Raw genomic sequence first — 71898 nt, 5'->3', positions numbered from 1 at the left:
ATAACCTTGTTAAAAACGAAGATTTAAGGGTAATGAATGATATGTAACTACACACGTGGATTTAACGGTTCTGTCAATAATCCAGAAAGCTATGACTTTCGATCACAATTTGGCCCATTAAACATAATTTGTTAGCCTTTTCTATTAAAATAATTTTTTGTTGGCATATGCATTTTGAATGAAAATGTATAAAATAAACAAATCCGTAAAGTAAATGATTATTGAATTAAAGACCAAAACACGTTTGATTTCAAATAAAAGAAACCGAATGCTGCTCACTCTGGTTAGTCCGGTGTGTACATGTATACTTTCTAGAGTAATTTTATCTCTAAAAAGAGTAAAAAAGTTATGAACTTTTCTAGGGTCTCTTTCACAGTTTTATATTATTTTTGTTCTTCATCCGCCAAAAAAACGTTATCGTTTTCTGTAAATTTCGATCTATTTTTACATTTACTTTATAAAGCGTCAATATGTTTCTCGTTTCTTTCTTTTGATGCATTCAATCAAAGTTTTCTTCGGAGCAAATCCAAAGATCAAAGAGGGAAAACTTATTCACTCAAAATATGCATTTACAACATTAGAGATTTCAAAACAAATTCTTCCGTTACAAGTTGTATCAAAAATAAGCCTTTGTTTGTGCATATTAACATCTTTTCTTCATCAATAATTAATCATACTTTGATACCTATAGAAAGTCGGATACTGTAGAACAAAGTACATTAAAGAACAAGCCTTTTATTCAAATTAATAGTTTCAGGTGAAAATTATGATGTCGAAACTTTGAATGTAACAAATTAAAGTTTTAAAAAAGTTTTCTGGTTTTAAATTACTTCAAGTTGAGCATGTAACGTTTCAATAAAATGTTTGAAAACTTTCCAAACTTTTCCAATATTAGACTGAATTTTACCTAAACTCCTAAACTCTCCGAGGGTTTGTATTCACGAGATACATAAATATAGTTTAAGCATGTGCATTTAGTTTGAATAATAATATTCAGGTGGTCTAACTAACTGGAATTCTTTATAATACTTGAAAACATTATTGGAAAAAGAAAAAAAATAGGTTTGATTCCTATATATTTGGAACATGCAGATATAAACCTATAATATTTAATACTATACAGCATACTATGATATCAGAGTTGGGAACTTGTGAATGGTGAATATCGGTGATCTCCTCTTTTTCTTAATCTCCAGATTAAATAATGCTTGTTCTTCTCTTGTTTTTAATCTCCAGATTAATTAACTGATCGGGATTAAGGATATCCCATTCTAAAGTTCCCAGCTCAGTTTAAAGGGAGTGTTCGCGAAAAATGAAAGGGGGTATAGGCTTAATGCGATAAAAAAGCGCTTTTGATCGCTACTAATCTTACTTCTATCTGTTGCGTCTATAAGGAGAAAATTGATAAAGACGTCTCATACCGAAGAGCGTAGCGCCCATACAAATTGAGGAAGTTGGAACATACACGACTTAGACCGTAACAAAATCAAATTAATATCAAACAAATCATTCAGATATTACAACCTATAGTCATCGATTATCTTTCGCCACATTTGTATATATTTAATATTTTATACTAGTTTTGATTTTGTTTTTTTAAATAATATTTAGCTTACAACTTGTTTTCGAACATTCCTGGAAAATATGAAAATGTCGTCTTCATTACCAAAAATCCTCGAAACAGGAATAAACGTTTTTATAAGTAACTCTCAGATCATAACAATTAAAAACATATTATGAAAAATCAACTATATATAAATGTGGCGAAAGATAATCGATGACTATAGGTTGTAATATCTGAATGATTTGTTTGAAATTAAATTAATTTTTTTACGGTCTAAGTCGTATGTTGAAATTTTCTCAATTTGTATGGACGCCATGTTATTCGGTATGAGACGTCTTTAACAATTTTCTCCTTATAGACGCAACAGATAGAAGTAAGATTAGTGGCGATCAAAAGCGCTTTTTTATCGCATTTAGCCTATACCCCCTTTCATTTTTCGCGAACACTCCCTTTAAGAAGATGTTAGAATGAGAATATTCTCGTGGTAAGTGCTCAGTTTCTTTGTAAGCAAAACTCACGAAAAGACAAAAAGTACTTGAAAAGACAAAAAGTACTTGAAAAGACAAAAAGTACTTTAAAAAGGTGCGTTTAAGACAGTTATAACAGGATCGAAGAAAATAAAGAAACTACACGAAAGTGACGAACAAATTCTCAAGACGTATTCCAGCCCATTTAGTCCGGAAATCTCCTAATGAACAAGAATCCCCCCACAGATCCTAAAAAACTGACTGATAAATAAGTCCCCCCCCCCATACTCCCGAAATAGCGCTTTTTTATTTCAATAAACCACTTTCCCAACAGTACCAGAAAAGCTCATGTTGAACGAATATCTCCCCCGCCCCCCCTCCTCCCTCCCTCTCCGTCCAAGGAAAAGCCCTAAAGAAGAAGTATAAGAGAGGAATTGAAATACAATAATATTGACATTACGTCAAGGTATATACAAGCCAACATGCTAGAGAATCCAGGCAGATAAACCTCTAAATAAATCTGCCTTGTCTTCTCCTTTATACCTAGATATAAACATTAGACTTAAACTTAATCAGATCTAGGCCAAATACAAACTAGGTTTTAAAAAAACCTTTGATATGAACTTATCACACTTGTCAAATTGAACGAATGAATGATTTTAAAATTTGCCGCCAAATCCCTTTCTCCTAGAGATTTTAAATTGAGTCTGTTAACTCAAGGTATGTTTTGTATACTTGTATAATAGTAAAGAATATAAAGAATCTAAAAAAAGAGGTTTGGGTTGAAGCATAGTTGAGGATTCTGTCAGTTGTGTCAGGAACAGAAGATAAAGAAAACCAGAATACTGACCAAACCATTCTCCTATATACACTAAACTACACAGTAGAATACAGACCAAACCCTTCTTCTATACACTACACTACACAGTAGAATACAGACCAAACCCTTCTCCTATACACTAAACTACACTACACAGTAGAATACAGCCCAGGTAGAAAAGTGAGTAGACCGATTAGCACCAGGTAGAAAAGTGAGAAAAGGTTTAGCTCCTGACACCAAAGTAAGAAGTGTTTATGATGACACTAATCTAAGAAACGGAAGAAGAAGAGCATTAAAGCTTGAAGCACAATACAGCGCAAACCAACCTCTCAGACTTCTTCTGAAAAACTTAATCTAAAGATCATTTCCTAGGTTTAGTTTGGGAAGGAACTTTATCAAAAGATTCTAGAAGAGGTTTAGAAATATATTTAACTTTCTATTCAATTTCAACAAGATTGATATTTTTCAATGGAAATTGGATATTTTTTAACTTTGTATAAATTTATTTTTATTTAATTAGTCGATTCTATACATTCTAAACATAATATGAATTATGAAAAATATTAACATGCTAAAACTTTTTGTTTAGCTGTGTTCATTCTGCGCCGTGCGTACAAAAAATAAATACTCAATGTTGAACAATCAAATTTACTAATTTAGTAACTATGACAACAAGTTCAAATTTCAACTTGACACTTAATGATTAATGAAAGGAAATGACCATAATTCATTTAAATAAACTTGTTGTGTTACTCCATACAATGTAAACATTCTTATGAATTAAGAAAGTTTAAAGTTAGTGCAGATGAAAAATTGTTAGAAGGCAACATTTCGTGGTGTTAGAGATGTCGAAAATGATCAAAACTATTTCTAATTATTGAAGACTTTGTTATAATTTATTTAGGATTTTAGATCTATCTGTTAGAGTGGGCTATCAATCTTTATCATCCATGCAATCAAAAAAAAAAAATATATTATCGCTGTTAATTTTTAGAGGTTATAGAGATCCCTTGACAAAATAGACTCATGTGTAATGTATATAGCATATTCGATGGAAGAGCTCAAAGGTGTTTGATCATATCATAAAAAGGACAGTTCATTATATGTTAATAAAAATAAACTATAATGAATATAGCATATTCGATGGAAGAGCTCAAAGGTGTTGGATCATATCATAAAGAGGACAATTCATTATGTTAATAAAAATAAACTATCAAACTTCATTCCGTAGAAATCTAGGCCAAAATAACCACCATAGGATGGAAATAAAGAGCCAGTTGATAAATGATTTAAGTCTAGCGTGTACACTGTTGTTGCACATAAATCATTATTCCGCACAATGTCGTCTTTACCATCTCGGAGCAGCCCAAACCAAACAATATTCTCCGACATTACCTTCATACTCCGACAAAGGAAACATTAAATAGTTTAACGTTTAACTAGCGAATACTTAAATCCGTCAATAGCTCTGCAATCCATAGCAATTTTACTTAAACAACTGGGTTTTTTTTCTCAGAAGTGTTATCCAAATGTTTTAAACTGACCCATCATCCATCACTCCTTAATTTCCCTCAGACACACACAATTAGTAAGTTACACAATTAAACAGTATAAACAATTTTATTCAAATATTTATTTTATTAAACAGTAAAACAATGTTATATACCAATATTTATTTCCACTAAAACTGTATTTTGTAGGTTTGAAATAAATTCATTTATTGAGACTACTGTGTTTGAGGAGTTGAGGACCCATCACCTTTAGATATTGTGTTTACAACCGTAAAGTTCATAGTTTTTATCAATATTATTTGACTCGACAATGTTATCTTTAATCTATAAATTATTTAATGTAGTAACCCTTGGGACCGATTTACCTCAATTTTTTTGGGTAACTCGGGAGAACCACGAGAATGTTCTTAGCATGAGATTGAGTTTATGGGGAAAAATTGCTAAAATCGTAATTTAAGACCAAGTGCTGGCAAAGCTGGGTTTCCATAGCTGGTTTTAGATATAAAAAACATGTATACAACATTGAAGGAAAATAAAATAAAATACACTTTTTCGAATAGAAGAGCGAATGTAAATTGTATAGTAAACTTCTATGATCCAGGTATGCTTGAGTGCTCTGGTTTGACTGATATTGGCAGGATATCAGTTGCCCAGGGGAACCTGGAGTAAGACAGAGAACTCGATAAAGAAAGGTTGAGTAATTTGATTCAAACTGTTCAACCAGAAACATAGAAGAACTATTTCAAAAGGGATTCACTGATTCTACTTTAAATTATACAAAATCCCTCACACTACCCCAGAGCACCGGCCCGGGNGCAGGTCGGGGTCGATGAATTCTCACATCTTTAACAATTCTTGGAATATTAGGGAAAGAAAACAATAAGATGGTTCCATTAACTCTATCTCTTTGAAAGAAAAATACTTGAAATGAAATTTTGAAAATTATTTAAAGAAATAAAAGAAAGGAAGTTATACAGTTGGAAAATTACAGGATGGTTGGAGGAATTCAGGATGTTAGGAGGAATACGGGATGTTAGGAGGAATAAAGGATGGTTGGCGGAATTCAGGATGATTGGAGGAATACAGGATGATTGGAGGAATACAGGATGGTAGGAGGAATTCGAAGGATGTTAGGAGAAATTCAGGATACTTGGAGGAATACAGGATGGTTGGAGGAATACAGGATGGTTGGAGGAATACAGGATGGTTGGAGGAATACAGGATGGTTGGAGGAATTCAGGATGATTGGAGGAATACAGGATGGTTGGAGGAATTCAGGATGATTGGAAAAATACAGGATGATTGGAGAAATTCAGGATGCTTGGAGGAATACAGGATGGTAGGAGGAATACAGGATGGTAGGAGGAATACGGTTGGAGGAATACAGGATGGTTGGAGGAATACAGGATGGTTGAAGGAATACAGGATGGTTGAAAGAATTCAGGATGGTTGGAGGAATACAGGATTCTTATGAGATTTGTATTCATAGATTGGTTTAAGAGAAAACAGGATGATTTGGAGGAATACAAATTTCCATGTCATGGTCTATTATACGTACAGGATTACAGACTGATCTGAACTAATAGGTTTACAACTTTAGGGTGCCTTTCGAGTTTAGTTTATTTTTGTTAAAGGGAATGGGGTGGGGTTCGAGGGTAATTATTCTGATTATGCTAGCGATCGTGTATTGGGGGGAGGGTGGGTTGAGCCAAGGTTTGGAAGAAGCACTCCAAGTTTCTTTTTTGTCTGCTAGTAACAGGTTTCAAGTCAGCTGTTCTGGTGTTAGTACAGGAAAGTTGTGTACCGACCTGGACCTGCGCAGAAAACCCAATTTACTAAAGCTCTCAAGATTTCTGCGCATCACAGCTTCAGTTAACGCCATATCACTACAAGAGTTTCGCAAGTTTTATTATGTTTACAAAATGATTTTAAATACTGATCCTGATTGTGATTAAACATTTGATATCTGTTAGTGTAGCTCGTTAATACATGCCTGTTCGGTTGAAAACGATGTGTGCCAAAAAATTGGATGGGTTTCAAAGTTCAAATTCGTCGTTCTGGAGACAGTCCAGTGGAGCTATTCCTGGCAGGGTCAATCAAACTAAATCTTCAGGGTTTGGAGCCGCGGCTCACAGCTTTCAAGACTTCCAAGAGAGTGTCTCAGACGCCTGGGATATCGAGGAACCAATAACTCCAACATCAGCTCCAGTTAAAGAAAGCAAGGAAGGAACTGTTTCAAAGGAGAAGGACGGAATTACCCCCACACACTCACTTTCTCAGGTATTGGATTCATAGCTGGATATTTAGATTTGATTTTACTTGAGAACTACTTCTCTTTACTCTCTGGTAAATCTACCCAATCCTTACCCTCGTCCCTGGTAAACCTATGTACTCCCTGGTTAACTTATTTACTCCTTAGTAAACCTACCCAATCCTTAGATTTGATTTTTCTTGAGAACTACTGTTCTTTACTCCCTGGTAAACCTGCTTACTCCCTGGTAAACTTGTTTACTCTCTGGTAAACCTATTTACTCCCTGGTTAACTTATTTACTCCCTGGTAAACCTGGGTCCGTCCTATTGAACGATTTTTGGACCCCCCCCCCCCCTCCTATCAATTTTGTACATGACCAAATTAATATTTATTAAGTATTATTTAGGGTTAGACTAGGTTAAGGCACTTTCAGGGCCGAGCGGTGCGGCTAGGACAGGCTAGGGGGCCGAGCGCTGCGGCGACGGGTTATGTTGGTTAAGACACTTTCTGGGCCGAGCGCTGCGGCTAGGATTTACCGTAAACCTACCAAATCCTTACCCTCTTCCCTGGTAAACCTATTTAGTCCCTGGTAAATTTATTTATTCCCTGGTAAACATATTTACTCCCAGGTTAACCTATTTACTCCCTGGAAAACCTATCTACTCCCTGGTACTCCTATTTAATCTATGGTAAACTTATTTACTGCCTGGTAACCCTATATGAATCCTGGTAACCTTACCTAAACCCTGGTTAACCTATCTGAACCCTGGTAAACCTAAACTCCCTGGTAAATCTATCTGTACCCTGCTAAACCTTCCTGAATCTGGTAAATCTGCCTGAATCTGGTAAACCTACCTGAATCTAGAAAACCTACCTGAATCCTGGTAAACCTACCTGGACCCTGCTAAACCTTCCTGAATGAGGTAAACCTTCCTGAATCTGGTAAACCTACCTGAATCTGGTAAACCTACCTGAATCTAGAAAACCTACCTGAATCCTGGTAAACCTACCTGAACCCTGGTAAACCTATATGAAACCTGGTAAACCTACCTGAATCCTGGTAGACCTACCTGAATCCTATTAAACCCATCTACTCTCGGGTAAACTTACCTGAACCCTGTTAAACCTACCTGAATCCTGGTAAACTTACCTGAATCCTATTAAACCCATCTACTCTCTGGTAAGCCTATTTACTCCCTGGTAAACCTATTTACTCCCTGGTAAGCCTATTTACTCCCTGGTAAGGCTATTTACTCCCTGGTAAACCTATTTACTCCTTCGTAAACCTATCTACTCCCTGGTAAACCTACATGAATCCTGCTAAACCTACCTAAACCCTGGTAAACCATCTGAACCCTGTCAAACCTACCTGAATCTGGTAAACCAACCTTAACCCTGTCAATTATACCTGATCCCTGGTAAACCAACCTGAACCCTTATAAACCTACCTGAAACCTGGTAAACCTACCTGAATCTTGGTAAATCTACCGGAACCCTGGTAAACCCAATTGAATCCTGGTAAACCTACCTGAACCCTATTAAACCCATCTAATCCTTGGTAAACCTACATGAACCCTGTTAAACCTACCTGAATCCTGGTAAACCAACCTACCCGAACCTTGGTAAACTTACCTGAACCCTGGTTAACCTACCTGAACCCTGGTTAACCAACCTGAACCTGGGTTAACCTCCTTGAACCTATTTGAACCCTGCTAAGCCTATCTGAACCATGGTAAACTTATCTGAACCCTGTTAAACCTACCTGAACCCTGCTAAACCTACCTGAACCCTTGTAAACCTACCTGAACCTTGGTAAACCTACCTAAACCCTTGTAAGCCTACCTGACCCTAGTAAACCTACCTGAATCCTAACAAGCCTACCTGAACACTGCTTAGCCTATCTGAACCCCGGTAAACCTTTCCATACCATTTGGGGTTGAAGCAATCTGTTTCCTTACAAAATTGTCCGATTTCTTTCACAAAGAAAAAATCGTCTAAAGCATGTCTTTTAATACTTAGTCCAGCGCCTTTTTGGTAAAAAAAAACTTAGCTTATTGTCCCTTCTTACTTATTATATGAATGAATGTGGCGGATTGTTGAAGCAGTAATTAATGGGCTCAATGTTATGTATTTGTAAACAATTAAAGCAACTAACTTCAAGTCCTTCAACCTAACGCTTTATTATCATGAGTTGAGAGGTGTAATCCGTGGAAATATATTTTTCCATTTAGTAATTTTTCTTTTTCCCAACCTTTGTCTCTTGGGAGAAAAGTGAAACACAAAAAAAATTATTCACTATTTCCAATCCTAGCCTAACGTTGTTGAATCGAAAAAGGCATTTCTGGATATAAATAACCCCGTCTATTAACAAAAAACAATATTTTTCTCATATTTTAATAGAATTGATGATTTATAAATAGTACTCTCCAGCATAACCCAAATATTTAAAAGATCAAATAATGACAGAACTCTCTTCTCTGCTATTTACTAACATATGTTCTTTTTGCTCAGTAGAGTAAGTAATCAATTTGTATGAATGCATTTTGTAAAACAATGAAATGAAATTTCTCCCCTTCTCCTTCTCCTCTTCTCCTTCTCCTCTTCTCCTTCTCTTCTCCTTCTTCTGTTCTCCTTCTACTCTTCTCCTCCTCCTCTTCTCCTTCTCCTCTTCTACTTCTCCACTTCTCCTTCTCCTTGTCTCCTTTTCCTCTCCTTCTTTTCTTTCTATTGTTCTCTTCTCCTCATCTCCTTCTTTTCTTTTTATTATTCTCTTCTCCTTCCTTACGAATTTTACAAGATGAAGAAAGTGCACATATATTATAATGAATCATTTGGTTTAAATAAAATAAACCTACAAAACAAATATGCATAATTATTTACCCTTGAAGTATTAGTAGATAATGGCCCACATATGCTTTGTGTACTTACTCTTTAAACTTTTAAACTTAATCCTCAAATCTTGCAAATATAGGATATTCCCAAATCTTGCAAATATAGGATATTCCTAAATCTTGCAATTATAGGATATTCCCAAATCTTGCAAATATAGGATATTCCCAAATCTTGCAAATATAGGATATTCCTAAATCTTGCAATTATAGGATATTCCCAAATCTTGCAATTATAGGATATTCCCAAATCTTGCAATTATAGGATATTCCCAAATCTTGTAATTATAGGATATTCCCAAATCTTGCAAATATAGGATATTCCCAAATCTTGCTTCCAATATCATATATTTTTCTACAGTAATTATAATATTACATAACACAGTAAAATAATGAATATTTTTAAAACTTCTTCAGCTGGGGAGTTGTTCCAAGATCCAATATCTTTTGAGCTTGTCGAGCTTATCTACTGTTCTACATTTTTTCTAGAATAAGAAGCAATGAAGCTTCATTAAAAACATCTTGTTTGACATTGAACGTTGAAATGTTAAACTTGAATATAGATTTATATATATTTTATATTTATGTATGTATGTTATGTATGTTGTATATAAAATGTTATAATATATATATTATATATTTTGATATGATGAAATATTCATAACCGAATTTTCAGTTTTATAGTTTTGAAATAACTACATAGGCAAAAAAAGGATTTTTAATATTTAATGAAACTCATTAAAACTTTAATAGTATAAAAATAATTTAAATATTAGATAGTTTTTCACCTTAACTCTTTTTAAATATATTTAATATATATTTGCATATATGTTAGCTATAACTGGCCAAACGACTGGACTAAGTGGGTACCTTGGGGGTAACATAGGCTAAAAAATCGATTTGTTTTTCTTTCAAAATTCCGAAAAAATTAATTAGAAATTATTTTTCTTCAATATTATAATTTTATTTTAATTCCACGGGCAACGCCGGGCACTTCAGTTCGTCTCTCATAAAACGATAAATTTGGGTAAAAGACATCTTCAAATTAATACAAATTATACTCGCAAGAAAATTGATATGAATTCTTCCTACCATATTTTATTTCAATAGAAACTTGCTCCAAGTATTCTGATAAAAAAAATTGATTAGAAGTATAAGGATACAGTTTTGAAAAAAGGGGGGGGGGTATTATTCTCTATTAATAATTAGAATAAGAGTATTTTGTTTCTTGAATTCTATTTCTGTATCTAAAACATAAATTGCCTCTATCTACATGGAATACTAGTTTATAGTGACAACAATATTTAGATTTTGTTCAAAAAGTTAGATCTATGAAATTCTGCAGTTTAGTACATTTTCTAAAAATCCTCAAATTTTAGAATTGATAGAATTGATAGAATTGACACCGTGACAGCGCTAAATTCTATTCTTCTCCTTTCATGTAATATTTCTCCCCTTCCAGGATACTGGTTTCATTTCACTCAAATATTCGAGCTGATTTATCAGATCATTTTTACATCAAACTTGTTTATCAGATATTTCATTTATGAAGGACTTTTATTACTCTCGATCATGACTTTCAAACAAAAATTGATTGCTGTTCAAATAGATGTATTTTACGTTTCTCCTCTTTCTCCTTTTCTTCTTTCCATTCTTCTTTCTCTAATCCTCTACTTCACATTTTCCCACTATCCTCAATTTCCACCTTTCTGCTTGTTTTTTCTCTTTTTCATTCTTTCATTTCTTCATTCTTACCCTTTTCAAATTTGTCCCGTGATTAATCTTTCTTTTCTTTGTCCCTCTTTATCCTGCTTCCCCTTTCCTCTTCCCTTTGCATCGCCACTTTCCCTTCTATACTTCTCTTACTCTCCTTCTCCTCTTATTTTCTCCTTCATCACTTCTTTCTCCTCTTCTCCTTCTTCTCCTTCTCCTCTTCTTTCTTCTCCTCTTCTCCTTCTCCTCCTCTACTCCTCTTCTTCTCCTCTTCTTATTCTTCTTCTCCTTGTCTCCTCTTCTTCTTTTTCTCCTCTTCTCCTTCTCCTCTTCTCCTTCTCCTCTCCTTCTCCTCGTCTTATTCTTCTCCTTCTCCTTGTCTCCTCTTCTTCTTTTTCTCCTCTTCTCCTTCTACACTTCTCCTTCTCCTCTTCTCCTTCTCCTCCTCTTCTCCTCTTCTTTTCCTCTTCTTATTCTTCTCCTTCTCCTTGTCTCCTCTTCTTCTTTTTCTCCTCTTCTCCTTCTACACTTCTCCTTCTCCTCTTCTCCTTCTCCTCTTCTCCTTCTCCTCTTCTCCTTCTCCTCTTCTCCTTCTCCTCTTCTCCTCCTCTTCTCCTTCTCCTCTTCTTATTCTTCTCCTTCTACTTGTCTCCTCTTCTTCTTTTTCTCCTCTTCTCCTCCTTGTCTCCTCTTCTTCTTTTTCTCCTCTTCTCCTTCTACTCTTCTCCTTCTCCCCTTCTCCTTCTCCTCTTCTCCTTCTCCTCTTCTCCTTCTCTTCTCCTTCTTCTGTTCTCCTTCTACTCTTCTCCTCCTCCTCTTCTCCTTCTCCTCTTCTACTTCTCCACTTCTCCTTCTCCTTGTCTCCTTTTCCTCTCCTTCTTTTCTTTCTATTGTTCTCTTCTCCTCATCTCCTTCTTTTCTTTTTATTATTCTCTTCTCCTTCCTTACGAATTTTACAAGATGAAGAAAGTGCACATATATTATAATGAATCATTTGGTTTAAATAAAATAAACCTACAAAACAAATATGCATAATTATTTACCCTTGAAGTATTAGTAGATAATGGCCCACATATGCTTTGTGTACTTACTCTTTAAACTTTTAAACTTAATCCTCAAATCTTGCAAATATAGGATATTCCCAAATCTTGCAAATATAGGATATTCCTAAATCTTGCAATTATAGGATATTCCCAAATCTTGCAAATATAGGATATTCCCAAATCTTGCAAATATAGGATATTCCTAAATCTTGCAATTATAGGATATTCCCAAATCTTGCAATTATAGGATATTCCCAAATCTTGCAATTATAGGATATTCCCAAATCTTGTAATTATAGGATATTCCCAAATCTTGCAAATATAGGATATTCCCAAATCTTGCTTCCAATATCATATATTTTTCTACAGTAATTATAATATTACATAACACAGTAAAATAATGAATATTTTTAAAACTTCTTCAGCTGGGGAGTTGTTCCAAGATCCAATATCTTTTGAGCTTGTCGAGCTTATCTACTGTTCTACATTTTTTCTAGAATAAGAAGCAATGAAGCTTCATTAAAAACATCTTGTTTGACATTGAACGTTGAAATGTTAAACTTGAATATAGATTTATATATATTTTATATTTATGTATGTATGTTATGTATGTTGTATATAAAATGTTATAATATATATATTATATATTTTGATATGATGAAATATTCATAACCGAATTTTCAGTTTTATAGTTTTGAAATAACTACATAGGCAAAAAAAGGATTTTTAATATTTAATGAAACTCATTAAAACTTTAATAGTATAAAAATAATTTAAATATTAGATAGTTTTTCACCTTAACTCTTTTTAAATATATTTAATATATATTTGCATATATGTTAGCTATAACTGGCCAAACGACTGGACTAAGTGGGTACCTTGGGGGTAACATAGGCTAAAAAATCGATTTGTTTTTCTTTCAAAATTCCGAAAAAATTAATTAGAAATTATTTTTCTTCAATATTATAATTTTATTTTAATTCCACGGGCAACGCCGGGCACTTCAGTTCGTCTCTCATAAAACGATAAATTTGGGTAAAAGACATCTTCAAATTAATACAAATTATACTCGCAAGAAAATTGATATGAATTCTTCCTACCATATTTTATTTCAATAGAAACTTGCTCCAAGTATTCTGATAAAAAAAATTGATTAGAAGTATAAGGATACAGTTTTGAAAATCTTGTCATTGGTTCTATTATCTATATATTATCTATATATTATCTATATATTATCTATATATTGAATATTCATTAGATAGTGTGAAGGTAAGAATCTTAAAACCTTTTAAATCAAACCTTACAATGTCTCTCTAAATCTAGCCACCTTGTACAATGTACATAATATATACATACTAGAAATTCAAGGCGCTTCGCGCCCTTCTTTCTAGGCTTTTTGGGCGCTTCGCGCCCATCTTCTATTTAAATTGTGAACATGTTCCTTTTGCTTACATTTTAAAACAAAAAAGAAAAAAATTTGCGGATTTAAAAAAAAAAATTCGCGGATTTGCAAAAATTTAGTTTTTTTAATTTTTAAAACCTTTAAAACACATTTTTTTAATTTTTATCATTCATAAACCTTCCCTGTGGTCACGTGATGTCCCACAAAAAATTTGGGCCCGATTTGACGTTTTGACGTTTATTGGATACAAAAAAACAGACAGACAAGCCAAATTTATATATAGATTGTAATACAAGTGTCTGGATATCTATCTATCTACTTTCAAATATAGAATATTTCGCAAATCAGATTATTGAAATTATTTTTCAACAATTATTTGTACTTACATACATGTCTATGATATGTCCGGATGAATATTTTCGATTAAGAAAATCAATTTGTAGACTTTTTTCTTCAAATAATTACAATTTTTGGTAACTTTTGTTTTGTTTCAGATCCAGTCCCGTCAAGTCACTCCTAGACTTAACCTCATCCGGAGAAGTCCCCCCAACCCTGCCCAGAGCCCAGACCTTGAGAAGGAGAAAACCAAGTGTGCCAAGTTTGAGAAGGTTCTCTCCGGGTCCCCGGTGAGTATAGCGGAGCTGGAGAAGCTGAGCTGGTCTGGAGTACCTCAACCCTACCGAACCCGAGTATGGAAGATGTTATGTGGATATTTACCCGCCGGGAAGTCGGATCTGGTTCTGCAGAGAAAGCGGGAGGAATACATCGGATATGTGAATCAATATTTCAACAACAAAGAAGAAGATATACATAAAGATACTTTCAGGTTTAAAAGCAAAACCTTAGTTTTATCAGACCATGAAAAACTTTCAAGTTTTGCAAATTCTTGAATATTTTCATATTCTCCGGATAAAGGTTTAGCTCACATCTCCCGTCTTGGGAAAGGAAAATGGACCTGGGACAATTTATAAATGGACAATAAATAATATATATATATGGCTCTCAGGCACAGTTACTTCCTATTTTTCATTCAATTGCACTCAGATGGGAGATGGGGTAAATGTAAATGATTCTGATCCTAAAAGAAGTATTCTAGTTGAGGATTCTCCCTGTAAATTGGCGAATGAGAATGAAAATTTGAAACGGTCATCTGAGTTCTCTCCTGAGACTCATTTCTCTTATCTCCTTATAAGAGAAGAATCTAGAAATAATTTTACACTGGTGAATGGGGAAAGGAAAACCTACTGAGAAGGGCATATATTTTACTAGGAATTATAAATCCAGGGGTCTTATTTAGGGAAATGGGGAAAAGGTACTTCTTGAAATATTATTTTTGTTATTTTGAACCAAATCCATTAAAATTTTTTAAATACAAGCTTTTGCTTTTAGACAGATTTCAATCGATGTTCCCAGAATGTCTCCTCTGGTCACCCTGTTCCAACAGAAACCCGTTCAGGAACAGTTTTATGTTAAATTTAAACTTTTTTTCTATTATTTTTTGTTGACCTAAACATGTTTAAATCAGCATTCTTATTGCAATCTGGTTTGAGAAGATCTATATTCCTGAGTATATCCCGGGATTTATTTAATTCTACAATTCTATTTTGTCCAAACCAACACAACCCAATACAATCAACTCAATCATATCCATCACATTTCCTTTCTCTGGCTTTCGTCTTCTGACATTTAATTTTTTTTTTGGTTGATTCTAGAATTTTGTAAAATATTTAGAATTATCATAATCTGTTGGTTTAGGAGATGGTTGAACGAATCCTATATATCTGGGCTATCAGGCATCCAGCTAGCGGATACGTCCAGGGTATTAACGATCTTGTTACACCCTTCCTTATGGTTTTTCTCCAGGACTACGTGGATACAGATGTTACCAGGGTCCACTTCCAGTTCGACGAGCTGGAGGAGCAGGTTCGTAAGGATATTGAGGCGGACGCATTCTGGTGCATGACGAAGGTCCTGGAGGGAATCCAGGATAACTATACATTTGCTCAGCCTGGGATTCAGGTTAAGATCAGACAGCTGGAGGAACTACTCAAGAGAGTTGATCAAGATCTTCATAATCATATTGTAGGACACGATGTTCAGTATTTACAATTCTCATTCAGATGGATGAACAATCTTCTGCTCAGAGAACTCCCTCTCACTGCAACAATAAGGCTCTGGGACACGTACCTAGCTGAGACCGAGGGTTTCAGCAAGTTCCATTTGTATGTGTGCGCGGCGTTCCTTATCCGGTGGAAGGTTGATCTGATGAATAAGAAGGATTTCCAGGGAATTCTCTTATTTATCCAGAATGTTCCAACAGCCAAATGGAATGATAAAGATATAAGTTTGTTGGTGGCTGAAGCGTACCGGCTCAAGTACACCTTTGCAGATGCTCCAAACCATCTACCTGACTGTAGAATAAAGACGAGTATGTGATACTTGACCCCTGTGATACGAAGAAACTAGAAGTTTTGACCGGCGTGAGATATTTATCTATTTTTGTATCAAGTTGGTGAGCTGAAGAGAGATACATGGTTTTATTTACAACATTCTTAGTTTGTAATCTTTTAGTTTGATATTTAATAAAACATTTATATAGTTGTAGTTAGATAACACAGCATTTAGTGTAGATTAAGGCCTTTATTGGGACTCAACCATTGGGAGTTAGTGACCCTCCATTTATGTATTGCCATGTAAGATTCGCAAGAGTATTCTGATCAAGACGAACAAAGATATTTTGTTTTTCCTAGCTAAAAATTGAGTGCCTAAATATTTTATCTGGAGACAAGTTTTTAATAGCTTTTTTGGGAAATCCTTTGATTTAAATTTCGGTTAGGAAAATTCGATAGTATTTGTGACAAACTAGCCTTTTTGGTAAGATATTTAAATTTTTGATTGAAAGGTTTGCGTAATTTTGTATTACACAATAAGAATTCCACTTTTCAGCAATGAATGCCGCGTATAAAATCGTCGCTTAAATCCCAAGTTTATCCGCTAAAGACTCCTAATCATTATACAAAACAAAGTTAAGTAAATAATTAATTGGTTTAAAAGAACATTTCATCATTTTGAAAAATATAGAAAATATCTTCTATTTCTAATGCTTATGAATGTTGATGTAACTGCTGATGAAGATGAATTATCCATGTATGAATAAATGAACCTATAGTTTCAGTTTGTTAGAAGTAGTAGTAAAAGTAGCAATATTTACAACACATAATAGGTAAAAACAATCGTCTAAAAATTTTATCCCCAATGAACAAAACTGGAATTGTAAAATCTGCCTAATTGATGTTATTTTTCTGTGTTTTTGACTCTGGATGATCTGAAATTTAGATATGCCTGTCACAAGAGTCACAAAACACTTCCTGTTAAAAACATTAAAAATTTAAATATATCTTTTTATCATTTTTGGGTAGGGTTGGTTCTGGACAGAGCGCCGCGGCTAGGCTAGAATATTCTACAATGAATTAATTCTGCCTTGTTGTAAGATAACAACCGTTAATCCAACTTTTTTCATGCACAAAACTCTTAATATTCCTCAATTCATATTTTTCAATATTCATTCATTGTTGGTTCAATACGTATCCTACAAGATTAATAAGAACTAGAAGTCTAGTAACACATTCTTAATTTTCCTCTTGGGAAAGGGTTGAAATGAGCACAGAATAGAAATAATAGAGTTTTCTTAAAAAAAAAATAATACACTAGGCTTTAAGGGCGCTTCGCGCCCATCTTCTATTTAAATTGTGAACATGTTCTTTTTGTTTACATTTTAAAACAAAGAAGAAAAACATTTGGCGGATTTTCAAGAATTTAAAGTTTTTACAAAATTAAAAACTTTTAAAACACATTTTTCTTAATTTGTATCATTCATTAACCTTCCCTGTTGTCACGTGATATCCCACAAAAATTTTGGGCCTGATCGGTTCCGCCGTTTTGACGTTTATTAGATACAATCAGACAGACAAGCCAAATTTATATATAGATATGGGTGATTTGCAAACACTTCTAATTATTCGAACTTCTGACATGGTATTAAGAAAGAAATACCAAAAAAGAACTTTTGAATAAGGATGCTAATAATACAATAAAAATCATTGTTTTTGTTATTATTATATTTTGAAATGCTCATCTTACTAAATATAAATTAAAGAAATGAAAGACAAAAGTGTATTCCTTTAAACAAAGTTAAATCTCCGGAAACTGGAATTTTAATCTAAAATGCAAAATTACAGTTTTCCTTTTCAAGATTTTGTATAAATATATATACATATATTTATATTTCAAAAATCGCTTACGGGCTAGACTCTTTGTGTTCCCTAGACACTGATGACTGTAAAATTTTCGTGCACACTTTTAACCGTCAGAGAAAATATTAAGACCACGCCTCAACCTTTAATACATGAACAATCCCTTTGATATTCAAAACGTCTCTCCGGGAATAATATTCTTCTCATTCAATGTAAAGAACAAATTTTAATTTAATCAAATTCCGATCTTTTCTTTTTATAAATCCGAGCGAAAAAAAGACTTTTCTTACTATTTTTGCTGATGCACAATTTTGTTATTATGAACAGCAAAAAACACAAAAAATCAAAATTTAAATTTCGTTTGAAACAATTTATAGAATGTTTTAATGAGTTTACAATTATTGTGATTGTTAATAAGGCCCAAGAAAATTAGCAAGGAAGAATCTAAACCCAGGTGAAAAAAGTAAGAATGAGTTTAAAGATAGGATAAGTACTCAAGTGGAAGGAAGGATAAGAACGATTATCCAGTTATAGGTAAGAAAGGTCTCCAGGTGAAAGGAGGGATAAGTCTTCATGTGGAAGGAAGGATAAGTCTCCAGATGAAAGGAATGATAAGTTTCTAGGTGAAAGGAAGGATAAGTCTTCAGGTGGAAAGAAAGAATGATAAGTCTCCAGATGGACGGAAGAATAAGTTTCCATATGGAAGGACGGATAATTCTCCAGGTGGAAGGAAGAATAAATCTCCAGGTGGATAGAAGGATAAGTCTCTAGGTGGACGGAAGGATAATTATTCAAGTGGAAGGCAGGATAAGTTTCCAGGTGGACAGAAGGATAAATCCCCAGGTTGACGGAAGGATAAATCTCCAGGTGGAAGGAAGATAAGTCTCCAGGTGGAAGGAAGGATTAGTATTCAAGTGGAAGGCAGGATAAGTTTCCAGGTGGACAGAAGGATAAATATTCAAGTGGAAGGCAGGATAAGTTTCAAGGTGGACAGAAGGATAAATCTCCAGGTGGAAGGAAGATAAGTCTCTAGGTAGAAGCAAGAAGAGTGGTAGGAAGGATAGAGAATCAAGGATCCTGGTTCAAGAAAGAGGATGGAGAAGAGGCTCCGGGAATATGAGGATTGAGAGGTTTAGTTTGAGAGAAACAACAGGAGAAGACAGAGTTTAAGCTGAGATCTTAATCTTATCCCTCGGACAAAAATTCAGTACCAAGCACATCTAAATATTACATAAATCAATACTATACTTTAAAATAGATGTTTTCGTAAAACTAGAATTACTGATTGAAACTATTTAAATAGAAATTATCATTATTGAAACTATTTATATAAATTATCATTATTAGGGAATACAAGTTTCCAAAATGATTGAAAGTTTCTAGGATTAGAGAAGAGACCAATTATCATTGGTTATATTTAATAAAGAGATGGATTTATTGTCCTAGCCAGGCAACAGTTTTATTTACAGATTAATATTTTTATCTTTGTAAATTCTCATTACAACTCGAATATCCTTATTCTTTAGTTAATGTTGTGAATTGAAGCTTTTATTTCTCTTTAGGCAAATTATTTTTTACACGCTAGTTCTCATATATCTATATATGTACTTTTCTTGTCTGTCTGTTTGTTTGTATCCAATAAACGTCAAAACGGCTGAACCGATCAGGCCCAAAATTTTTGTGGGATCTCGCGTGGGAAGGTTTATGAATGATCAAAATTTTAAAAATTTGTTTTTAAAAGTTTTTCTATTTCGTAAAATTTTGAAAATGCGCGAAAAAAGTTTATGAAATCCGCAAAGATGCTCACAGATAAAGCCACAATTAAAGGTTGAAATAGAAGATGGGCGCGAAGCGCCTCAAAATCATAGTCTATATTTTTACTTTGCTTGTCTGTCTGCTTGTTTGTCTGTTTGTATCCAATAAACGTCAAAACGGCTGAGCCGATCGGGTCCATTTTTTTTGGGACCTCGCGTGACCCCAGGGAAGGTTTATGGATGATAGAATTTTCAAAAATTTGCCTGTAACAAAGTTCGATTATTGAAAATTTTGAAAATCTACGATTTTTTTTATAAAATCTGCGAAATTTTTTGTTTTTGTTTTACAATGTATACATAAAGAGCATGTTCACAATTGAAATAGAATCCTAATTCTTGTAAACTCTCTTTGTATTTATTCACGTATTCTCATGTTCATAAACATTCCTTCATTCACAAATTTATATTTTTTTCTTCTTTTTCTTCTTTCATCTCCTCCTATTCCACCTAGCCTTTTTTTCTTCCTACTCCACCTAATCTTTCTCCTCCTCATACTCCACCTATACTTTCTTCTCTTCCTACTCCACCTACACTTTCTTCTCTTCCTACTCCACCTGTGCTTTCTTCTCCTCCTACTCCACCTACACTTTCTTCTTCTCTTACTACACTCATACGTTTTCCTCCTACTCCAGCTATACTTTCTTCTCCTCCTAGTCCACTTAGACTTTTTCCTTCTCCTACTCCAACTTTACTTTCTTCTCCTACTCCCCCTTTACTGTCTTCTCCTCCTACTCCGCCGAAATTTTCACTTTCTACTCCTACTTCAGCTAAGCTTTTTACTCCTCCTACTCCACACATTCTTTTCTTCCTACTCCACCTAAACTTTCTTCTCCTCCAACTCCATCTCTACTTTCTTCTTCGTATACTCCATCCATCTTTATAGATTTTTTCTCCTCCTACTCCATCCACCTATATAGTTTCTTCTCCTTCTACTCCATCCACCTATATAGTTTCTTGTCCTCCTACTCCATCCACCTATATAGTTTCTTCTCCTCTTGCTCCATCCACATATCTAGTTTCTTCTCCTTCTACTCCATCCACCTTTAGTTTCTTCTCCTCCTACTCCATCCATCTATATAGTTTCTTCTCCTCCTACTCCATCCACATATCTAGTTTCTTCTCCTCCTTCTCCATTTACTTATACTTCTTCTCCTCTTACTCCATCCATCTATATAGTTTCTTCTCCTCCTACTCCACCTAGACTTAGTTTATTTATCTTATATATATTATAGCATTTCTTCCTAATTTTTCATTCTTTACTTTCTCTTTATTTTTCTATTTTAATCTTATAGATCCATACCTACTTCCCCTTTTCTAATGCTTTTTACATTTTTTATCGTGTAACTTTAGTAACCGGTTCCTACCATGGTTTATACTTTTTTGTTTTGTTAATCCTTGTATACTTTTACCGTGTAACTTTAGTAACTGGTTTCTACCATGGTTTATACTTTTTTTTAAATCCTTGTATACTTTTATCATGTAACTTTAGTAACTGGTTCCTACCATGGTTTATACTTTTTTGTTTTGTTAATCCTTGTATACTTTTATCGTGTAACTTTAGTAACTGGTTCCTACCATGGTTTATACTTTTTTTTAAATCCTTGTATACTTTTATCATGTAACTTTAGTAACTGGTTCCTACCATGGTTTATTCTTTTTTGTTTTTTTTAATCCTTGTATACTTTTCATATCCACATAAAATTGTTCTCAAATATGTACGCTTTGTTGCCCAATTTACAGTATTTTCTCCTTTAACCATTCCTTCGTTCTCTCCTTCTCTCCTCTCTTTTCCTATTCTCCCGTCCGTCCTCTTTCCTTTTCTATTTCATGTTCTGTACAATAAGAGTTGAAATATATATTTGTAAATATATAAGTTTTGTAACTAACCCAACTATACCACAACTTTTTCATTCAAACAAATTACTTTTAGCATTTTTTTTATTTGAAACTGTTTCAGATATAATACAATATAAATAAATACAAAATGGGAACGGAAGGATCCAGAGCTACTTGCAGAGACAAAACTAACAGAGGTGAATTCTATGTTACTTATTCACTTTATTTTTCAACGATATTTTTACTTCTTCGTCCTCCAACAACATTTAAATTAGGAACAATTTTTAAAGAACATTTTAAGCATTTTGTGCTGAATAGTTTAAAACAATTTTTAGATTAAATTCTATTTGACGTTAGATTGTACATAATTTTACTATCAGGCAAATTAGAGTTTAACATGCAGTTATCTTTTTACGCTTCCTGCCTTCGGAAAAACTTTTTTTTTGGTATTTATTTACGGTTAAAAATCATTCAAAAATGTTAAAGCCTCGAATACATTACATTAAATTATCTATTGAAATCAGCGAAATCGTTGAATATTTGAACATTGTACATTAAAGATTATTGAACTGATTTATTTGTGAAATATTAAAATTAAATGATGTACTCTGTCAGAATGTTCTATGTACAATTTACATACATATAGCTATGAATAATGAATTAGCAATTTCATCAAGTTGAGAATTATTGTTGATAAACTTTACTTTTACTGTTGAATAGATACTTGTCCTACAGATAGTTGTCCTACAGATAATTTTCCTACAGATAGTTGTCCTACAGATAATTGTCCTACAGATACATGTCCCACAGACACTTGTCCACTTGTCCTACAGATACTTGTCTAACAGATATTTGTTCTAAAATACTTGTCCTTAAGATACTTGTCCTTAAAATACTTGTCCTAAAGATACTTGTCCCAAAGATACTTGTCCTTAAGATACTTGTCCTAAAGATACTTGTCCTAAAGATACTTGTCCTAAAGATACTTGTCCTAAATTACTTGTCAGATCTATGCAGTACCACTCTATAATTTCTTGCCTTTTCTAGGATTGTAATATTAAAGAACGGAAAAGTAATTTCGTTCCATCGAGATGGTTCAAAACGAAGATGGGTTCGTGTACAAGGTTCGGAGCTGCATAGGTGGACAGATAGGATGGTTACTGGGACACAGAGCTCCGCGTCTTTGTTATTCGTCTTTACCTCCAATAGCGGAGTCTACTGCAACCAGGTTAGAAACAATACAAAGATACTCAGTTCCAAAACAGGTTGTCTCAGTTCTCATTCAGGTTGTCTCAGTTCTCATACAGGTTGTCTCAGTTCTTGATACATGGTTCAATCCTTAAATATTGTTTCAAACTTTAATGCTGTTTCCAATCCTTTAATATTGTTTCCAATCCTTCAATTTTGTTTCCAATCCTTTAATTTTGTATCCAATCCTTTAATTTTGTTTCCAATCCTTCAATTTTGTTTCCAATCCTTCAATTTTGTTTCCAATCCTTTAATACTGTTTCCAATCCTTCAATTTTGTTTCTAGCCATTTTAGATATTTTTTGTTCATCTTTTATCCATAAGTTTGACTAATAATAAGGTTTATTCTCCCTGCATGTACTCAAGTATACGGAGGAATTGAGTATTGGTTGCTCCATCTTTATTATCTGGAATCTACTAACTACACAGACAAATATATGTATTTAGTTGGAAATATGAATGTTTTTTTTTTCCATCTGTTCTAACGAATCCATAATTAATGTAGCAGGTTTATTTAACATTTAAAGCAATTAGCGTGTAATTAAAATCAATATTGCTCCTCGCATAGATTAATGTGGTGCAGCGTCCATTTTATAATTTTTAAACCCCTTTTCTTTCGAAACAATTGTTTCCTTGGACGCCGCTTAAGTTGCTTTTTGAACGTCAATTCCTTGAATGTCAAGGCAGTCTGTTTTTACTCGGTTTGTAATTGGTTTTAAATAAGATTTACCACACATTGGATGATTGGACCGAGATCTATAGTTGCAAAAAATATGCTTTAAAAAAGAGTCAAATAAAATCCGGTAAATAAATAAACTAAGAATATTACAATTTTAATCAGCAAAAAATTATATTGAGAAAGAAAAGAATAAAATGGAGTAATCTTATATTCATTAAACGTATGAAAAAACTATAAAATGTATAAATTAAGCTCACTATTTCCTATCAAAACAGTTTTTAAAAGTTAGTCGCTATTTCTAATCAAAACAGTTCCTTTAAGTAAGTCATTATCCTCTAGCAGCAAAGTTACTCTAAGTTAGTCACTATCCTCTTGCAGCACAGTCCCTCTAAGTAAGTCACTATCATCTAGCAGCATAGTCCCTCTAAGTAAGTCACTATCATCTAGCAGCAAAGTCCCTCAAAGTTAGTTACTATCCTCTAGCGGGAAAGTTCCTCTAAGTTAGTCACTATCCTCTACCAGCAAAGTCCCTTTAAGCTAGGCACTATCCTCTAGCAGAACAGTCTCTCTAAGTTAGTCACTATCCTCTAGCAGCAAAGTCTCTCTTACTTAGTCACTATCCTCTAGCAGCAAAGTCCCTTTAAGTTAGGCACTATCCTCTCGCATCAAAGTCTCTCTAAGTTAGTCACTATCCTCTAGCAGCAAAGTCTCTCTAAGTTAGTCACTATCCTCTAGCAGCAAAGTCTCTCTTACTTAGTCACTATCCTCTAGCAGCAAAGTCTCTCTAAGTTAGTCACTATCCTCTAGCAGCAAAGTCCCGCTAAGTTAGTCACTATCTGAGACGATTAATGAAGTTTGACTATCTTCTCTTGGTTTAGTATAAAGACTGTTCTCTGTACTCAGGATCCATTAATATTTTCAAACTTTGAATAAAGATGTTTTATTGCTCTGGGGTGTAAACTCTACAGTATGAAAACATGATTTATGTTTGGTTTGTATACATTATACATATAAAGTATGATGTAGCAAGACAAGATTTCGTCTCAACTATATACTTATAAAGCTTTTCCAGTCTTAAAGTTGTTTTAGTTTAATAGGTTTACATTATATATTGCTGGGTCATACATCAGAAAACAGAGTTTTAGTTCATCATAAAGGAACGTTAAACCCTTGCCTCAAATTCTAATTTTTAATCAATATATCGTTGCAACAGTTGTTTGCAATTATTAATATCACATTCTTTCAAGACTGAAAACTCATATTTTTTGCTTTTGATTTGTAATTGTGGTACCAGTACAAACGTCGGACGCCACAAACGTCGGACCAGTACAAATGGACCATATTGTTTTGAAAAATTTCAAACTATGAATTCTACAAGATCATACAGTTTAATCCCTATATCTTTGCAACCCGCTGTTGTAGACCTTAGATATTTCAAACAATGAATTCTATAAGATCATACAGTTTAATCCTTGTTTTTCCTTTGAATACATTGGTAAAAGGTTTTGTTGGGTTTCTTCTTTGTAACCCATATTCAAACTGATTGGAATCAAATTTGTGATATTATGAATTTTTAACAAAAAAAATTGGGATTTTTTTTTAGAGAAAATTGCGAATTTACAAGAATTTTAATCTGAAAATTCAAATTATTTTTTCCTCCTTAGTCCGACGTTTTTCCTTATAAATGTACCCGTCCGACGTTTGTACTGGTCCGACGTTTGTACCAGTCTGACATTTGTACTGGTCCGATGTGTGTACTGGTCCGACGTTTGTGCTGGTCCGACGTTTGCACTGTCCGACGTTTGTAAGTCTTATGTTTGTACCGTCCGACGTTTGTGGGTCCGACGTTTGTACTGGTACCGTAATTGTTTATTAAATATTAAAGAAAAAGCTTTATTACAGAAAAAAATGAAAATGTAAATGTAAATTCATTCTTGATGCTTGTTTTAGCGTTTTGGGAACTGAACACTCAGCACAAACTTTAAATTTCTAGTCACAATATTTTCGCAACCTGATGATGTAATTTTTGGTATTTAAAACTTGAACTTTTTGATCTAACGAAATTCATAGCTTTAAAAATATCAAAGGTTGCATCATATTGCAAAGATGTAGGGATTAGAAAATTAGTTTGTGGCTAGTTTGTTAGTTTGTGGCTAGTGTTCAATTTCTTTTATGTGATTTTTTAATTGATTTTTTTGCTGAAAAATTACTCAATGTTTTTAATTTAGCTTGATATTTTTGAATGCGTCTGGCTAACAACTTTCAGTTAGAAAAATATCTAGAATTACATTACATTCGTTAAAAATATTTTTAATGCTATTGATTTAATTGGATTTTTTCCTCATTCCAGAACAGAGTTCTATTTTATAAATCCGCCAATAAATCAATACGTACAATAATTTTCAAATACATTCTTAAGAAATTTTATCTGAATCGTTAGAGTCTGAACAAGGGTTAATCAAATTATGTCTGCTTGTTGGAATCTGAACAAGGGTTAATCAAATTTTGTCTGTTTGTTTGAGTCTGAACAAGGGTTAATCAAATTCTGTCTGTTTGTTTGAGTCTGAACAAGGGTTAATCAAATTCTGCCAATCCTTTAATTTTGTTTCCAATCCTTCAATTTTGTTTCCAATCCTTCAATTTTGTTTCCAATCCTTTAATTTTGTATCCAATCCTTTAATTTTGTTTCCAATCCTTCAATTTTGTTTCCAATCCTTNTTCCAAGTCGAGAAAGCTGACTTTAGTAGAGAAAAGTTTCCATGCAAGGCTGGGTTCCCAAGCTAGTTTTTAAAAAATATAAATTGTGAATAATGCTTAACCCGTTAGTTCACCAAGTGCCAGGCATATTTTAGATAGAGTCCTTTCTCTGATGAGCTATTTATAATAAAAAAGTTTCAAATCCTTAAATGCAACCAACCAAGTTTAATTTTCTATGTAAAATAAAAGCGGGAGTACTTCCAAGGTCGCCAAGTCCTACCAGTAATTTCTTGACTGTGTTCCTCTTGTCCAGTTAGTAGTGAAGATCGGGTTGACTTTAAAATTGCTTTTGTTTTCCTACAGCCTCCTTAAAACATCAAGAAAATTCTCTTAAGTGTAAGAATCTACTGAAATAATGATGGGTAGAAATATGAAAGTCTGGAACGGGCCCGAAAACTTATTTAAGATAAAATCTTCACTTCCGGTTCAGACTTTCTAAAATCAAAACCCCAAAGCAAAAAGAAAAAATTTCTTCTTCCAAAAGTTTACATAAAGTCACTGAAAACGGTAAAAAGACCTGTTTTTAAAATGATTTATGTATTGTACAGTTCTAGGACTATGTTTGCTTAGAAAATATAAAATAAAATCGTGCCGTGGTGGTATGTTAGACTGATATGAGATTGAAATCTGTTTTCCTAAAACTTTTAATTTAAATTCCATGTTCGCAGAAGCATTTTCCAAATAAATTATATGTTTGCTGTCTCCCAAGTATGTTGGATCGGTGCAAGGTTAAAAATTAAATGTGATTAAATAAGATCAAACAATCATGTAGCACATGAATCCAGACTGCTCTGAAAAGGAATTGAGTCTTTGCCACAAACTCTGATTTTTAAATCCCAATATCTTGACATCCAAATATTGTAGACCGTAGATATTTCAAACTATAACTTCTGTTATATCAAACAATCAAAGTTTGAAATATCAAAGGTTTACATAATTTGGTTGTAGATATATTGGTATTAGAAAATTGGGATTTGTTGCAAAAACTCAATTCCTTTGCATCAATTTTTAAAACTAGGTCGACTTTCAAATGTCTCAATGCTTTAGCCATTGATTTTACATCACTAACACACCTATACATTTTGTAGCCCTAGATATTTCAAAACTAAGTTCAGTAATGGAAAAAATCATTCTCGACGATTATTGCGTGTTAGCGTGCAACCTTTGAATCACTGCGGGAGCGCGATCACAGTTTGTGCTTGATCAGTCCAACGTGATCGTAAAGCATGCTTTTTTTTACTTCAGTTTATTTTAGGAATCTCAAAAACAACTTTCTTCCTCCTTTAGTCCTAACAAATTTCTAATATATTGTGTGAAATATTTTTAAAACGCCCCATTTTTTAAAATATTGGGTTAACAAAAAAGCCAAATTCATACAGTGGTCGGCGAAGTCCAAATATCTGTGTGTAGGTAGCTGGGTCCTATCGTTTTTAACTCAAAACAAAGTTGATTTCATTTTAGTTTGATTTTATGCATGTTTTTTGAAATACTGTAGATATAAGAAACAATAGGTTTTATCCTTATATGCAACAAAACAATTTTACACTTAATCATTCTTGGCTGTAAAATATAAATTAGAGAAGTTACGAGGTTGCAAAATCGTCCCAGTAATACAGCATAAACTGAACATCTCTTGATTGATAGATGAAAGCTGCTCTCCTTAGTTGATAGATAGAGAAAGGGTTAAATCTGCAGGTTCAACAGGTTTCTAGAATATTAAATATTTATAGTTTAACATCCAAGAATATCTTATTCTTCTTTGAAATATGTTTCAATTCTATTATATATCAAGTTTCGATAAATGTATTTTATGCGTTTTCATCGTGAGCTCTTAATGTGTGTTCTCAATGTGAGCTCTCAATGTATTTTCTCAATGTATTTTCTCAATGTATTTTCTCAATGTGTGTTCTCAATGTGTGTCCTCAATGTTTGTTCTCAATGTTTGTTCTCAATGTGTGTTCTCAATGTGTGTCCTCAATGTGTGTTCTCAATGTTTGTTCTCAATGTGTGTTTTCAAAGAGTGTTCTTCAATATATGCTCTCAATGTGTGTCCTCAATGTGTGTCCTCAATGTGTGTCCTCAATGTGTGTCCTCGATGTATTTTCTCAATGGGTGCTCTCAATGTGTGTTCTCAAAGTGTGTTCTTAATATGTGTTCTTAATTAGCGTGTGTTCTTAACGTGTATTCTCAAATAACTGCGACTGTACGACAAATCATGTTCCGTATGTAATTTATAAATGAGTGTTACCATGAACTTTGTGCAATTATCCTGATGTTATCATAAACCAGTAGAAGACGACATTTACCCAACTAGAATAAAGATGGAGAATATCTCTACTCTTTAGATATCAAATATTCAAGATTTTCCACCAACATTAAGCAGACTATTTATCAATGAAGTCGGACCATTTATCAAAACATTTTATTAAGAGAAAATCATTTTATTTTATTTTTAGCCGGCAATATGCATATTTTTAAATTGTTATAATATGAAGAGTAAATTATTTAAACAGATATTCAGGAGTTAAACCCCCTTAGTTAGACAGAATACTTAGAGTATATCCTAGAGTGTAACAGAGTGTAGAACCCCTAGCTGAACAGATACCCTGAGTGAAGTACCCCTAGCTGAGCAAATACACTGAGTAAAGTACCCCTAGCTGAACAGATACACCGAGTAAAAAAACCCCTAGCTGAATAGATACACTGAGTAAAGTACCCCTAGCTGAACTAATACCCTGAGTAAAGTACCCCTAGCTGAACAGATAACCTGAGTAAAGTACCCCTAGCTGAACTGGTACCCCTAGCTGAACTAATACTCTGAGTAAAGTACCCCTAGCTGAACTAATACCCTGAGTAAAGTACCCCTAGCTGAACTAATACCCTGAGTAAAGTACCCCTAGCTGAACTAATACCCTGAGTAAAGTACCCCTAGCTGAACAGATAACCTGAGTTAAGTACCCCTAGCTGAACTAATACCTTGAGTAAAGTACCCCTAGCTGAACAGATACCCTGAGTAAAGTACCCCCTAGCTGAACTGATACCCTGAGTAAAGTACCCCTAGCTGAACTAATACCCTGAGTAAAGTACCCCTAGCTGAACTGATACCCTGAGTAAAGTACCCCTAGCTGAACAGATACCCTGAGTAAAGTACCCCTAGCTGAACAGATACCCTGAGTAAAGGACCCCTAGCTGAACTGATACCCTGAGTGAAGTACCCCTAGCTGAACAGATACCCTGAGTAAAGTACCCCTAGCTGAACAGATACCCTGAGTAAAGTACCCCTAACTGAACAGATACCCTGAGTGAAGTACCCCTAGCTGAACAGATACCCTGAGTAAAGTACCCCTAGCTGAACAGATACCCTGAGTAAAGGACCCCTAGCTGAACAGATACCCTGAGTGAAGTACCCCTAGCTGAACAGATTAGCTGTAAGTGGTTCAATAGAAAGAATAGGAAGGAATGTTTATCCTACAAAGTAATGAAAGTAAGGAGTAGAGTTAGGAATCTACAATTTAGTATACGTAGATGTACTTATACATATTCATTAACCGAACGATGCCAGTTTTCAGTTCCTATTTTTTACTCATTTTTAACCTAATTGAATTCTTTGTATAAAAACATCAAGATATTAGTTGCATCTAAATCTAAATTATCAAAACAAAGCGAGAAACATAAATAACTTACTTGATAAGAAATGGTTTCACAAGTATAACTTACAATACCTTTAACTCTTTTCTCATTAATAACAAAAGTGGAGTTAAGTTTTGAAATTGTGTTTTTTTCTCGAAATATCACAATTTCTCTCTTGAAATGGCTCTTTTGTGTTTGGGAGCAGTTAATATTACTTCTGGTCAACCTAGTTCACTAGAAGAATTGAACAAAAACGAACCAAATGACACATTAAAAAGGTTATTCTATATTTTCGATAAATACTACAACGTTCCGTTCCTACTTACTGTGAACTAAAATATATGCAGGCTGAAATGAAAATCTATCAGGATATTGCCGAATACTCCTGCAAAATTCAAGTGTTACCAAAACGTATGAACAGGTTGGTAATGACACCCAAAGAGAAAAAGCTGAGCAACACTCCCAATTCGACCATGTCTTAATAGTTAATTGAAAATTTTTATAATCAAATGATTTTTAATCTAAATTTTTTGTCTAAAATTAAGAAAAGGACTTCTCAAAATGCGACTTTAACGTCAATATGCATGAAAAGAACAGAAAATAGCTTACAACCCCTTTCTCAACATAAATCAGTATTTTACCATCCTGAGAGAGAAATAATAAAAAAACTTAAGATTGCAACACCTTACGTACATACATATTTTTTGCAGTCCTAGAAACGTACATTTTAGAACTATAGAGTGTAAGCGATTAGCAATTGGCAAAATTATCAACGATTTTTTTCGCGAGGGCATGCAACATTTGAATCACTTTGACAACCTAACAATCTCTATGAGACAACAGTTAAAAATATAAAGAAACTGACCACATGTCTCAAACTCTAATTTTCTTCTTTGATATTTGATGCTGTAAATTCTGATAAAATTTTTAGTTATAGTAGATAATTTTAAAGGTTAGCATCATTAGGTTTCAAAGATATTGGGATCAGAAAATTAGAGTTTGTGACGAGTAATCAGTTTCTGAATTGATAACAAGTCATAATTTTTTTTTACTGTCCCATAATTTTAAAAAGGCTGAGATCAATAAAAATAAATCAAAATTAATTATTTGTTGAGATATTAAGTTGCTCTTTTTTACGCATCGCTTGCGATTCCATTAGCGCTTGATCCAATCAGGGTTCAGTCATGTGTTTGGTGTCTATTCTAAACCAATGGAAATTGCATGGCAGTATCAATCTATCTCTCTATCTATCTCATTATCCAATTAGAGAGAGAGAGTCCTTTTATCGGNGGGGGGGGGTCCAGGAGTTCATATTCAGGAAATTACCACGAATTGTATTCTCTCTATCATCAATATACTAAACTCCAAATCTATTTGATGAATACGTTGATTAAGCTTTCTATTTATTTTTATTTTTTATTTCTTTTTTTGTTATCTTTATTTTTCTTTTCCTCTTATTTTTTCAATGAAAATTCTTCCGCTTATTTTTGACCAATTTTTTCTCTTATGAAAGTTATGCATCAAGTTTTAAGACCGGGTTGACTTTAAAGTGTGGCAACGCCTTGGTCTTTGGTTTTACCTCACCAATCCAAGCAATATCTTGCAAACTTTTTTGTGATAACATGACACTTTGGTTCACAGGGAAATAGAATGCTAAAACCAAAGATTTTCTAAAAACATGTTTTTTAATCCAATCTTTTTATTTCTTCCAATCAAAACAGATCCAAATACATTTTAACAAACAGCAAAATAATTTTTTCAACGACAAAACCCCAATCCGTTTCTTATCGGAATTGATTCTTTGCCAGAAACTCAAACCTTATATTTTAAATTCATAGTTTTAAATATCTGAGGTCTACGACATTGGGTTGCAAAGATATAGGAATTAGAAAATAACATAAATCCAGTTTATTTTAAAAACATAAATTTTGTAATATTTTTGGAACAATTTCATATTTCTTCATATATATACCTAACAAAATAAGGGTTTTGCCAGTTAAAACTAAAGATTGGGTCTGGCCCATGAAGCCTTATGTTTTGGAAATAAATTTCTGGTAAGTGGAATTATTGGCACGACTTTGCCCCCTCGTAACTACACAAGTTTTAATTTAAAGTTGCACATTAATACAATTTTTATCATCAGTTGCTCAAAAGAAAAAAAGATTTAATCCTTAAGTGTTCAATTAAAGAAATTGAACACTTCACACAAAATCTAAATTTCTAATCCTTATATCTTTGCAACCTGATACCTGAAACCTTTGAAATTTTCAACAATGAATTCTATTAAATGTATTAGAAAATGAGAGTTTGAGGCAAGTGTTTAATTCCATTACTTTAGTTTAATGGGAAACCTAATATTTATATATAAGGATTTGCGTATCGATCTAAACCTATATACAGATATACTATATATTATAAAAACATAAGTAGATATATATAATATATTTAGATACTCAGTCTTTATATTAATATTTTTACCAGCCGGTGCACTACTCTTTGTTTACCAAGTGTCCGTGAGAATATGTTATTGTGTGTTTAATAAAGAAACCTTACATAGGAGAGGAGGGATAGAACTAAGGAGAGGAGGTATAGAACTAAGGAGAGGAGGTATAGAACTAATGAGAGGAGGTATAGAAGTCTCACATTTTTTACTCTCAATGGCTTAAACTTTACCCGATCATATTAAAATTAATATTAAAATGTCTCTGGGGTGTTAGTACTACACGGAAATGTTAAACTTCATGATCATTGTCAGGTGTACACCAAATATTGATTTAAACTATTGCTAAGCAAGCTAAGTCCTCAAGAACCAAGTTAGAGTTGGTTTACACAAGGAAAAACTTTAGGTTAATAAGAACATTCGTTCTTGAAATAAAATATAGTCTTATCAGCTTACTGTAATGGTCTCTGGCAGCTGTTCTCCTTGTTGTTTACAATGTTGAACATCTAAGGTTTGAAGGATGTGAGAGAATGTGTTGTGTATCTGTGTGTATCTAATCAAGAAAGAGTATGTATAACCATGTAGAACCATTTTTAATCAATTTAAGATAATGTACATCCTGAGCCCTGACTGAATATAAAAAAGGGAAAATAAAGATCAACCATTTTTCTTCTGACTTACTTTTCAGATATTCCTCGTCTGCCCACTTTCCTTTTACTGTTTCTTAAATGTCTTCGCTGTTGATAGATCTTGAAACACAGCTGAAGATTTTAAAAAGAATTTAAAGATATCTAAAATTTTATCAAAATAATAGTTTCATAGGACTATTCTTGTTAATTCTACAAAATTTTAGTTTTATAAACAAAAGTTTACAGAGGTATGTAAAAGTGATTCGGAGAAAAAAGATTGAAATGGGGTTAGTGTAACGAGATTTAGATACAAAAAATGTAAGTATAATGTGGGGAGAACGGAAAAAAGATGGATATGTTTGGATAAGAACTAAAGAAGATAAAGGAAGGATATAGATAAGGATAAGCTAGGGAGAGAATGAAGGAAGGACAGACCAGGATAAGTTTGGGAGAGAATAAAGAAAGAATAACTAAGGATTTAGTAGGCAGAGTATAAAGGAAGAACAGGCTGGGATAAGTTAGAGAGAGTATAAAGGAAGAACAGGCTAGGATAAGTTAGAGAGCGTATAAAGGAAGGACAAGTAAAGATAAGGACAAGGGAAGAAAATGCTTCAGGCTAGTATAAGTTGGGAGAGTACAAGGGAAGGATAGTTATGTATAAGACAGGGAAAAGATAAGGAAAGAATAGTTATGGATAAGATAGGGAGAGGATAAGGGAAGGATAGTTATGGATAAGATAGGAAGAGAATAAGGAAAGGATAGTTATGGAAAAGATAGGAAGAGGATAAGGAAAGAATAGTTATGGATTAGATAGGGAGAGGATAAGGGAAGGATAGTTATGGATAAGATAGGAAGAGAATAAGGAAAGGATAGTTATAGATAAGAAAGGGTGAGAAAGAATATAAAATGTTTCCTATTCTATTCTTGAACTCCGTGTTTAGTTGAAGTATGAGATTAATTTGTGTTCTATATATTTCTAGAGAAAACGAGGAAATTGGTATATTTCCTATATTACCTTATATCTTCCAGGACACAAGGATACAATACCAACCATAGTCAAAGATGAAGTCTATTGTAGGATGGATAAATTTGTTAAAATTGGTTTTGTTCATTTGGTGAAATTAAATGAAGGGGGTTGTGGTTAAAAGAGATGTCTTTTTACGATCAACTGGATCAACTAGATCAACTAGATCAACTAGATCAATCCCCCCCCTCTACCATACACCGCCCTTTATAATGAAGAGCAATGTGCTAAGTAGATATTTGTTTGATTAGGAGGCTGTGGGTACTATAGACAAAATACATGGGTTCGAAAGGATTAAGATATTTATGTTGAATAATTATTCCAAACCTTTCCTTCATCAACCGATATTCTTTATAATATAACTTCCAATCTTTTATTATAATATTAATCAGGAAAAAATTTACCTTTTTCATTATTATGAAGATATGTCGATTTATCTTTTATCAACATTTTATCGATTCTTAATATTCGTCCTATTAGTCTTATCCATTCTTTTATCCATCCTAATTAACATTCTCTTATCCATCCTACTATTCATCCATTTATCCATTCTCTTATCCATCCTAATTAATATTCTCTTATCCATCCTACTATTCATCCATTTATCCATTCTCTTATCCATCCTTTTTAACATTCTTTTATCCATCCTAATATTCATTCATTTATCCATTCTCTTATCCATCTTCTTTAACATTCTCTTATCCATCCTAATATTCATCCATATACCCATTCTCTTGAGAGTTAAAGCAAGAATTAAATAACGTACATTGGGTCCAAAAGAAATGATTACTTTCTAACCCTGATATCTTTGTAATCTTATATCGTATCAAATTAAATTAAATATCAAAAGATTTCACCATCAGGTTGCAAAGACATAGGAATAAAAAATACAGCTCTTGGCTAGAGATCAGTTTCTTATATTATGAAATCAAGTCATTTTTAACTATTTTATATAGTTACGTTTTACTATCACAATAGTCCGTTCTGGTAGAAGTGCCTTTATCTGCAGTCCGGACATAATCTTGACATTCTGGTCTGTATTCCACGTAAATCTGCAATCTACTTGTTTATGTTAGATGAACTGAACATATTGAACCCTGAATCTGCGGAGAATGTGTATCCAGGATAATCCAACCCGATTATTTGGTCGAGTATAGAGACAAACCAGATATATTGGGAATATAGCAGTTCCTTTCTTCATATATATATACCAATATAGACATATATATATTTAAATATACAATATATAGAACTGTATTATGGTTCTTGCAGGGTTGTTACCCATAAAAAATGAGACGATAGAGATGACCTGAAACTCTTTAAACATGATAACTTCTTCAGGCGCTAAGGCGTGGAATTCACAGAATTTAATCATTTCCATAGCAATTTGAGCGTGAAGCAGTAGTCGAGTCTGGTTCAAATTGCATTAAATTCCTAGATTTTAAACTCAAAATTTAATGGTTTTTTACTTATCACGTGACTTCGCAGACCAGAAGAATCCTGGCATTTTAATTTTGTAAAATCAACTAAAGAATAAAAATTCTGCGCCATTAGATATTTACAATTAAAAATAATAAAAAATAAATATAAATTCGTTAAGAAAATTCAACTTTTCTTCTGAAAAAAACAAAAACCTATAAGTCATAAAGAATTTGAGTTTTAAATTTTTTTTAAACATGGCGAGAAATGACAGTTATTAAGTGAGTTTGAATTCCTCCTCTACCTTTGCACGTTGAGTCCGTGCGAAGCATAAAAATGAAGAAAATTGTTGCTTTAAAATGACGTTTCTAAGAATTCAAGAGAAGAATAAAAATATGGAATTTTGTTTTGTCTGTGAGGCATGAAGGATGTGTGTGTTTAGTGCAGGATGAGGTGTCTGGTAGATTGATAGATTGGTAGGATAGAAATATAGAAATATACATAGAATATATTTACATTCCACTAGAATATAAAATAGAAACAATTACCCCTTGGATCAGAAGATTAGTTTATCCTTCCATCATTTCTTTTATAAACATATGTAGAGAAGGGGTTATATGTAGATATATGCTACTTGAACTATATCTAGGATCATCTCTAGGTTGATGTATCTACTCCTGCTAGGGGTAGGATCTACTGGAAATATATCTAGGATAATCTCTAGGTTGATGTATCTACTTCTGCTAGGGGTAGGATCTACTGGAACTATATCTAGGATAATCTCTAGGTTGATGTATCTACTCCTGCTAGGGGTAGGATCTACTGGGATGGCGTTAATGCTGACTCAACGGATGCAGCATGACTTACAAGCGGCTTTCAAAGGTTAGTCAGTTATAGAATAGAATAATCTTCTGCTAAAATAAAGCTGACATTGAGATGTTACTACGCATGTCATTTGTATGAAAAATACCAAATAATTCTAAATTTGAGACATCAACTTTTCCATCTATTGAAGACCGATCCATACAATATAGGAATATATTCAAATTGTCTATATTTAAAGGAAAATAAATATATTTAAATAAATTCAATTTTATGCATAGCACTAAGAAGGGGTTTTCTCAGCACCTTTGTTCCAAAAATATAAAATTTTTGTTTTAATTGTTCTTCATTATAAATTTTGAAAATATATTGTCTGATTGAAAAAGAAATATTTGTTAAAGTTCTGTATTTTCAATTGACTTCAACATAATTCAATGCATACTTTTGCAAAAACGTATGCTTGACTACTTCCTTTTAAAATTTGCAAAAAAGTTGCAAACAGGGTAAACTTGAAGGGTTAGGGTTGGTCAAGAGAGGAAAAGTGTTTAAAATTGACGATATTAATGATAATAATGATAATAATCTTTAAGTTGGAAACTTAGAAAAAAGGAATAAAAATGTTCCGCCTAGTTAGGCAAATATGTTGACCGAAAAACTTCCGCCTAGTTGGGCAGATATGCTGACCGAAAAACCTCCGCCTAGTTGGGCAGATACGCTGACGGAAAAACCTCCGCCTTGTTGTGCAGATATGCTGACCGGAGAACCTCCGCCTGGTCGGAGTGGACTAAACTTTTTAGTTCTGTATAAAGTGACTGTGTGCGTAATTTTAAGTGAATCTCTTTGCAAATATTGTACTGTCCAATTTAAAACAGTTACAATAAAAGTTTTGTCTCACCAAGTAATTGAATTGGATATCCACGTTTTTGTTGTTTTGTTTTTTTACCCGTCTATTTTCATTTGTGGTTTATATTCAAAGGTGACTTGCGCATTACCTGCTTATAAGAAACACTTGAGAAATCGTCAGAGATAACTACACTTTTCGACTCAGAAAAACGACGATATCTTCCACTTTTTAAATCTGATCAAGATATCAATGGTACTGTTGTGAATTGGACATTGTCATCTTTGCATTAAGGGTCATTTACAAACAATTATACATTTATGAGAAAAAAAGCTTAACTAATAATTAATCAATCTTAATTTAAAAGCAGCTGAGAATTAACATTATCAATATAATACTGACTAATTTTTAGATTTCAACGCTACCTGTATAGATCTAGATATTGGAGACAACTGTATGAAGCTAACAGGATACATGGCTCTGTATAAGGTAAAATCGGGATTAAGACATATCTGTCGGTCTTGATGAAACTTTAGTCTTCTTAATATGGTCAAGATAAATTCTTCTCAATGAAATATTTGAACGAATCATCAAATTTAAAAAGTCTGGCTGAGGTTTAGGTTTGGGTCCAGCTCTAGGTTTAAACTAAATCCAAATAGATTTTAAAACTTTGTCAACTTAGAGTCCGAGTTGTAAGAATTCTCTTCGGAACATTAAATATTTCCCCACCAACCTAGGAGGAAATATTTCCCCCATCAACCTCGGGGAAATACTTTCCCCAGCAACCTCGGGGAAATATTTCCCCCGCCAACCTCGGGGAAATACTTTCCCCTGCAACCTCGGGGAAATATTTCCCCCACCAACATCGGGGAAATACTTTCCCCAGCAACCTCGGGGAAATACTTTCCCCAGCAACCTCGGAGAAATACTTTCCCAAACAACCTCCAGGAAATATTTCCCCAACCTCGGGGAAATATTTCCCCCAGCAACCTCGGGGAAATACTTTCCCCAGCAACCTCCGTGAAATATTTCCCCCAGCAACCTCGGGGAAATAATATCCCCCGCCAACCTCGGCGAAATATTTTCCCCAGCAACCTCGGGGAAATAATCTCTGGGAAGTGGAAACTATTCAAACTTTACTAATGTACAGTTTTCAACGTTTACCATCTTGAAAACTAGATTCACGGTGATAAATTTGAGTTTATGTTTCTTTATTCTTTATAAACCATGTTTGTGTTGAACTAGATAAACATGTCTATGTTAAACACATAAAATCTTAAACAGTTAAAAAAAAAATTTACGGAATGATATTAAAATCATTTCTTTTTCTACATTTTAAACCGTATTTAAAATTAACAGCACATATTCTTAAAAAACAAAAGGGCTTCAAGGGACTCAAGGGTACTGACGGGAATCGGTCATTGCTATCTTTGCATGGTAACTTGTAATTACGCTGACAGTTCCTTTAAAATGATTTCCGTTCAATATAATATATATTTGTAAAACTTTAGAATGGCGTCGATTCTTGATTGACTGTAAGTCAGTATATAAATAGGTTGATGGACTGTAGAGTGTAGAGTCGTTTAGGCTCCTTGAATCAGACACTGTAGTCTCAATATTCTCAAATAGATATGTTTCAAACCTGTAATAAAATACAGGTGTAGATAAATTTGAAAAGGACAATGTATAAATATGGTTGAATATTTAAAATATATCTTAGCTTACTAGCTTTTTGTGACGAAGTGAAAGGAGTGATGGGTTTGAGGGTTTGATGGAATAGTTTAAAACATTTTTAAATACTTCTGAAATATAAACCCGGGTTTTTAAGTGGAGTTAACTATTGATTGCAAAGTTATTTATGGATTTTATCTTTCACTTAGAAAACGTTTAACTGCTTGTTGTTTCTTTGACGGAGAGTATAGATGAATTTGAACGGAGATTTGCCTTGGTTTGGTTTTTCTCCGAGGAAGGTTTTGGTAAAGACGACTTNGGCAAATAAAGGAACTATCAGATATTACAGTTTACAGGGCAAATAAAGGAACTATCAGATATTACAGTTTACAGGGCAAATAAAGGAACTATCAGATATTACAGTTTACAGGGCAAATAAAGGAACTATCAGATATTACAGTTTACAGGGCAAATAAAGGAACTATCAGATATTACAGTTTACAGGGCAAATAAAGGAATTATCAGATATTACAGTTTACAGGGCAAGTAAACGAACTATCAGATATTACAGTTTACAGGGCAAATAAAGGAACTGTCAGATATTACAGTTTACAGGGCAAATAAAGGAACTATTAATATTTCAGTTTATAGGGCAAATAAAGGAACTATCAAATATTACAGTTTACAGGGCTAATAAAGGAAGTATCAAATATTACAGTTTACAACGCAAATAAAGGAACTATCAGATATTACAGTTTACAGGGCAAATAAAGGAACTATCAGATATTACAGTTTACAGGGCAAATAAAGGAACTGTCAGATATTACAGTTTACAGGGCAAATAAACGAACTATCAGATATTACAGTTTACAGGACAAATAAAGGAACTATTAGATATTACAGTTTACAGGGCAAATAAACGAACTATCAGATATTTCAGTTTATAAGGCATATGAAGGAAAATTAAATAAGTACAAAAATATTTTTTAATGAAGACAGAATGTTTATGAAGAAATATCATTTACTGAATCTATGAATATAATTAAGAGACAAGAAGGAAGAATTAATGTCTTCAGTTTATATTTTCTTGCAACATCTGAGTGACAAGCTTTAGAATAAAAGTCAAGATAGCTCCGGGTATCAATTTATCTTGTTGGGAGAGTGAGGACACATTAGATCTGAGAAGATTAGGTTGATCACTTGAACAGGAGCCAGACATATTCTCCATACTCTGCTAAACATACATTCATATTCAATCCAAAATAATAGTTTAAAGGTATCCTTAAACGATTTTTATTCATTTTTTGTAAAAGTGCCCTTTATAATCTTTATTTAATTAACGAAAGCAAAACTTGTTTTTCAATTTGAAAGAAAATAAAAGTCGGCCATTTTTTTGCTCGTCATTTTTGTAAAAATTCAATTGTTGTAAACGTTGTGAATCGTTTCTGGATATATTTTAATATTTACAATCTTGAAAACAAAACTTCTGTTTTCGTATTCCGAGTTATATATTATGGTTAAATAAAAACGTATCAATAGATTTATAGTTGTTCTTTCTGATTTCTGGAACATTCTAACAAGTAGAACCATTACAGATGAAAACACAGGAAACATTGTAATAATACAATATACATTATAGTTTATTCTAAACATAGACTTATACTTTGAGACCAGCTTTCAAATATTCAAAGTGTTTACACTTCTAAGATGCTCCACAAAAATCTTATAAATTACAAAGAAGACAAGTTTTTTACTTTTGCAATTTTTTTTATTTTGACGATATTAACCAAAATGATTTTTCAAAACGATTAGAAAATTGTTTTTCGTTTTAAAAATCGTTTTGGTTTATATCTTTGATCATAATGTAATTAAAGCAAACTTTTCGAGGAAACAATTTTTTTATTAGTAACTAACATTTTGTAAAACACTTCAAAAAAGTCAAAAAAGCCTAAATGTCTGAAAATGAACCTCACATCGATGCCCAGCACTACTTATAGGACTAAATCAACCCTCAGTCGGAACTTTGGTACCGTTAATCTATTCAGAAAGTACTAATCCGAATCTAATGTAGACCGACGGATTAAGTTAATTCCTATTTAATATATCTTTGAAGGTTAATGAGAAGTTATAATATTATTCGAATCAGCTGTTTCTTACGGATTAAAGGGACTTTCAGCGTAATTTCAAGAGACCCTCCGGCCTCCAGGCAAAGGTGGCAATGTCCGATTCACAATGGTACAGATCGAAAGTTCTTAACTAATGTATTTACATATGTTAAGACAAAAGACCACTTACTAGTGCATTGTTCAATGTAAATTTTAAAAGAAACAAGAAACTGTGAACCAGTAAAAATTTATTATTTTAGTTTGTTTGTATTTAAATCTGGAGAAAAGGTTAGAGATGACTGTAATATATCTTCTGTCTACAGCTGTAAACAACAAAAATCTAATTTCCTAAAATTACACATATTTTGCTGAAGCTTGTTCTAGAATAAACAAGAGCTTTTTATTTATTTCTCACAATAGTTTATTTCTTTACAAACTAAAGAAGAGATAACTAACAGTTTAATAGATTAGGAGATAATAGTTTAATAGAGCATGAAATAATAGTTAAATAGATCAGGAGATAACAGTATAATAGATCAGGAGATAATAGTTACTAGATCAGGAGATAACAGTTTAATAGAGCAGGAGATAATAGTTTAATAGATCAGGAGATAACATTTCAATAGATCAGGATATAATAGTTTACTAGATCAGGAGATAACAGTTTAATAGAGCAGGAGATAATAGTTTAATAGGTCAGGAGATAACAGTTTAATAGATCAGGAGATAACAGTTTAATAGATCAGGAGATAACAGTTTAACAGAGCAGGAGATAACAGTTTAATAGATCAGGAGATAACAGTTACTAGATCAGGAGATAACAGTTTAATAGATCAGGAGATAACAGTTACTAGATCAGGAGATAACAGTTTACTAGATCAGGAGATAACAGTTTACTAGATCAGGAGATAACAGTTTACTAGATCAGGAGATAACAGTTTAATAGAGCAGGAGTAGTTTAAGAGGTCAGGAGATAACAGTTTACTAGATCAGGAGATAACAGTTTACTAGATCAGGAGATAACAGTTTAATAGAGCAGGAGATTATAGTTTAATAGGTCAAGAGATAACAGTTTAATAGATCAGGAGATAACAGTTTAATAGATCAGGAGATAACAGATTAATTGATCAGTAGATAACAGTTTAATAGATCAGGAGATAATAGTTTAATATATCATCATGAGATACAAGTTTAATAGATCATGAGATAACAGTTTAAAAGGTCAGGAGATAACAGTTTACTAGATCAGGAGATAACAGTTTAATAGATCAGGAGATAACAGTTTAATAGATCAGGAGATAACAGTTTAATAGATCAGGAGATAACAGTTTAATAGATCAGTGTCCGAATTTAATGAATTTAATCTGCGTCTCAAATTCCCCAAAAATCGGTTTCAATTAAGCGCCGCTTAAATCTTGAAGAATATAATACAATTTTAAGTGGAACCAACCATATTTGAGCTGCTGCTTAAATTCAAGCCGCGGCTCAAATTCTTTAAATTCGGCCTCAGTAGATATCAATTTTATAGATCAGTAGATAACAGTTAAAAGTTCAAGAGATAATAGTTTTAACCGGCGTAAACAATTTAAATTGCTTCTGATACGCCACTCTGATTGGTCAAATTTTATACAGGGTGTCCCACGAAACATGACAGTTGGTGAATAGTTTTGAATGTCTTCTTCTTTATACTGTCGATATTAAAGATTTTTGCAGGTTATTTCGTTAAAAAGTCTTTTACTTAATTAATATATTTTACTTTAAAATCAATTTTATTATCGTATGACTCCCATATAGTATTTTTTTTATTATTCTCTCCAGTATCAAACAACTTAACAAATTATGGAAGAAGACATTTTAAACTATTCACCATCTGTCATGTTTCGTTGGACACCTTGTACACTTTTCAGGATACAAATTAAAGATTAAATTAATCTTTAAGCATTGATCTCAATATCCACAGTTTTCAGCTCAGGAGATTTAAATTTTAACATATATTGAACCTTATAAACAGCAACAGGTGGCTTGAGTGAAGAGATTAAACTACTTTAATTTAGGTTTCATTTGGAATCTCAGTTTTCTTCTGCTTCCTTGCCTTCCTAAACATTGGAGTAACCTCTAGGGATGTTTTATACTCTGCAAACCTAGTTTTACATTTATCTAAGCTTTAATAAACCTTCTCAGAGCAGCGTGTGTAAACTTTTAAATGAATTCTGTATAAAGCCCTTCTTTCTTTGGAATTTCTTCATAACCCTCCCCCCCTGCTTTTAAATTCCGAAACTTAATAAAGATTTTTGGAGATTATGTATTCATGAGTTTTAACACCTCTAGTGTCGGGTTGAGGGCTGCTACTCACAACGGATTCTGGGTTTGGAAGGTTCTTCTCCTCATCCTACTCTGCGTTACAACCTTCGTGGTTCCAGTTCCTCATCTAGATAGTTTCCATACAGGTAAACCAGAGAAGGGTTTTCATCCTTTCAATCTAACCTTAAACTTGGTCCTTCTAATCTATCCAGAATGTTAATAAGTTTGATGTATTCTATAATAACTCCTGCATTTTAAACCATAACTCCTGTATTCTAAACCATAACTCCTGCATTATAAACCATAATTCCTGTATTCTAAACCATAAATCCTGCATTCTAAACCATAACTCCTTATTCTAAACCATAACTCCTGTATTCTAAACCATAATTCTTGTATTCTAACCCATAACTCCTGTATTCTAAACCATAACTCCTGTATTCTAAACCATAAATCCTGTATTCTAAACCATAACTCCTGTATTCTAAACCATAACTCTTGTATTCTAACCCATAACTCCTGTATTCTAAACCATAACTCCTGTATTCTAAACCATAAATCCTGTATTTTAAACCATAACGCCTGTATTCTAACCCATAACTCCTGTATTCCAAACCATAAATCCTGTATTTTAAACCATAAATCCTGTATTCTAAACCATAACTCCTGTATTCTAACCCATAACTCCTGTATTCTAAACCATAACTCCTGTATTCTAACCCATAACTCCTGTATTTTAAACCATAACTCCTTATTCTAAGCCATAACTCCGGTATTCTAAACCATAACTCCTGTATTTTAAACCATAACTCCTGTATTTTAAACCATAACTCCTGTATTTTAAACCATAACTCCTTATTCTAAACCATAACTCCTGTATTTTAAACCATAACTCCAGTATTCTAAACCATAACTCCGGTATTCTATTCTAACAGTAATCCCTGTATTTTATCCTGAACCTGAAGTCCTTGTTTCTGTCGTGAACCTTGATCATAATCTTGTGCTTTGTTCTAAACCTTGATTGCTCTTTATCTTAGTTCTAAATTTTCTACACAAATCTATTGATTTAAGAATTATTTATTTTTCTGTTACAATGAGGACTCCTCCCTTATTAATTCTTCATTCATGATGGAAAATACTCTTTATCGAGATTTCTTCTCTTTAATAATTGTTTTTATTTAAAAGGAATGGAGTTTTGGCCACAAACTCAAAATTTCTAATTCCTTTATCTTTACAACCTGAACCTCTATTATTTCAAACTTGGTTTATTTGATCAACATAATTCATAGTTTGAAATATCTAAGGCCATACGACATTTGTTTGCAAAGATATAGGGATTAGATAATTTGAGTTTGTGGCAAAACTTAATGCCTTTAAATATGAAAAACGTAGACCGGAGTTTATGAGATTGAAAAAGCTCAATTTAAATTTAGAAACTTAAACTTGACTTCACTCTTAGTAAAGCGTCTGGCTCAAGACTGAGACGGTGTATTGAAAAGTTTTGTGTTAAACCCATATTAACAATCTTGTAAACTATAATAACCTCGATACATAAATAAATATCTAGATCTTCTTAAAGAAATATTGATAAATAATATTAAGGTTGGCTGTATTGTGCTCTGGGAGGTGCTTGTATATTTCTTCTGGTTCAGGTAATCAGGGATAAACTTGGCCAGGTTTTTTTAATCGTTTTGGAGTAATGGGACAGATACACAGAACATGAGACAGGTATAAAGAACATGAGACAGGTATACAGAACATGAGACAGATACACAGAACATGAGACAGGTACACAGAATATCAGACAGGTACACAGAACATGAGACAGGTACACAAAATATGAGACAGGTACACAGAACATGAGACAGGTATACAGAATATGAGACAGGTACACAGAATATGAGACAGATACACAGAACATATGACGTGTACGCAGAATATGAGACAGGTACACAGAACATGAGAGAGGTACACAGAATATGAGACAGGTACACAGAACATGAGACAGGTACACAGAACATGAGGCAGATACACAGAACATGAGACAGGTACACAGAACATGAAACAGGTACACAGAACATGAGACAGATTCACAGAACATGAGGCAGATACACAGAACATGAGACAGGTACACAGAACATGAGACAGGTACACAGAACATAAGACAGATACACAGAACATGAGACAGATACACAGAACATGAGACAGATAAACAGAACATGAGACAGGTACACAGCAGNAGGTACACAGAACATGAGACATGTACACAGAACATGAGACAGGTAAAAAGAACACGAGACAGGTACACAGAACATGAGGCATTTACACAGAACATGAGATATGTACACAGAACATGAGACATGTACACAGAACATGAGACAGGTACACATAACATGAAACATGTACACAGAACATGAGACAGGTACACAGAACACGAGACAGGTACACAGAACATGAGACATGTACACAGAACATGAGACAGGTACACAGAACACGAGACAGGTACACAGAACATGAGACATGTACACAGAACATGAGACATGTACACAGAACATGAGACATGTACATTGTACACAGAGTATAAGACAGGTATATATAAAATGAGTCAGGTACACAAAGCAGGATATAGGTACACAGAACATGAGAATAAAAGAAGTATTGGCAATCAAAAAATTGCTTTTTTGTTATTAGCGTTAAAAGCTGAAAAAGACTAAAAGCAGGGTTGTGATTTGTCTGCTAGCTTTGATATAGATTTAAAGTAACAGCTGAATTTTAACATTACTTTCATTTCCTTATTGTTATATTACAAGTATCCCTTGAAGAAATATTGGTTGTTGAATGGGGAATAGTTAGAGAAGGAACAAATAGAATATATTGTTTGTTTACAAGTACAAATGTATTGTATTAAACATAAGAAAACTCAGCTTTACAGAAATATCAAGTTTTTTTACCGGATCAAATAAAGGTATTTACAATCTATAATGTCGACATGATTTAAAAACTATTTAAGGGATATTAATTCTTTGATTTTAGTAAATTGATACCTACTGAGAAAGCTTAAACCGTAAGATTTTTGTCTGCTATGTTTACAATTTGTTTGTTTTGACTGCATACGGTTGTACTAATTAGTNAACTGTGCTTGCTACAGGTTTACTCCCCGATATACAAGGAACTGTGCTTGCTACAGGTTTACTCCCTGATATACAAGGAACTGTGCTTGCTACAGGTTTATATGAACAAAGGATAAGAATTTAATGACGACCTAAAACGTTTTAATTTAACGCAAAAGAACAAGTTTGCAGTTTGAGGGAATCTAGAATATGAGAGAATATGACAACAACAAAATCCACACCAGTCGTCTCTTAAGTCGCATTCTTTGTGGTTAACCCTTTATAAAATGTAGATTCTGTACTGATCACAAGAAGATCCAACAGTTAGCAGTTGTTCTTAATTTTAAGCAAATTCCCTTGTATCGAATCAAATTATAAAGCTTGTAGGGACTATAAGGATACTCGTGACGTCACATCTGTCAATTGATAACTCCAATGCATACACCTGTATATTAAAGTCTTTGTCACAAAATCCCTATGCAACCTGAGTTGTACATTCTTTGCTATTTCAAACTTAAATCTAAAAGATGTTTTAGTTTGAAATATCTAAGGTCTACGACATTGGGTTGCATAGGTATAGAGAATGGAAAATCATAGTTTGTGATAAAGACTCCATATTGATTCTAGGTATACTGGACCCTCTTGCATGTCTACGAACACAATAATAATCTCCTGTAATGGTTCTCTCTCTCTTTTGGTTCTGGTTCTAACCCTGCTCCCCTGCACAAACAAATCTACTGGAGGGTTCGTTCCTGCTCTTCTTCAGTCTTCGATAGGTAGCATCAAATGATTTATAAAAATACACAACAACCATAAGACGCATCCCACAAGAAGAGACTAGGATTGTTAATTGGCAAAAACCAAAATTAAGACTGTGTATCACTAAACGATCTATGTTAGTGTAATTAACATGAATAATTTAATGAAACAAGTTTGTTTTACATCCTTTACTGTATAATGCTCACACAACAAACAAAAATTAATTAAAATTCATCTTATTTTTTAGTATGTTCATACTTAACCTTCCTCACTTGGTGTACAGTAACATCTACTCCAGACTCTACAAGGTAACTACAGTACATTGCAATACAGTACAGTACAGTGCAATGCTGTACAGTGCAATACTGTGAAATTCAGTGCAGTACAATACAATACAAGACAGTACAGTTTAGTACACTAACATCTACACCAGACTAAACGAGGCAATTACAGTACATTGCAATTCAGTACAGTACAGTGCGTTAACATTTCCACAGACTCTACAAGGTCAGTAAAGTGCAATACAGTGCAGTGCAATACAGTACAGTGCAATACAGTACAATACAGTGAGATACAGTACAGAACAGTGCAATACAGTACAGTGCAATAAATTAAAGTGCAATGCAGTACAGTATAGTTCAATACAGTACAGTAGAGTGCAATACAGTACAGTATAGTACAGTACGGTACAGTACAGTACAGCACAGTACGGTACAGTACAGCACAGCACAGTACAGTACAGTACAGTTCAGTACAGTACGGTATAGTACAGTACCGTACAGTACAGTACAGTACAATACTGTACAGTACAGTACAGTACAGTACAGTACATTACAGTACAGTACAGTACAGTACAGTACAGTACAGTACAGTACAGTACAGTAAAGTACAGTGCAGTACAGTACAGTACAGTACAGTACAGTACAGTACAGTACATTGCAATTCAGTACAGTACAGTGCGTTAACATTTCCACAGACTCTACAAGGTCAGTAAAGTGCAATACAGTGCAGTGCAATACAGTACAGTGCAATACAGTACAATACAGTGAGATACAGTACAGAACAGTGCAATACAGTACAGTGCAATAAATTAAAGTGCAATGCAGTACAGTATAGTTCAATACAGTACAGTAGAGTGCAATACAGTACAGTACAGTACAGTACAGTACAGTACAGTACAGTACAGTACAGTACAGTACAGTACAGTACAGTACAGTATAGTACAGTACAGTACAGTACAGTATAGTACAGTACAGTACAGTACAGTACAAAAATAATTTAAAATGTTAGTGCTTGAAAATAATTCGGAGACATCGAAAGAATTTATAAAATGGAATGCTCCAGATATTTTTTTTTTGATTGAATAATTATATGCGAGGTTATAATGCAAGGAAAGTTATTTCAGAGGTGTACGCATCTCTTGTACTGCGGTGTACCATCTCTGGGCGGTAATGTAAACAGAAGACGGATGTCGAAGCTTGACATGGGATCCATCTTTCACAAAAAATCAATGAAATATTCTAGTCATAGGAAGCTATTATGTGAATTATCAAAATTATCAAAATGTAATGCTTTTAACCTCCTTGGGTACGCGACTGCAAATAACTTTCCTTGCATTATAACCTTAATTATATGGATCTCTATCGAACTGTTCCCGCATATTTCATGGCAATTTATTTATTTTTACAATTACTGAGATTTAATTATAATAGTATAAAACCCATTGAAAAATTGTCAAGACGACATTTTATAAATTCTTTCGAAGACTCCGAAGTTGTGGGTTAAACTGTATATTATAGTACGTTGGTTATTATTAACAATAACCAAACAATCATTTTAGAGATCCTACAGACCAATTTTTCAATCGGAATCGGGAGAATCATCAAATTTTAGCTGCAAACCTCGGACCGTATCATGCTGGACTAGAACCATATCATAACCTTGACCTGGAGCTACAGGAGGAGTGTGAGGCTCCTACAGGAGGGAGTATAGATGAAACCTGGATTCCATACACTGCTATCATAATCATGTTCCTCGTACTTACTTATAGTTCTATAACTTCGTGGACAAGTAGTCCGGCTAAGGTTAGTACTAGTTCAGTGAGGGAGGGGGTGCAGAGCATCCATGAGCCCCGCAAACTGACCGCCGGAGCCTCATGATTCGCAGAATGGTCTCCAAACCAACTTCTAGCCAATCAAAACCGTCTCCGAGTCTCACGCATACGTCTGTCAGGCTCCCTAACTCATTCTCACGTCCAGCAAATCGATTTCCAAAAACAAATATTTGGCTTTTACATCCACCAAAAGCCATTTTTTCGAGAAAAAAAAACTCAACATGATAATAAAGTTTTTATTGTACATGAACAATTTGTACTAAAAAGTCAACTTTTATTGAGATTTAGACTTCTTATTTTGTTTTTCTAAATTTCACAAATTCCTAAACTTGTGCAGAACTATTGCAGCTTTATAAAAAGAAAAACAAACTTTATATCACTTCAAGTAGACTTTTTAATACAACTTGTTTATGTACCATTAAAAACTTTATGATCGTGTGGAGAATTTTCGAAAAAAAGGCTATTGGTAGATGTAAAAGCCAAATATTTGTTTTGGGATATCGGATTGCTGGAAGTAGAGACAGATCTGGTTACCCTGGCAGACGTAGCGCGCGTGAGACTCGGAGACGATTTTGATTTGCTAGGGGTTAGCTTGGAGGCCATTCTGCGATTCAGGAGTCTCCGGATGTCAGTTTGCGGGGCTCATGGATGCTCTGCACCACCTCCCTCGTCCAGTAGTCCAGCTAAGGTTAGTAATAGTCCAGTAGTCCAGCTAGGGTAAGGACTAGTCCAGTAGTCCAGCTATGGTTAGTACTAGTCCAGTAGCCCAGCTTAGGTTTGGACTAGTCCAGTAGCCCAGCTAAAATTAGCAATAATCCAGTAAACCAGCTAAGGTTAGGACTAGTCCAGAAGTCCAGCTAAGGTTAGGACTAGTACAGTAGTCCAGCTAAGGTTAGTACTAGTCCAGTAGTCCAGATAAGGTTAGGACAAGGCTAGTAGTCCAGCTAAGGTTAGTGCTAGTCCTGTAGTCTTGCTTAGGAAAGTATTAGTCCAGTCAACTAGCCCGCTAATACTATAAAATTATCACAAATTAAAACTTGATAAGTTGAGGGTAGCAGCTGTAAAGTGTGGAAATATAAAATTAAGAGGCTTAGGCGGAGTTTGCACTTTTTCTAATTCCTTTTCTGTAATGCATTGATTAATTATTTTAATAGTTAGTAAAGAAATGTTTGTACATTAGTAGCACTAGTTGCAGAAATCAGGTGTTCCCTGAAAGTTTAAAGCTTTAATTTCTATCTGCTAACAACCTTTTCACGTAGGAAAGTTGTAATCTGTAAAACTTGCAGCGTCATGTTAGAAATAAACTGTATTTTTGGCGTAGCTCATCCGATCTTAAAGCGTATTATTAAATGGTCCTTGAATTAAAGAATAACATAAACAATTAAAAACAATACGCTTTAAAACGTATCTATTTAAAAATACACAAAGCACCTAAAGGAACTGAGTTATTGCCACAAACTCAAATCTTATAATCCCTATATCTGTGGAACCTGATGGTGTAAACCTTTTATATTTCAAACTTAGATTATTTTATAGATATAGGATTAGAAAAAGAGATTTGCGGCAAAGACTCAATTCCAAATTTCTAAATATTATGAACACACACAGCTAAGACAATCTTACCACACAAAGATATCTTTGAACACCAGAAAAAAAAGAAAACCATTGAAAAGAAACATTTAAAAAAATTTTTCTTGAACATTTCGAACGATATATTCTTTCTTTTCATCTAAAAACTCTTATATCCTCTTGTTTAGGTTCTAGGATTAAAGATCGGAGAGACGGACGAGGATCCAGGTTTATGTATCTGCTGCAGAGCAGGTTCAAGACGGGACAACTTTCCTCCAGGTCCTCCTGCAGCTGAGAAGGATGGAGGTCAGCATGTTATCAGGAATGAAAGGATCCAGACCGTGTATAGCTATTCTCTCTTCCATATCACACTCTGCTTGGCAAATATGTTTGTCACCATGCAGCTGACGCAGTGGTTTCAACCTCAGGAGACCAAAATAATATCGTTCTCAAAGTCTTGGTCTACAGTTATACTGAAGACGGTTAGCTGCTGGGTATCTGTACTGGTTTATCTCTCTACACTGGTTATACCTACCTGGAGACCAAACAGTACTATTTCAACACAGCACGGTTCAGGTCAGATGCCTCCAGGTATTTAGAATATATAGATAGTTCTTCTCATATATAGAATATTCTCCTAAACTGTACCGGAGGAAATATTATCCTGGACTGTAAACTTCTTCAATGTCGAATATTCTCCTACACTGTCTAATATTCTCCTAAACTGTCGAAAATTCTCCCAAACTGTCGAATTTCTTCTAAACTGTCGAATATTTTTATAACTGTCGAATATTATCCTTAACTGTCGAACATTCTCCTAAACTGTCGAATATTCTCCTAAAATGTCGAATATTCTCCTAAACTGTCGAATATTCTCCTGAACTGTGGAGTATTCTCCAAACTGTCGATTATTCTCCTAAACTGTCGAATATTTTCCTAAACTGTCGAATATTCTCCTAAACAGCCGAACATTCTCCTAAACTGTCTAATTTTCTCCTAAACTGTCGAATATTCTCCTAAACTGTCTAATATTTTCCTAAACTGTCGAATATTCTCCTAAACTATTCAATTGTAACCCTCCAGGGAACAATCTTGTATCAGCTGGGAAAGAAAAAGTTTAATTATCAATTTATTTTCTTCCTTTAACTGAAATATTTAAAGTTTTCCGAGCAATATGGTCGGAGTACCAGGGGCGTATACAGGGTGGGGTATAGAGGTTGTTAGGCTCCTCCCCCCCTTCAGGATAGATGAAAACTAGCCCAGAAAACCACAGTTAAAGGGGAAGTTGAAACGATAAAGCCCCCCATTGATAAATTCATGTGTACGCCCCTGCGGGTAACCTTTTGTAAAATAAATTAAAAAGAAATACTTGTAACTTCGACTTTATGTAAAATAGTTTTAGATTTAAATTTGCATTGATTAAGGTTATTTTTGCTTTGCATACTGAGCTGAAAACTTTAGAATGGATAAACTTTAATCTTGACTTCTTGATCCGAATATCCACTGTGGAAACTTTTCATTTTAGTCCTTAATCCACTCTTTTTCTCTCTCCTTGGATATTCGTTAATTGTTTTCTCCAATGAGAATATTTCTGTTCTCTCATTGGTTGCCCGCTTTTCTCTGATTGGCTGCTACAGTTTCTCAGATGATTAAATATTAATTTGAATTTTATCGTTTTTCATACACTTTTAAGATAATCTTGCAAGATTATGTTAATCTCGAGATCAAGAAAAAGAGTGGATTAAGCCTTAATCCCGATATCCACCATTCAAAAGTTCCCAGCTCAGATCATATTTCTAGATGAATTCAGAATTTGTTAGTTAATTACATAGACAACGATAGACACACAGCTAACTGATCTCACGAAACCTCGATTTCTAGAGGAAGTGGGGTACACTCAGCTAACTGATCTCACGAAACCTCGAGTTCAAGAGGAAGTGGGGTACATAGAATACACATACTGCAGGGTCTGCAGAGCCCGAAATTTAAAGGAGTATCGTTGAACGAAACCCCCAAGTTTCCTTTTTGGGGTATTAACATTTGTGTAGATTTTGATTTAAGAGATTCGAAAAAATGGAGAATATTAAGAAACTAAATAAAATAATTTTTCATAACACAAATATTGATATCCACAAAACTGTCTAACCCCATTCGTGAAACTCGCGTTCTAAAACTGGTTTTCATAACGATACCATGTCTTAAGTTTTGGGCTCTAGGGTTTGTTTTAAACTTCGATTTTGACATATATTTAGATCATATATTTAGTAGGCATTTTGCCGACGTACTGCGTAGACCTGAGATATTTCAAACTATAGATTCTGTTAAATCAAACAAGGTTTACACCATCAGGTTGTCAAGATATAGGGATTCTAAAATTTGAGTTTGAGACAAAGACTCAATTTCTTTATATTTCAGATATCTGGGCTTCAGAGGAAACTGCCTGTTTGCAAACAAGTCATATATAAGCACTATCAACTAATTAATCAATCAACTAATCAATCCAAGATAATTTTAGGAAATGTAAAACATTATGAAATCCATTTGATGTTTTGATTCCAATAGATTTATTAATATCAAATTTGATTCATATAATCATTTGTTGCTATGTGGTTTATTTAAAAGGAAGAGTTTAGAAATTTCATGTTAAATATTAAATGTAAATTAAAATTCTAAAAGTTTTTAGCAAATTTTGATTTACTGCTCCAGTCTAGAAATGTTGAATTACCCAAATGAGTTAAACATGAACTGTTCAAACGTTTCCGAATGAGTTACGCTTTAAATACTTAAATGTTTCCGAATGAGTTACGCTTGAAATATTTAAACGTTTCCGAATGAGTTACGTTTGAAATATTTAAATGTTTCCGAATGAGTAAAGCTTGAAATATTTGAATATTTCCGAATGAGTTTAGCGTGAAATATTCAAATGTTTCCGAATGAGTAAAGCTTGAAATATTTGAACATTTCCGAATGAGTTAAGCGTGAAATATTCAAATGTTTCCGAATGAGTAAAGCTTGAAATATTTAAATATTTCCGAATTAGTTAAGCGTGAAATATTCAAATGTTTCCGAATTAGTTAAGCTTAATAATATTTGAATGTGTCCGAATGAGTTAAGCTTGATTTAGAAATGAGGAATGAAAATGAAATCCTGAATTCCAAATATCATGAAGATGGAAAATCTATTTATCTTTAAAGAGAATTAAATATATCATGTTAAATATACAGTTTGTGTGTAGAAATGATTCGCTTTGACTTCTGGTTTAATTTTAATGGTATCACAAGAAATTTTGTCTAAATATTGAAAAGAGGGCTCCGTTACTCCATAAAACTGTTTTTTTTTTATGGGTCAAAATGTGGTTTCTGCTTAGTGATCGTTCCTTACATGAGAATAATGCACATATGGACATTATTCTGTGGAACCGAGAAAACTGTAGAAAGCAAGAATATTGTCATGATTTTAAATAAGATAATGCACGTGATATTGTGCAGTGTACACAAAATTACACTGCAGCCGCATCTCACTTAATAAGTTGGTTTTCAAGCTAATGTTAAAACTATTTTCTGTAACACAAATTTGCATGTCACATAAGATTACTTTCGTGTCGTCTTCCTATTCCACAGATGTATAGACCTGTCTGTATAAGGTACAGCGGGAAGAATGTTGTTTACAAACATATCAAAAAAGTTTTGAATGCCGAAATTATTGAGATTTTAATCATTGGGGGGAGAAAAAAAATTTGATTAATTTTGGGTTGCTTCTTGGGAAGTGCTGAGGAAAACGCCAATGAAGATTATTTTTAATACTTTTATCATGCGTTTTCATTTATCAACTAACAGAAGTTGAATTGCTTTAACTGGTTTATATGTGCAGACTGTACACTGTACACTGTACTGTATATGGGCAGACTGTACACACTGTGCAGACTGTACACAAACCAACTTTTTGAGAAATTTACAAACAATTCAAAGTTCAGGATAAAAAAGAATTATTAGAAATTAAAGATTTTTGAGGTTTTTTTTTGATAAATAGTAAAAGGCCCACCGCTTTTTTCTTATATTCATAATGTAAATAATGTAAATAAATGTATAAATTTAAAATTGCAATTTTTAGGTTTAACCCAAATTTGACAGAAATAAATCAAGATTTATAACTTGGATGCATTGCAATGAAGAGCAATTGGCAAAGAAAAATTATGTATGTATGTGATGAAAAACAGTTGATTAAAGATTATGAATTAAAATTGAAATATTAAATGTTTTGTGTAAATATTGTATTCTATAAATGTACAGGTTTTATCATTAAACATAAACCGTAATAATTTAAATTTATTGAACCGACAGAAATTGTTTTGTCTACTTATTAACCCTATATGCCCGCAAAGTGGGCCGGATTGGTTCATTCTCAATAAATAAAAGCTCCAGCGCATAAATATTCTTGACATAATTTTATAATTATACCTAACAGAGCCCCCTATCCATATCCGTTGCTTATTAAAGCGTTTTGTATCACATAAATGTATTTTAAACTTTAATGTATCAATTATGTGTTATGCCTAAATCATGTACAGATATTCATTACATACTTATCTTCTCATGTACAGAATTTGGTGTAATTCAATATCCATAATGTACTTATCATATACATAGCGTACATGATGTAATTATTAATTGTAAAATTTGTTAAATGATTGTCTATGTTACTCACTGATTGTACAATGTACATAAACATACTGTACACTGTCTTTATTAACATATCTCTTAACGAACCTTTGATATATAAACGAAACTATGGTTTTCAACCGTCTGTATAATCTTAGAATAAAAATACCTTAACCTTGTTAATTTTAATCTTTTTATTATGCGAAGGTTTATATTTTATTTTTATCTACATGGTTTCTGATTTAAAGTTCCAATACAATACAATAATTTCTCATAAATAGTATTGATAAAATTGCTCAAATTCACCTTGCACCAGCTCTAAAGTTTTCTTTGATACACTTTTTAAAAATATGAAATTTTTTTTGTTTTTTTTTTTGTGTTAAGGAAATCACCAATATAAGCCAGAAACAGATTTCGTCAAAATAAATCAAGATTGGTATCAAAATATCCGTCTTGAACCGCTAAGTTCAGAAACGTTAATTCCGGTAAAATCCCTGAAATTAAGTCAAAACCGTTATTTGGTTAAATATTTGTCAGTGCTAAAAAAAATAGTTAAATAAAACATTTTTTGAAATATCGAACAACGGACAAATGGACACGCGGTATTCAGCGATTCAAGGCGTATCTTTTGCTACCAACATATGAACATGTTTTGAAAAATTTGAAAAATCAAACTTCCCTTATGATTAATTCTGTATGTGCAGTACACTGTACAATTGTACATTACACTGAACAATGTACAGTGTAGAACATGAAACAAATATTTGATAATAATATGAATAAACTCTGTGAGACGTTTTGGTTTATTTTTGCATTAATTTTCTCTCAGGGTCAAAATATGGCATATTGTAAGTATAGAAAATGTTTTCAGTGTTTTTCTTCAAAAAAATTGTATTTGTTACACTATTCCATATTTTTCCCAGGAGGCGGAAATGTCATGTGTGTGTGTCTGTACCAAAAGAGTGTGTGTAAAGTTTACCGAACCGAAGGTGTGTACTGTAGGTATATACATGGTACATAAGAATCTCGGTATTTGTACAGTATAGGAGAGTACATTTGTTTATTGTTAATTGTTTACTTATAAATAAGTTTATTATACATGTAGTATAATATTTATATATTTAAGTCAACACTATAAGCCAAATTTTCATGCAAAGAATATAATTTGATTAAAGTTACATAAACTAGTCGTTATTCAAGCTTAATTATAATTGAAAACATTGTTCTGCAATTTCCTTGACTGTAATCATGTTGTGTGTCTGTACCAAAAGAGTGTGTGTAAAGTTTACCGAGCTTGTCTGCAAAGCAGTGGAACTGGCTTTCTCATGCCAGATCAGCGCCATTTCCTTTCCCTTTATTCCTATTCCCTGATTTAGCCCTGTCAGAAAATAAATGCAAAAAATTAACCAAAATTATTTACAACACTACCTGTATAATTTATAACCTTTAAAGTTTTATAATTCAAACAATGTTGTCGATTTTTTTCAGCTCCTACACTGACAGCCAACATTTATTTTATTATTTGAAAAGGAAGTTGAATTCTGAAATGGAATAAAATTTAAAGTTGACATATATCTTTTCAGTTCTATCCACGCTCTATCATCAAACAGCAGCACATTTTAAACATTTGACAAATTTAATTTTTACTGAAGAATATTTTAAAACTAGGCTTACATGGCGCTTCGCGCCCCATCTTCAATTTATAACAATTGTTGCCCTTTTATCGATTTTTTAGGTTTTGAAAAATCCAAATTTTTTAATTTGGGCCCGAACGGTCCAGCCGTTTTGACGTTTTTGGGTTAAAAACAAACAAAAAAAACAAAATATATAATAGTAGGCTTTTAGAGCGCTTCGCGCCCATCTTCTATTTCAATTGTGAAAATGTTCTCATTGTAACATTGAAAAACAAAGAAAATAACTTTTGAGCACAAATTTTTAAAATTTTTACTATTCATAAACCTTCCCTGGGGTCATGCTAGATCCCGCAAAAATTTGGGCCCGATCGGTTCAGCTGTTTTGAGTTTTGACGTTTATTGGATACAAACAAACAGCGAGCCAAATTTATATATCCAACCCAAAAAAAAAGCAAGAGTCGCGCAAGGCATCCCTAAGTTCTAATACATTATAAGATACAAAAATATTTGTGGAAATAGGGAAGTCCCAGTTCCGACTCATCAGACCGAACAGAGATAAAACTTTTCCATTTTCAACCAAACTATAATATTTCAGGGAGAACGGGAGAGTGGGGAGGGGTAATATTCCCCCCTAATCTAATTCCCCCATGTAAAATACTTTCTTGAAAACATTAAGTTGAAAACTGTCATTGAGTTTATAAATTACAAAGAAATGTAAAATTTAAAAAAATAAAAAATTACCAAAAATATAAAGGTCAAAAATAGTTGAAAACGCTTAAAAATAAAAGTTTCCCAAGAATTATATAGCCCAAAAAATTCCCAATTAATGTGTAAATAAAGAATGACTGAAATATTGAAATTATAAAGAAATGAAAATTAAAGTTTATAAATGTAAAATTACTACTTTTATACTACTAAAAGGTGGGCGCGAGAAAACATGCTTTTTACTTTTTTGGCCTCCTACAAAAAGCAATTAAAGTAATCTGTAAAAAATTGTTGAAAATAACAGTACATATGGCCTAAGGAAAAAAATGAATTATTCCATGATACGTTCTGATGAAAAATGTGCGCTTGCGAGCCGGTCAAAGCGCTATTTTCTTAATATCCCAACTGCCAGCAAATCCACAGAATTATCACAAAAGTAATCTCAGATATAGATCATCCGGTTCATCAAACATTCTACATATATTTTTAAAAAATGACACTTAAACTGAATTATTCTATTAATAATAAGTACAGCATTATAAATGGCTTGTGAGAGTACATTTGAAATCAGAATTTATCAAAGAATGTTTTAATCTTTTCCCTGTTACATGCACTAAATTCATTGCCGATTTAAAGATTACTTTTATTCAATAATCAATGGTTTCAGACAGGGGTTTTCCATAGATAAAGATAGATTGCGCATAAGACGACATTTTTCAACTTGAAAGATGTAAATGTAAAGAGATGTTTAAAATAACCCCCTACAGAATTCTTTTTTACGCCCCTGCAAGGCAGATACGTAATTAGAGGACGTTGCCTTAGTTTTCGGAACCTCAAAGGTTTGCTGATTGTTAGATCAAATAATCTGAGTTTGAAATGTCAAAGGTTTACACCATCAGCTGTTGCGAAGATATAAGATTGAGTTTGTGGCAAAGAATCAATTAATTTGAAGGTTAGATACACTACCTCTCCTAAAGTACCCAGGGTTAGCCAGTACACTTTTTTAAAGAAATAATAGGTATATACAATTTAAAAACTTCGGAGCTATATTTTTAATAAAAAGAAAAGTGAAGACGACAATCAATCCGGGGTTTATCAATTTTTACTCAGCATAAGAATTATCACGAGTTTACTCTGTTCAAATATTTCTTATCTTTATCTGAAAAAGAATTATTCTTAATAAGATGTGTTTTTTTCATTTTTGTTGTTTAATTTTATAAAATTTACACAAAGGATTTGTTCTTTGTTTAATTCAATGACAATTTACAAAGCCCCCCCCCCCCCCACCTATTTCATATTGGATTATTTCCATGCTTTACCCCCAATATAGAACCTTGTATTTTCTAAATTTTATACAATTTTTAAAATGATTCACTCTTTCTGAATTTTCTTATTAGGTTCGAAAATCGCAATTTAAAGATAAACGATCCAATAATGATGTGGGACCAGTAAGACACCCTGCATAAAAATAACAGCATAACAGCAATACTAATAGTATTCGTGTTCATGAGTTTAGCTGTATTTATTAAATGTCCTATATTATATCTATGAAATTTCTTATTCTTGTCTTATCTATATTAAATGTTTTTTTCTTATGAAATGTTTATGAAATGTCTATATCTATTAAATTCCCCAACAGCGGTATTAACTTTAAATTGTTGAATTTTTATTTAATTTTTACAAAGTTTTTTTTGAGAAATCTATGGAACCTTTTTCTTCTGCATTGCAAAGAAAATAAAATACTATGATAAATTAAGACGACATTTTAAAATATCAAACTGTATGCCTCTAGAAATGTAGTACTATAAAATATATAGTTATCCCTGCATACATTTTATCAAAACTGAAGACACGACGGATATTCAAGCGATACTTCTTTTATATCATGAGATTTGTTGAAACAAATTAAACGCAACAGTTAATTGCATTGTGCTATAAAAACTTTTCTTAATTGGTTTCATTTCTATCACTTTATATTTTATTAGGAAAAATAACCGGATTGCTTTGATCCGGATGATTCCTTTGAATAAATTAGATTAGATTTGGATATATTTCCAATATTAATAGTTTGATCAAATTAAATATAATATTTTAGATGGTTAAAGCATTAATTTATTACATTTTATTCAAATTTATCACGATGATTTATTATTGTTTGTTTGGATAAATTACAAAATTGATTATATGTTTGGAATTGAAAAATTACCAGAATTGCTCATATTTGGTTTGGCTAAATGATGAGTATTTGTTGTAAAAGAGAACTTGTATATATTTCTAGTTTAAGGACTGATTGTTGAATATTACTCTGCTCCATATATGGGTTGGTGTCTATGGGAATTAATGAGTATGTCAAGCAAGCCCAGAAATGGAATTTTATACTCATAAATCCCTGCACTCTCATACTCACTCCATTCTTGAATTTTTTTCGTTTTACAAAAGTTCTCCCAACTGCAGGACAAAATCCTCAATATTTTAGAATATCTTTTAAAGGAATTGTGTGATCTTTGCAAACCAAAGTCGTAGAATTTAGACTATGAATTATGTGAGATTGAACTTTATCAGGTTGCAAAGATATAGGGATTAGAAAAATGAGTTTGTATGCAAAAACTCCATTCCATTTATATCAATAATTTTAGGCTTCCATTGAGCGAAGGAGCCCATTTTTCTTGTAATAATCACAGCCTTAAAACACAACTTTAAATGTACTTAAGACGTATTTTCAAATGAGCCTCCATTTTAACAGTGGCATGTCTGAATGAAAATGTTTATTTTCCGGGATTCCCAGAAAATGATTTTATATATTTTTTTAATATAAAACAGGTGGCATAATTATTAAGAATTACAAACATTTCCGCTGATAAAATACATAACAACACCGTCATTAAAATGTCGCACATGTCACTCTAAAAATGGAAGGTATCTTGAAATTACATTTATAGTCCCAACAACCATACAATGTAAAATATCGCACATGTTCAGGATATGTTCAGTCGTTTTAACATGTTTTTGGATATAAACAACAAACTAACAGAAACCAAATATATATTTATTATATATATATATATATGTATATATCTATTTATCTTCCCATATATTTATCTATATCTATTCAANCACAAAACGTTGGGGTGTATGACTTTTAACTAATCTTGAGCAGAACAAAATAATAGAAAGACTTTGATAACAAACTGGAAATAGATTTATAGATATTTCGTTTTTATTTGTATGCGTGAGCTTGTGCCCACACCCCTTATCCAAAAATAAATTATTAAAGTTATAAAATAGATTATAAAGCTAAAATTATTAGCAGGAAAGGATGCGCGAAGCGCCCTAAAAGCCTTGTTCTTTAGAAAACATGAATAATGCTAATTCATAACAAAGACGATATCGAATTCGTCACTGAATTCCCATGTTTTTTGGGACACCCTGTACCTCACATAGCCGGTCACTCCCTTTAAACAAGCTTAACTAGAAAGAGTTAAGCTGAGAAGGGCTGAAATAAGAAGGGTTTACCTCAGATGGATTGAGCTGGGAAGGGTTGAGCTTAGAAAGACTGAACTGAGAAGATACGAACTGATAAGGATTGAGCTGAGACGGCGTAAGCTAAACGGTTTGAGCTGAGTAGGGTGGACCTTGGACGGATTGAGCTGAGTAGGGTGGACCTCGGACGGATTGAGCTGGGTAGGGTGGACCTGGGACGGATTGAGCTGAGTAGGGTGGACCTGGGACGGATTGAGCTGAGTAGGGTGGACCTTGGACGGATTGAGCTGAGTAGGGTGGACCTGGGACGGATTGAGCTGAGTAGGGTGGACCTTGGAAGGGTTGAGCTGAGAGGGGTTTAACTAAGATTCAGCAAAGAGGATTATATCTGAGCGTATAAGAGCTGAGCTAGAACGAGTTTACAGCTGACATGGTTGAGCTAATTGTTGGAATAAACTTTGATAGAAGAGACGATCAATTCTTAAACTTAAATCAGGCAGATATATATACAGATAAATCTTTTAACCAAAAACTCAATTCTTAAACTTAAATCAGGCAGATATATACAGATAAATCCTTTAACCAAAAATTCAATTCTTAAACTTAAATCAGGCAGCTATACAAGCTATACAAGCATAATTTTAATTGACCCTTCATACAAAGTTGGCAATGCCTGATTTACAACGGTATCTTTAAAATGAATGAGATATCAATGTTTTTCATGTTTTTTAACTGTTTATTTTCATACGTGGTTTTACTTCAGAACTGGCTTACTTATAAAAACAATGGAGAAATTATCGGAACTTAAGACTTTTCGAGTCAGAAAAACGACGTCATCTTTAACATCTTTAATCAGATTTAGGTTTAATATTCAAGGGTTTGTTGTGAATCAGACATTGTCATCGTTGCATGGAGGATCACTTGAAATAACGTTAACAGTCCCTTTAGTATAAAAAACTTTACAATTTTAAGAAAAAATATTCAAGCCAACTTTTATTTCTAAAAATATACGATATTTGTTTTACAATTTTTAAATGGATAAATATTTTGTCTATAATATACTGTTTTACAGGGGGATAAAATACTAGTTCTTGGGATCATTCATAAAGATGATAATTCCTACTATTTAGTCGAGAATAGTCAGGATTGGAATCTACAGGATTGGAGTTTAAAGGGACTGTACACGTAATTTTAAGTGACTTTCCATTCATAATGTGGCATGTCCTTGTGACAACGGTATCCTTTAAACCATATCATATCATGTTTTAGAAAAAAATGATGATATCTTCCTTAAAAGGCTACCGTTCTGAATTGGATATCCCACTCGTTGTATGGAGGGTGAATTGAAATTACAGCTACAGTCCCTTTATGTAACAAAAATAACGATTAAATAAATTTTGATAATCACTTTTTAATATTTATGAAGGGCTCGGCGTTGCCAGTGAAATTTTTATTTTGAAAAAAATAAATTCGATTTTTGTTAGCCCAAACACACACCCCGGCCACCACTGAGTGTCCACAAACAATTTAAGCCCATTCTGTCCAGCCGTTTGGCAGGCCATAGGCAACATATATATATATATATATATATATGAATTTCTTGTTTTATCATATAGATGTAACCCACTGTATAAAATAGAATTCCACCTACTGAGTAGATGAAGGCAGGATTGGTTCCGTTCTCCTTCCTGGAGAATACTGAGTTTCCAGCCTGGTTCAATCCAGAGCTATCCAGGTTTAACCCGGGACTATTCAGGTCTTATCCGGGACTATCCAGGTCTAATCCGGGACTATCCAGGTCTAACCTGGAGCTAGTCTGGTCTAATCCGAAGCTATTTAGGTTTAATCCTGAGCTATCCAGGTTTATTCCGGAGCTAGTCTGGTCTAATCTGGTCTAATCCGGAGCTAGTTAGGTTTAATCCTGAGCTATCCGGGTTTGTCTAATCCGGAGGAGTTAGTCTGGAATAATCTGTAATTAGTTAAGTTTAATCCTGAGCAATCCAGGTTTAATCTGGAGCTATCCAGGCTTAATCCGAAGCTATCCAGGTCTAATTCGGAGCTAGTCAAGTTTAATTCTGAGCTAACCAGGATTAATCCTTAGCTATCCACCCTCAATTTGGAGCTATCCAGGTTAATCCTAAGCTAACCAGAAATAACCCTAAGCTTGTCAAGTTTAATCATTAACAATCCGGGTTTGCTTCGGAGCTATCCAGGTTCACTCTTAAGTCAGTTGGGTTTGATTCGGAGCTATCCAGGTCAATCCGGAGTTATCCATGTTTAATCCTAAACCATTAAACTTTAATCGTGAGCTTTCAAGGTTTTATCCTGAGTTTAATTCTGATATCCTGAGTTATCCAGGTTCTATCCTGAGCTATCAAGGTTTAATATAGTAAACAAAAATCCGTTCTTAATTTGCAACAAGACTAAAATTGTCTGCAATAAGAAAATAATTTAAATAAATATGTTTTAAACTTTTGTAGGATTGATGCAGAGAGATATCTGATGAGAAAACAACAAGGAGACTTTTTTATCAGGTATTTAGGAACAAGTCAAACAATATTAGGGAAATTAAGGAATTTAGGAATTGTATTAGTTTTAGTAAAGGTTTAGGTAGTTTATACTGTTCAGGTTATAGTTTAGGTAATTCAGGAAAAATTTAGACAATTTAGGCTTTTCAAGTAAGGTGTTTTCAAAACTTTACCGGTAGTTTAGGTAGTTTAGATAATTAAGGGAGTTTAAGTAGTTTAGGTACTTTAAGTAGTTCCGATAGTTTAGGTAGTTTAGGTAGTTTAGGTAGTTTAGGTAGTTAAGGTAGTTTAGATAGTTTAGGTAGTTTAGGTAGTTTAGGTAGTTTAGGTAGTTTAGGTAGTTTAGGTAGTTTAGGTAGTTTAGGTAGTTTAGGTAGTTTAGGTAGTTTAGGTAGTTTAGGTAGTTTAGGTATAGTTTGTAGTTAAGTTTATTAAATTAGTTCCGGTATATTTGGTAGCTAGTTAAGATAGTCTCTGTGACCCAACAATATGGTGAAAGCGCAGATAAACAATAATATTAAAGCAATAGTTCTAACACTAATCAACAAATATTTGCTAGGCATAAGCAGCATGGACAACGGGATGATTTTTCAGTTTCAGTAAGGTAATCATATTTATCAGATACATTTCATTAATCTCATTGAATTCATTTTCACACTTTTATCCTTTCATTTTGAACCCTTTTATTATTTTATCCTTTCATAACCTGAGGTTTAAGGATCTTGAGATTGAAGGATCCTGAGGTTGAAGGACCTTGAGATTGAAGGATCCTGAGGTTAAAAGATTCTGAGGTTGAGGGATCTTGAGGTTGAAAGATACTGAGGTTTAAGGATTATGAGGTTAAAGGATCCCGAGGTTAAAGGATTGTGAGGTTAAAGGATTATGAGGTTGAGGGATCCTGAGGTTTAAAGATTATGAGGTTGAGGGATCCTGAGGTTAAAAGATTATGAGGTCGAATGATCCTAAGGTTGAAGGATCCAGAGGTTGAAGGATCCTGGGGTTGAAGGATCCTGAGGTTGAAGGATCCTGAGGTTGAAGGATCCTGAGGTTGAAGGATCCTGAGGTTGAAGGATCCTGAGGTTGAAGGATCCTGAGGTTGAAGGATCCTGAGGTTGAAGGATCCTGAGGTTGAAGGATCCTGAGGTTGAAGGATCCTGAGGTTGAAGGATCCTGAGGTTGAAGGATCCTGAGGTTGAAGGATCCTGAGGTTGAAGGNCGATATTTAATATCAAGTTCAGATCTCTTCAGGTAAACAATCTCAACACAATATTTAATATCAAGTTCAGATCTCTTCAGGTAAACAATCTCAACACGATATTTAACATCAAGTTCAGAACTCTTCATGTAAACAATCTCAACACAATATTTAACATCAAGTTCAGATCTCTTCAGGTAAACAATCTCAACTGTAATCTTTGAAACTCTATGTCTTTGCAACACGAAGGTTAAGGAAAGTCGATTATTAAAGATTTTTTAAAATATCAATCTTCAGATTTTTATGAATTAAAAAGAAGAAAACAATTCTGTAAAATCAATTAGTAGAAAAAAATTGATTAATGAAGGTGTAAACCTTTGATATTTCAAACATAGAATATTTAATCAAACTGAATTATAGATCGAAATATCAAAGGTTTACAACATCAGGTTGGGGGATTAGAAAATATGAAATTGTGGCGAGTATTCAGTTCCTTTGGAAATTATTTCTTTACTCTGTCCACACTTCCACAAATGGACTTACAAAGTTTTTTTCAATTTTCGCTTTCTAAAAGTCTTGAAATGTATTTTATTTTATTTTGCTTTAACCGTGGTATGCCATGCCAGGGGTAAAATTTATTATAAAACCCATAAATATGCTTCATTTGAGGAATATGTATAATCCATGCAAAGATTTTTTTAAGTTTAACAAAGCATCAAATTCATTAATTTAACTCCTTCAACCCTTCTGCTCTGGAAGGTAAAAATGATCTTAATAAAAGTATAAAGTATAAAGATTAAAAAATCGGAGTTTGTGGCAAAGACTCTATTCTTTTGTTATATTTGTTAATGAGTTTTTGTCCAACACAATTCATGGTTTTAATGAACCACCCTGTTTGAAAATTTGTCCCAAGAAAGTATATTTTTTTTAGGAATTTGTTCGTTACTTCCAGAGACACAAATTAAATAATTCTATTCACCTGACACAGAGGTATTTTACATGTGTACACTGTACACTGTTCACTGTACATGTTTTGTATGTGTACAATTGGACCCATAAAAATTTGGAATAGGAAGACGACATTTAAGCTGTTTTATATGTATTGGATGACTTTATAAAACAAACAGTTTTAGCAGTAGGTAAAAAATCAACTTATTAAGTGAAGTCCAGGCTGTGTACATCGCACAATTGCTGTACTTGATCGTTAACTAACTTAGATGTTAATGTAATCTAACCTTTCATCAAAAGGTATTAACAGGCCTATGCTCGTAAATGACCTCAGGGGTCATGTCAAAGAAGCGATGTTGCTATGGAAAAGCAACATTTAAAAGCTATAAGCATAGAAATTCAAATTCAGGCTTCCATGATGCTTCGCGTCGTTTATTTATAACAGCTGTTTTGTGTTTATTTACTAGAAACTTGTGTGCCAGTACACAAACACAAATAATTATTTTGCTAAAGAACTGGACTCAACTATATCGTTAAAACCATATTGTTTTAACCTTTGGTATTTCAAACTTTGACTATTTGTTTAGCAGAGTTTATAGTTTAAAATCTCAAAGGTCTGCAACATCAGTTTGCAAAGATATACAGTGGCAGCTGTAAAACAGCATGGATACACATCAAAAAGCTTTCCTTTGATTACTTGTAAACTTGAAATTCGAAAAAGTTTTGTAAACAATTAAAACTAATAAAAAAGGTCGTCTTAATTGTATTAATATAATCGCCAACCACTGTAGAAAGTATGAGGAGAGTTATCAGTTCTTTTCCATGTTTTGTTGATTTCATAACTTTCTAAAATTATTCACTTTTAATATTTAACTGCACAATATTCTGAAGGTGTTAGGTATATTTTCCCAAATGCATTTTGCCAAGGGTGACTTCCAAAGTGACAATTTCCCAAGTGGCAACTTACCAAAGGAATTGAGTCTTTGCCACAAACTCTGAATTTATAATCTCTATGTCTTTGGAACCCAATGTCGTACATCTTTGATATTTCAAACTTATATCATTTGATCTAACAGATTTCATAGTTTGAAATATCTAAGGTCTACGAAAATGGAATTCAAAGATAAACGGTTTAGAAAAGTAGAGTTTGTGGCAAAGACTCAATTCCTTTGCAATTTCCCATACGGCAACTTCCCAAAGGTAGGCTGCAATGAGGGGCCGGGCACTGCGGCTAGGATGGGCTAGGGGGCCAAGCACTGCGGATAGAATGAGCTAGGGGGGCGAGCGCTTCAGCTAGAACATGTTAGGAGGCCGAGCGCTGGGACTAGGACAGACTTGGAAAGTTGCCGCTTGGGAAATTGCTCAGTTGGGAAGTTGCCACTTGGAGAAGTACCCTTGGGAAGTTGCCGCTTGGGAAACATCCTTTGGGAAGGTACCTAATATCATTCTGAAGAGGCTGCAAAACTAAAGAGAGATTTTTTTTTGTTAATGCCGCGGCCTGAGATTATCTATATTTCATGTTTAGTGCTGTAACTGAACCTGTTCAGCAGCCGGATGATGATTACTATTACGAAGACCTGGATGACCTTTACGTATAAACATTTTTATGCTTTTACTTGATAAAAATTAGATTAAATAATAATAAAAGCATATGAAAAAGTTCCAAAGTATGGTTTGAAGTTTAAGAAGAAACCAATGTGTTAGGTTGGTTTCAACAAGGTTGGTTTTAACAAGGTAGGCTTCAACAAGGTAGGTTTCAGCAAGATAGGTTTCAACAAGGTAGGTTTCAACAAGGTTGGTTTCAACAAGGTTGATTTTAACAAGGTAGGTTTCAGCAAGGCAGGGTTTAACAAGGTAGGTTTCATCAAGATATGTTTCAACAAGATAGGTTTGAGCAAGGTAGGTTTCAACAAGGTAGGTTTCAACAAGGCAGGTTTCAACAAGATAGGTTTTAACAAGGTAGGTTTCAACAAGGTAGGTTTCATCAAGATAGGTTTCAGCTAGGTAGGTTTCAACAAGATAGGTTTAAACAAGGTCGGTTTCAACAAGGTAGGTTTCAACAAGGTAGGTTTCAAGAAAGTAGGTTTCAACAAGGTGGGTTTCAACAAGGTAGGTTTCAACAAAGCAGGTTTCAACAAGATTGGTTTCCAAGGTAGGTTTGAACAAGGTAGGTTTAAACAAGATAGGTTTCAACAAGGTAAGTTTTAACAAGGTAGGTTTCAGCAAGGTAGGTTTCAACAAGGTAGGTTTCAACAATGTAGGTTTCAACAAGGTAGGTTTCAACAAGGTAGGTTTCAGCAAGGTAGGTTTCAACAAGATAGGTTTCAACAATGTAGGTTTCAACAAGGTAGGTTTCAGCAAAGTAGGTTTCAGCAAGGTAGGTTTCAACAAGGTAGGTTTCAACAATGTAGGTTTCAACAAGGTAGGTTTCAACAAGGTAGGTTTCAACAAGGTAGGTTTCAACAAGATAGGTTTCAACAATGTAGGTTTCAACAAGGTAGGTTTCAACAAGGTAGGTTTTAGCAAGGTAGTTTTCAATAAAGTAGGGTTCAATAAGGTAGTCTTCAACAAGGTAGGTTTCAACAAGGTAGGTTTTAGCAAGGTAGTTTTCGATAAAGTAGGGTTTCATAAGGTAGTCTTCAACAAGGTAGGTTTCAGGAATGTAGGGTTCAACAAGGTAGGTTTCAACAAGGTAGGGTTCAACAAGGTAGGTTTCAACAAGATAGGTTTCAACAAGGTAGGTTTCAACAATGTAGGTTTCAACAAGGTAGGTTTTAGCAAGGTAGGTTTCAATAAGGTAGGGTTCAACAAGGTAGTCTTCAATAAGGTAGGTTTCAGCAAGGTAGTTTTCAATAAGGTAGGGTTCAACAAGGTAGGTTTTAGAATCAGACATGTCTCTACTTTACATTTAAAAAGTTTATTGAAATTATTACTAGAAATTTTATCAATTTTATTGAAACATTGAGAAAACATGGTTATTTTATGGATTTAGAATAACAAAGGAAAATTGAATTAAACTATTAAGTAGGAGGACTAGGTTCAGGTGGATCAATTTATCTCTTTGAACTCTGCTAGTAGAGAGCGTTCTAACTGAGGAACCATGATTTTCTTAACTCTAGATACAAGATATCCGCTCAAACTGACCTGGAATATTAAAGGGACTGTACACATAATCATATCCGATCAATGAGGTGGAAAATATACTCATTTTTCTAGCATAAAAAGTTTTAATTCTTGCAATTTCCTCAATTATTTCCTCAGCAAACTATCCGCAAGTTTCTTTCACGGAGAAACCAAGAGTGAAAATAACCAATTTTTCGGATATCTAAATTATTCCTCTCCAGGTAAAGTCTTATGGGTACCATTTAAATCGAACATGCCACTCTTTATATGGGGGGTCATTTGAAATTACGAATACATCCCCTTTCAACTTTATTTATAACGTCTGTTGAAAAATAACAATGTATACAACTGTGCGCATTTATGTCCCCTCCCCTGTTACCTGGCTCCAAGGATTGATGGGAACGGATGAATCATAGGACGGAGCAAAGGAAACACTCTCCGACTCCAGCTTCAAGGATGATATCTTACATCCATCCTCAGTCATAGATACTCTTAATAACAGGACATTATACTGAAACTAGGAAAGAAGTTACAATATTTTTAAACGAAAGATATCATTCCTGGGGACAGATTTAATGAATATCGTGGTTAAAGGGCGTGTTTGCGAATTCAATTCGACATCAGCCTATACCCCCTTTCAATTCGATATCACCTATTACCCATCACCCTTTTTCGTGAACACTCCCTTTAAACCACATAAACTGAGTGGAACCATTTCTCTCAGCTTGATTCCGACGCACAAAACAAGTAGTTCAACTAAGTCTAAGTGCATGGTTCAACTAATTCTTGCTATTCGTTAAATCTGCTCCCTGAACAATTACTTCAGTTTTATCAAGGTATTTAGATCTGTGTTCTATCTGACCTTATATGGCTACTAATAGTTACAGTAATTGTAAATAATTTCAAGTGACAATTCATACTAAGATGACAATTCCCGAGTTACAATGGTATCCTTAGAAGCTTTGCTTGATCAAGAATGAATTAGATATCAATCAATGTTTATGATTTTTAAAACGAATTGTTTTTAATTGTGAGTTCTCTACAAAACTGAATTGCGAATTTCTGCTGCAGAAAAAAAAAGGAATTATTAAAATTAAACACTTTTAAACCTAGAAAAACGACAATATCTTCAAAATCATTGATCAGATTAAGGTTTCAATGGTACCATAATCAGGCATTGCAACCTCCGCAAGGAGGGTCTCATGAAACTACGCTAGCAGTCCCTTTAACATTACATAGACCAGCGGAGATTCATATTTTTTTACCTAACATTTATGGAAGGTTTGAGAAATGAAGCAGTAACCATTCCCCTGCAATTGTCAGTCATATAAAATTTCTTTTAATTTCAAAATAGAGAGAGAAATATAGGGTTTCAAACCTGAAAGGCATATTTGTTCCTGAGTTCATCGCTAAGGTTGCATTCAAGTACTCGGAGCAAATATTAAAACCCTTGTGTGTTGTGCTGCACATGGATAGCTCTGAAGTTCCTGTTAAACTTAAACTCTGCATCTTTGCCCCTAAACCTTTAGTTGTAACCTGAATAATAAGAATAAAGTTTGATTGACAGTGTTTGAAAGTTCCAAAACAGCAAGTATGACCAGTTTCGTCTGGGATTTCCAAAAGGTGGTCGGATTTTTTTTTGCATAAACGGATATATAAAAACGTAATTCCATGTTTCAATATGTAACATAAACAAAAAAGGTCCAAATATTTCCACCATTTTGGAAATAAAAAATCAAGATCGTGATTCCATGTCATTAAAGTCTAAATCTGTACGGAACAATAGACATAGTTTAAAGGAGCCCCTATATACAATGGTACACTTTAAACTTTTAACAATAATCAAGATATTGTTTTTATTTTAAAGGGTTCCATTATGAATTGAAAATGCCACTTTATGATTAAAAGGTCACTTGACATTATACAGTCTCTTTAAGAATTAGTTAAAAATAAGAATAAACCTACCCATGGATCTTGGTCGGTTAGATCCTGCAAAATAACTTCTCCGCACTCTCGAACCCGGTTCTTCTCCTCCTCCTCCTCCTCAACCTCCCTCCGGGTCAGAGCTCCGTATTTATCAGGCTTCTCTGAAGCTTGTTTTTCTCCCATTTTATCCAGGTATTCTAGAATATTCTCTACAGCGCTCCTATTCTTGGAATCAACAGCCTATAAAGTAATTGTTTTTAATTTTAACGAATTTAGAAAATTTTTAGATCCGGATAAAATTTAAAAAATAATTTATAGGTTAAAACATTTTTTTTCAAATTAGAGAGTACATTTTACCTTGTCTAGTTTGTTTGAAATAGAATGGAAAACTTCTAGCTCTGGGTTCAGGATTACAACCATTTGCTTAGAAAGGGATTCCTTTCCCACCTCTCTACCTTGTCGAGAATCTAAGGAAAACAATTGTTTGGTGTGAAAACTATTTGTTTTATTTTTATATTTATAATTAAAGTTTTCTTACCTCCGTTAGGAGCTGGAGCCGGTGCCGGAGCCTGAGGAGAAGGAGGGGGAGGATAAGAGCTTTGTCCTGAGTCCTGTCCTCCACTCTGTCCTCCTCCACCTCCATCCTTGCCTCCCCAACCAGTAGTGCTCCCTCCATCTGTTCCAGCTGCTCCAGCTCCAGTTCCTGCTCCAGGCCAGGCCTGACCCTGCATTTTCTTCCAGTCAAACATCTCCGGTTGTTTTCCGTCTCCGGAGCCGGAAACCTGTCTAGTCCGTTCTTGCTCCCCAAGCAGTCCCTCAAACTTATTCTTCTTGTCTTTATAAACCCGGACAACAGGATCAATCTTTGGTTTCCCGGCTTCGTTTACAAGAACGTTAACGTCGAAGTGAATATGAACATCTCCTTTCTCTTTACTCTTTAAACCTCTCCCGTAACCAGAAAATTCTGGTTCTTTTCTTGTAAGTTTTGATCCTGATGGATCCATAGATCCAGCTCCGGCCC

The 71898-nt window shown here is 33.6% G+C and overlaps 5 protein-coding genes and 1 long non-coding RNA gene across 9 annotated transcripts in view; 5 read left to right on the top strand and 1 right to left on the bottom strand.

The window, feature by feature from the left end:
- The first annotated feature begins 6212 nt into the window (after positions 1 to 6212).
- Positions 6213 to 16268, top strand: LOC111704160 (TBC1 domain family member 22B). Its single transcript, XM_023476308.1, has 4 exons — positions 6213 to 6642; positions 14155 to 14486; positions 15050 to 15116; positions 15416 to 16268. The coding sequence occupies exons 1-4, from the start codon at positions 6352 to 6354 to the stop codon at positions 16094 to 16096; spliced, it is 1371 nt and encodes a 456-aa protein (XP_023332076.1). The 5' UTR covers positions 6213 to 6351; the 3' UTR covers positions 16097 to 16268.
- Positions 16269 to 21682: 5414 nt separating this feature from the next.
- Positions 21683 to 44829, top strand: LOC111703665 (serine incorporator 5). The gene is made up of 7 exons (XM_023475685.1): positions 21683 to 21760; positions 22611 to 22791; positions 36177 to 36271; positions 37465 to 37541; positions 42883 to 42947; positions 43157 to 43275; positions 44732 to 44829. The coding sequence occupies exons 2-7, from the start codon at positions 22655 to 22657 to the stop codon at positions 44827 to 44829; spliced, it is 591 nt and encodes a 196-aa protein (XP_023331453.1). The 5' UTR covers positions 21683 to 21760; positions 22611 to 22654.
- A 2031-nt stretch (positions 44830 to 46860) lies between these two features.
- On the top strand, positions 46861 to 53258 carry LOC111704260 (serine incorporator 5). Of its 2 annotated transcripts, none has more exons than XM_023476462.1 (5): positions 46861 to 47015; positions 47246 to 47306; positions 48839 to 49082; positions 50869 to 51256; positions 53096 to 53258. In XM_023476462.1, the coding sequence occupies exons 1-5, from the start codon at positions 46886 to 46888 to the stop codon at positions 53143 to 53145; spliced, it is 873 nt and encodes a 290-aa protein (XP_023332230.1). In that variant the 5' UTR covers positions 46861 to 46885; the 3' UTR covers positions 53146 to 53258. The 2 variants fall into 2 exon arrangements, with proteins under 2 accessions (XP_023332230.1, XP_023332219.1); XM_023476451.1 differs by having other exon boundaries at positions 50869 to 51271.
- A 7805-nt stretch (positions 53259 to 61063) lies between these two features.
- Positions 61064 to 64300, top strand: LOC111703694 (uncharacterized). 2 transcript variants are annotated; one of them, XM_023475728.1, is made up of 5 exons: positions 61064 to 61653; positions 62230 to 62301; positions 62816 to 62892; positions 63638 to 63691; positions 64245 to 64300. In XM_023475728.1, the coding sequence occupies exons 1-5, from the start codon at positions 61588 to 61590 to the stop codon at positions 64291 to 64293; spliced, it is 318 nt and encodes a 105-aa protein (XP_023331496.1). In that variant the 5' UTR covers positions 61064 to 61587; the 3' UTR covers positions 64294 to 64300. The 2 variants fall into 2 exon arrangements, with proteins under 2 accessions (XP_023331496.1, XP_023331502.1); XM_023475734.1 differs by lacking the exon at positions 62230 to 62301.
- A 676-nt stretch (positions 64301 to 64976) lies between these two features.
- Positions 64977 to 67490, top strand: LOC111704206 (uncharacterized). Its single transcript, XR_002765777.1, has 3 exons — positions 64977 to 65077; positions 65812 to 65870; positions 67354 to 67490. It is a non-coding gene; the product is annotated as an uncharacterized LOC111704206 (long non-coding RNA).
- A 1214-nt stretch (positions 67491 to 68704) lies between these two features.
- LOC111704081 (uncharacterized) overlaps positions 68705 to 71898 on the bottom strand; it is a 3951-nt gene continuing 757 nt past the window's right edge. Inside the window, exons 3-9 of one of the 2 annotated variants that reach the window (XM_023476230.1) lie at positions 71416 to 71898; positions 71235 to 71344; positions 70917 to 71117; positions 70330 to 70487; positions 70217 to 70261; positions 69331 to 69442; positions 68705 to 68972 (exon numbers count right to left, since the gene is read on the bottom strand). The exon at positions 71416 to 71898 is cut by the window's right edge and continues 28 nt beyond it. In XM_023476230.1, the coding sequence (XP_023331998.1) occupies positions 68877 to 68972; positions 69331 to 69442; positions 70217 to 70261; positions 70330 to 70487; positions 70917 to 71117; positions 71235 to 71344; positions 71416 to 71898 (1205 nt within the window). In that variant the 3' untranslated portion in view covers positions 68705 to 68876. The remainder of the gene's footprint in view (positions 68973 to 69330; positions 69443 to 70216; positions 70262 to 70329; positions 70488 to 70916; positions 71118 to 71234; positions 71345 to 71415) is intronic. The other variant, XM_023476223.1, reaches the window with a different exon arrangement.

Source organism: Eurytemora carolleeae, unplaced genomic scaffold (assembly GCF_000591075.1).
Source record: "Eurytemora carolleeae unplaced genomic scaffold, Eaff_2.0 scaffold73, whole genome shotgun sequence".
NCBI classification, from domain to species: Eukaryota; Metazoa; Arthropoda; class Copepoda; order Calanoida; family Temoridae; genus Eurytemora; species Eurytemora carolleeae.
This window is presented reverse-complemented; position numbering and strand designations above follow the sequence as displayed.

Coding starts and splice junctions, on each gene's coding strand:
- LOC111704160 (XM_023476308.1), top strand. CDS start 6,352: ATGCCTGTTCGGTTGAAAACGATGTGTGCCAAAAAATTGGATGGGTTT. Junction 6,643..14,154: donor CCACACACTCACTTTCTCAG/GTATTGGATTCA, acceptor GTTTTGTTTCAG/ATCCAGTCCCGTCAAGTCAC. Junction 14,487..15,049: donor ATACATAAAGATACTTTCAG/GTTTAAAAGCAA, acceptor TTTTGCTTTTAG/ACAGATTTCAATCGATGTTC.
- LOC111703665 (XM_023475685.1), top strand. CDS start 22,655: ATGGTTCAAAACGAAGATGGGTTCGTGTACAAGGTTCGGAGCTGCATA. Junction 36,272..37,464: donor CTTACAAGCGGCTTTCAAAG/GTTAGTCAGTTA, acceptor ACTAATTTTTAG/ATTTCAACGCTACCTGTATA. Junction 42,948..43,156: donor AACATTGGAGTAACCTCTAG/GGATGTTTTATA, acceptor TAACACCTCTAG/TGTCGGGTTGAGGGCTGCTA.
- LOC111704260 (XM_023476451.1), top strand. CDS start 46,886: ATGTCTACGAACACAATAATAATCTCCTGTAATGGTTCTCTCTCTCTT. Junction 47,016..47,245: donor TCTTCTTCAGTCTTCGATAG/GTAGCATCAAAT, acceptor CTTATTTTTTAG/TATGTTCATACTTAACCTTC. Junction 49,083..50,868: donor GGACAAGTAGTCCGGCTAAG/GTTAGTACTAGT, acceptor CCTCTTGTTTAG/GTTCTAGGATTAAAGATCGG.
- LOC111703694 (XM_023475728.1), top strand. CDS start 61,588: ATGGTTGAGCTAATTGTTGGAATAAACTTTGATAGAAGAGACGATCAA. Junction 62,302..62,815: donor ATTTAGTCGAGAATAGTCAG/GATTGGAATCTA, acceptor CCTACTGAGTAG/ATGAAGGCAGGATTGGTTCC. Junction 62,893..63,637: donor TTCAATCCAGAGCTATCCAG/GTTTAACCCGGG, acceptor AAACTTTTGTAG/GATTGATGCAGAGAGATATC.